At 48.3% G+C, this 68,975-nt stretch overlaps 4 protein-coding genes and 4 pseudogenes across 4 annotated transcripts; 4 read left to right on the forward strand and 4 right to left on the reverse strand.

Moving 5' to 3' along the window:
- Positions 1 to 9,868: 9,868 nt before the first annotated feature.
- LOC147096096 (histone H1-like) lies at positions 9,869 to 10,516 on the reverse strand (annotated as a pseudogene).
- A 7,659-nt stretch (positions 10,517 to 18,175) lies between these two features.
- Positions 18,176 to 18,863, reverse strand: LOC147096097 (histone H2A-like; annotated as a pseudogene).
- Positions 18,864 to 22,172: 3,309 nt separating this feature from the next.
- LOC147096098 (histone H2B type 1-A-like) lies at positions 22,173 to 22,649 on the forward strand (annotated as a pseudogene).
- A 3,261-nt stretch (positions 22,650 to 25,910) lies between these two features.
- Positions 25,911 to 26,670, forward strand: LOC147096099 (histone H2AX-like). The gene has a single exon (XM_085974083.1). It carries the CDS (start codon positions 25,958 to 25,960, stop codon positions 26,324 to 26,326), a length of 369 nt encoding a protein of 122 aa, XP_085830209.1. The 5' UTR covers positions 25,911 to 25,957; the 3' UTR covers positions 26,327 to 26,670.
- Positions 26,671 to 27,331: 661 nt separating this feature from the next.
- LOC147096100 (histone H3-like) lies at positions 27,332 to 27,714 on the reverse strand (annotated as a pseudogene).
- A 21,757-nt stretch (positions 27,715 to 49,471) lies between these two features.
- Positions 49,472 to 49,933, forward strand: LOC147096101 (histone H2B type 1-A-like). Its single transcript, XM_085974084.1, has one exon. It carries the CDS (start codon positions 49,477 to 49,479, stop codon positions 49,885 to 49,887), a length of 411 nt encoding a protein of 136 aa, XP_085830210.1. The 5' UTR covers positions 49,472 to 49,476; the 3' UTR covers positions 49,888 to 49,933.
- A 2,881-nt stretch (positions 49,934 to 52,814) lies between these two features.
- On the forward strand, positions 52,815 to 53,456 carry LOC147096102 (histone H1.3-like). The gene has a single exon (XM_085973773.1). The coding sequence runs from the start codon at positions 52,815 to 52,817 to the stop codon at positions 53,454 to 53,456; it is 642 nt and encodes a 213-aa protein (XP_085829899.1).
- Positions 53,457 to 60,820: 7,364 nt separating this feature from the next.
- On the reverse strand, positions 60,821 to 61,657 carry LOC147096103 (uncharacterized). Its single transcript, XM_085973774.1, has one exon. The coding sequence runs from the start codon at positions 61,655 to 61,657 to the stop codon at positions 60,821 to 60,823; it is 837 nt and encodes a 278-aa protein (XP_085829900.1).
- Between the last annotated feature and the right edge of the window lie 7,318 nt (positions 61,658 to 68,975).

Genomic DNA, 68,975 nt, shown 5'->3' on the forward strand with positions numbered 1-68,975 from the left:
CTTCTTGGTGGGTTTCTTGCCGACATTCCTGGTTGTCCCTTTGGTCGTATTGGGTTCCTTCTTGGCCTTGATCCCAGCCAGTTTCCGCCCGCTCCTGTTTCTGCCTCTTGCTGTGGACGAAGGAGCCGGTGGCCTTGGGTCAGCACCAGTGAGCCATTGCCCACCAGGCTCTTGACAGCCAGCTGGACGCGGGCCTGGTTCATCTCCACCTCATGGCCGTTGGCCAGCAGCGCCTTCCGGAGGAGAGGCCGCCGCGCTGCTTGCGGGCCGACGGCGCCTGCAGGATCAGCTGGGAGATCCACAACTCTTTCCTCCTGCGGCACAGGTAGGGTCGGAGCTGACGCTTCTTCTTCTGGGTCGTCTTTTGCTGCTCTTGCTGGTGGTCGGTGTTAGCGCCAGGGGAGAGTCTGGGCAACTTGGGCATGGGTGGGAAGGGCTGAAGCGCACCCACCAGTGTCAGCCAGTGGCTCAGTGGGCAGCACTCGGCTCTGAGTCAGAAGATTGTGTGTTCAAGTCCCACTCCAGAGACTTGAACACAAAAATCCAGGCCAACACTCCAGTGCAGTACTCTTGGAGGTGCCGTCTTTCGGATGAGACCGAGGTCCCATCTGCTCTCTCAATGTGGATGTAAAAGATCCCATGGCACTATTTCGAAGAGGAGCAGGCGGGAGTTCTCCCCGGTGTCCTGGCCAATATTTATCCCTCAATCAACATAACAAAAAGATTATCTGGTCGTAGCGAGAGGGTTCGAGTACAGGAACAAGGACGTCTTGCTGCAGTTGTACAGGGCCTTGGTGAGACCACACCTTGAGTATTGTGTACAGTTTTGGTCGCCTTATCTGAGGAAGGATGTTCTTGCCATGGAGGGAGTGCAGAGAAGATTCACCAGACTGATACCTGGGATGGCAGGAATGACGTCTGAGGAGAGATTGGGTCAATTGGGCTTATACTAGCTGGTGTTTAGAAGAATGAGAAGGGATCTCATTGAAACTTATAAAATTCTAACAGGACTAGACAGACTAGATGCAGGAAGGATGTTCCCGATGGCTGGGGAGTCCAGAACCAGGGGTCACAGTCTAAGTATAAGGGGTAAGCCATTTAGGACAGAGTTGAGGAGGAATTTCTTCACCCAGAGAGTGGTGAACCTGTCATAGAGTCATAGAGTCATAGAGTTAGACAGCACAGAAAGAGGCCCTTCGGCCCATCATGTCCATGCCGGTCATCAAGTCCTGTCTAATCTAATCCCATTTTCCAGCATTTGGTCCGTAGCCTTGTATGCTATGGCATTTCAAGTGCTCATCCAAATGCTTCTTGAACGTTGTGAGGGTTCCTGCCTCTACCACCCTTTCAGGCAGTGAGTTCCAGATTCCAACCACCCTCTGGTGAAAAAGTTTTTCCTCAAATCCCCTCTAAACCTCCTGCCCCTTACCTTGAATCTATGCCCCCTTGTTATTGACCCCTCTACTAAGGGGAAAAGTTCCTTTCTATCTACCCTATCTATGCCCCTCATAATTTTGTACATCTCAATCAGGTCCCCCCTCAGCCTTCTCTGCTCCAAGGAAAACAACCCCAGCCTGTCCAGTCTTTCTTCATAGCTGAAGTGCTTCAGCCCAGGTAACATCCTGGTGAATCTCCTCTGCACCCTCTCCAATGCAATCACATCCTTCCTATAGTGTGGCGACCAGAACTGCACACAGTATTCCAGCTGTGGCCTTACCAGCGTTTTGTACAGCTCCATCATAACCTCCCTGCTCTTATATTCTATGCCTCGGCTAATGAAGGCAAGTATCCCATATGCCTTTTTAACCACCTTATCCACCTGTTCTGCTGCCTTCAAGGATCTATGTACATGCACACCAAAGTCCCTCTGATCCTCTGTCTTTCCTAGGGTTTTACCATTCATTGTGCATTCCCTTGCCTTGTTGGTCCATCCAAAATGCATCACCTCACACTTTTCAGGTTTAAATTCCATTTGCCACTGTTCCGCCCATCTGACCAACCCATCTATATCGTCCTGTAGCCTAAGGCTTCCCTCCTCGCTATTTACCACCCCACCAATTTTCGTGTCATCTGCAAACTTACTGATCATACCTTTTACATTCACATCCAAATCATTAATGTAGACCACAAACAGCAAGGGACCCAGCACCGATCCCTGCGGTACCCCACTGGACACAGGCTTCCAGTCACAAAAACAACCTTCCACCATCACCCTCTGCCTTCTGCCACTAAGCCAGTTTTGTATCCAATGTGCCAAGGCACCCTGGATCCCATGGGCTCTTACCTTCCTGACCAGTCTCCTATGCGGGACTTTATCAAAAGCCTTACTGAAATCCATGTAAACCACATCCACTGCACTACCCTCATCCACACACCTAGTCACCCCCTCGAAAAATTCAATCAAATTGGTCAGACATGATCTTCCCTTGACAAAGCCATGCTGGCTATCCCTAATTAATCCTTGCCTCTCCAAGTGGAGACTAATTCTTTCCCTCAGAATTTTTCCAATAATTTCCCTACCACTGATGTTAGGCTCACTGGCCTGTAATTCCCTGGTTTATCCCTACTACCCTCCTTCAATAATGATACTATGTTAGCTGTTCTCCAGTCCTCTGGCACATCCCCTGTGGCCAGAGAGGTTCTGAAAATTTGTGCCAGAGCCCCTGCAATCTCCTCCTTTGCCTCACATAGTAGCCTGGGATACATCTCAGCCAGGCCTGGGGATTTATCCACTTTTAAGCCTACTAAAACCGCTAGTACCTCCTCCCTCTCGATGCTAATATGTTCAAGTATAACACAGTCCCCCAGCCCGATTTCTGTGTCTACATCGTCCTTCTCCATAGTGAACACAGATGCAAAAAATTCATTTAAAACCCCACCTACATCTTCTGGCTCTACACACAGCTTGCCACTTTGGTCCCTAATGGGCCCTACTCTTTCCCTAGTTATCCTCTTGCCCTTAATATACTTAGAAAACACCTTAGGATTTTCCTTTATTTTGCTCACCAGTGTTATTTCATGGCCTCTCCTCGCTCTCCTAATTTCTTTTTTAAGTATCCCCCTGCACTTTTTATACTCCTCTAGGACTTCCTCTGTCTTTAGTCCTTTGTATCTGCCAAAAGCCCCCCTTTTTTTCCTAATCCATTCTCGTATATCCCTTGACATCCAAGGTTCCCTGGGCTTGTTGGTCCCACCCTTGACCTTTACGGAAACATGTTGCCATTGTACTCTCTCAATTTCCTTTCTGAAAGACTCCCATTGCTCCGATGTGGATTTTCCTTCAAGTAGCTGATCCCAGTCCACATTGGCCAGATCCTGCCTTATCATATTAAAATCGGCCTTCCCCCAATTTAGAACCTTTATTTCCGGTCCATCCTTGTCCTTTTCCATGACTACCTTAAATCTCACCGAATTATGGTCACTGTCACCAAAGTGCTCACCTACTAACACTTCTACCACTTGCCCGGCCACATCCCCTAGAATTAGGTCCAGTACCGCCCCCTCTCTTGTAGGACTTTCTACATGCTGGCTCAAAAACCTCTCCTGGATGCACTTTAAGAATTCTGCACCCTCTAAGCCTTTCACACTCTGACTATCCCAGTTAATATTGGGGAAGTTGAAATCCCCCACTATGATTACCCTATTATTTGCACACTTCTCTGAGATTTGCCTACATATCTGCTCCTCTATCTCCCCCTGGCTGCTTGGGGGCCTATAGTACACTCCCAGCAAAGTGCTAGCCCCCTTTTTGTTTTTAAGTTCAACCCATATGGTGTCATTAGAGGAACCTGTTCATATATCATCCCTCCTTACAGCAGTAATTGACTCCTTAATTAATATTGCGACACCCCCTCCTCTTTTACACCCCCCCTCTGTCTCGCCTGAAGATTCTATACACCGGAATATTGAGCTACCAGTCTTGCCCCTCCCTCAACCATGTCTCTGTGATAGCAACAATATCATACTCCCATGTGTTCATCAACAACTTCAGTTCATCCACCTTATTCGTAAGACTCCTTGCATTAAAATAAATGCCATTCAGCCTTGCCCTACTCCCTTGTGCCATTACATATTTGCTCTGCCTTCCAGTCTGACTTGTTTTTTCCTCTATATTTGGCTGTACATCACCCCCTATTATAGCTCCACTCTGTATCCCATCCCCCTGCCAAGTTAGTTTAAACCCCCCCCGAACAGTGCTAGCAAACCTCCCCGCAAGGATATTTGTCCCGTTCTGGTTCAGGTGCAACCCGTCCGACTTGTACAAGTCCCACCTTCCCCAGAAGCAGGCCCAGTGATCCAGGAAACTAAAGCCCTCCCTCCTGCACCAACTCTTTAGCCACACATTCATCTGCTCTATCCTCCTATTCCTGTGGAATTCTCTACCACAGAAGGCAGTGGAGGCCAATTCATTAAATATATTTTACACCTGTTTGCGTGGGTTTCCTCCGAGTGCTCCGGTTTCCTCCCACAGTCCAAAGATGTGCGGGTTAGGTTGATTGGCTGATAAAATTGACCCTTAGTGTTAGGGGGGATTAAGTACGTGGGGTTACGGGGATAGGGGTGGGATATGTGTTGGTGTAGGGGTTACGGGGATCGGGTGGGATATGTGTCGGTGCAGGCTCGATGGGCCGAAATGGCCTCTATCTGCACTGTGGGGTTTCTGTGATCTGTGATATTCAAGGAGTTAGATATATTTCTTAAGGCTAAAGGGATCAAGGGAAATGTGGAGAAGGTAGGGACAGGGTACTGAATTTAGATGATCAGCCATGATCTCATTAAATGGCGGAGCAGGCTCGAGGGGCCGAATGGCCTACTCCTGCTCCTATCTTCTATGTTTCTATGTCATCATCACATTGCTGTTTGTGGTAGCTTGCAACAGTGACTACACGCCAAAAAGTACATTGGCTGTAAAGCGCTTTGGGTGATCGTGAAAAACGCGCGCGATATAAACGCAAGTCTTTCTTTCGCCCAATTTAATGATGGGCTGTCATCTACAATTTCAGCAACTTGCCATCAAAAAAGCAGCATCAGCCGCCGCCGCTGCTATTTAATGGCACAAGGCGGACCCGATAGAAGCAACCCCCGGGGTCATCACCTCTCGCGCCGGCCAATCAGGTGCCTCGCCTGGTTGCAACAAGACAATGTATCAAGTTCCAGATCTCCCCCCAAAACGGGCAAATTCCCCCAGGCTCGTCTTACATCAACTTCCACGATAATTCTTCGTGCAAAACGGGCTCCAGGTTCTGAATGACCTATTCCTGTCTTCTAAAACAATTAAAATTGCTGACAATGCACGGCACTTTTGAAGACTATTCCTAAGTAATGACCTCGCCACAAACATGTAACGCACCGTTCTCCCGTTCAGACTGATTGACGTGTTGCATATTTATTTTAATAATTAATAATTAATAATTCAACTTTATTGTCATTGTACAATGCACAAGTACATGAACAACGAAATGTGATCTTGCAAGCTCCCATGAGTCCAGTACAAATAACATTAACATTCACGTAAATAGCACCGTCCTGGGAGAAGCAAAGCCGCTGCGTCTGTGCGCGCCGCCATTCCATTTCCACCATTCCTCCTGTCCGACAATCTTCAGCCCAACGCCCAGGCCTGCTCACCAGCCGCCCCTCCCGGGGCTCCTTCTGTGACCTTCTCACCAACCGCCCCTCCTCGGGGCTCCTTCCGTGACCTTCTGCACCTGGTCTTACATAGATACATAGAAGATAGGAGCAGGAGTAGGCCATTCGGCCCTTCGTGCCTGCTCCGCCATTCGATGAGATCATGGCTGATCCTTTAATTCAGTATCCCGTCCCCGCCTTCTCTCCGTAACCCTTAACCCCTTTTGCCCGTAGAAATATATCTAATTCCCTCTTAAATATATTTAATGAGCTGGCGTACACTGCCCTCTGTGGCAATGAGTTCCACAGGTTCACCACTCTCTGAGTGAAGAAATTCCCCCTCATCTCTGTCCTAAATGGTTTAGCCCTTATCCTTAAATTATGTCCTCTAGTTCTGTTCTCACCCGCCAAGGGAAACATTCCTTCTGCATCCAGTCTGTCTAGACCTGTCAGAATTTTATACACTTCTATGAGGTCCCCTCTCAATCTTCTAAACTCCAGTGTGTACATCCCTAAACTACATAGTCTCTCCTCATAGGTCATTCCCGCCATTCCTGGTATCAGCCTGGTGAATCGCCGCTGCACCCCCTCCATGGCAAGAACATCCTTCCTCAGATGAGGCGACCAAAACTGTACACAGTACTCGAGGTGTGGTCTCACCAGTGCCCTGTACAGCTGCAGCAAGGTATCCCTGTTCCTGTATTCTAACCCTTTTGCTATGAAGGCCAGCATACCGTTTGCCTTCTTGACCGCCTGTTGCACCTGCATGCTCGCCTTCAGTGACTGGTGTACAAGAACACCCAGGTCTCTCTGTACTTCCCCCTCTCCCAATCTATTGCCATTTAAATAATAATTTGCCCTCCCGTTCCTGCACCCAAGGTGGATAACTTCGCACTTGTCCACATTATAGTGCATCTGCCATTTATCCGCCCAATCGCCCAGTCTGTCCAAATCGCTCTGGAGCTTCCTGGTCTCTTCCTCTGAGCCCACCCCCCCTCCTAGTTTAGTGTCGTCTGCAAATTTGGAAATGCTGCATCCGACTCCCTGATCCAGGTCATTAATGTAAATTGTGAACAGCTGGGGGCCCAGGACAGATCCCTGTGGTACCCCACTTGTTACTGCCTGCCATTCAGAAAATGAGCCGTTTATTCCAACTCTCTGTTTTCTATCTGACAGCCAGTTCCCTATCCACGCCAAAACTTTCCCCTTTATCCCATGAGCCTCAATTTTCCATGCTAATCTTTTATGTGGGACCTTATCGAAGGCCTTTTGGAAGTCCAGGTACACCACATCTACTGGCTCTCCCCCATCTATTCTACCAGTTACTCCCTCAAAAAATTCCAATAGATTAGTCAAGCACGATTTACCCTTTGTAAATCCATGTTGACTCTGTCCTATCCTGTCCCCATTTGCTAAGTGCTCCGCTATTTCATCCTTAATGATGGACTCCAGCATTTTGCCCACAACTGATGTAAGGCTTACAGGTCTGTAATTACCTGCTTTTTCCCTACCCCCCTTTTTGAATAGTGGGGTAACGTTAGCTACCCTCCAATCCATCGGTACTGTTCCCGAGTCTAATGAATTCTGAAAAATCATCCTTAGTGCATCCGCTATCTCTAGGGCCACCTCCTTCAGTACCCTAGGATGCATGTTATCAGGCCCTGGGGATTTGTCCACCTTCAATCCCTTTAGCTTCCTTAACACCATATCCTTAGAGATATTGATTTGCGTCAGTTCCTCCTTTGCCAATGTCCCTATTTTTCCCGATATCCCAGGGAGGTTTTTTGTGTCTTCCTTCGTAAAGACTGACCCAAAGTATGCATTTAGTTGATCTGCCATTTCCTTATTTCCCATTATATATTCCCCCGTATCTGACTGCAATGGACCAACTTTGGTTTTCACCAGTCTTTTCCTTTTGATATACTTATAAAAGCTTTTGGAGTTAGTTTTTATATTTTCCGCCAGCTTGTTTTCGTAAGCTATTTTGCCCCTCTTGATTATGCCCTTTGCCCTCCTTTGCTCTATCTTAAACTGTTCCCAATCTTCCGCTCTGGCGCTTTTTTTGGCTATTTTATACGCCCTATCTTTGGATTTTATGCTGTCTCTAATTTCCCCTGTTATCCACGGTTGAGTCACCTTTTTAGATTTCCTTTTATGCCAGATTGGTATAAACAATTTTTGCAATTTTGTCATTCTATCTTTAAATGTTTGCCATTGTTTATCTACCTCCAGTCCTCCCAGGAACGTTGTCCACTCAGACCTACTCAGTTCCCGTCTCATGGCATCATAATTCCCCTTGTTTAAATTCAGGACCTTAGTCTCTGAGTCAATTTCTTCGCTCTCCATTTCGAGTGAGAAATCGATCATGTTATGATCGCTCTGACCCAAGGGTCCCCGTACAACAAGATTACTGATTAGTCCCTTCTCATTGCACAGTACCCAGTCCAATATAGCCTGTTCCCGAGTTGGTTCCTCGACATATTGATCCAGATAACCATCCCTCAAACACTCAAGGAATTCCTCCTCCTCATTATTTTTACTGATTAGGCTAGTCCAATCTATATGTAAGTTAAAGTCACCTATGATGACAGCTGTGCTCTTATTGCACGCTTCTCTAATTTCCCTCGTGATGCCCTCCCTAACCTCTATTTTACTATTTGGAGGCCTATATACCACTCCTATTAATGTTTTTCGCCCCTCGCTATTTCTTAGCTCCACCCATATAGATTCTGTGTTAACTGAGTTAATATCCTTCCTTTCAATTGCATTTATCCCCTCTTTTACTAGCAATGCTACCCCTCCTCCCTTTCTTTTTTGTCGATCCTTCCTAAATACTGAATACCCCTGTATGTTAAGCTCCCAGCCCTGCTCACCCTGCAACCATGTTTCCGTAATCCCAATTAGATCATAATTATTAACCTCTATTTCCACAGCTAATTCATCTACCTTGTTCCTGATGCTTCTCGCATTAAGGTATAAAACCCTCAGGCTTTTTTTATGCTCACATTTTTTATGAATTAGTTTGGCCCTTTGTTTTTTGTTCCTCACCCTTTTATCATTTATTTCTGTCTGCCTTTCACTTTCCTCTATTTCACTACATAGGTTTCTAGCCCCCTGCCATACTAGTTTAAATGCTCCCGAACTGCTTTATCAAAAATTACCCCGAGAACATCAGTTCCATCTCTGCACAGGTGTAGACCGTCCCTTTTGTATAGGTCACACCTACCACAAAACTGGTTCCAATGCCTCAAAAATTTAAAACCCTCCCTCTTACACCACTGCTCAAGCCACGTATTTAGCCTAACTATCCTGTTCTCTGTACTCTTACTAGCACGTGGCACTGGTAGTAATCCAGAGATTACTACCTTCGAGGTCCTACTTTTTAGTTTGGCTCCTAACTCCCTAAATTCTACTTGTAGGACCTCTTCCCTTTTTTTAGCTACGTCGTTGGTACCAACATGTATCACGACAACTGGCTGTTCCCCCTCCCCCTCCAGAATGTTCTGCACCCGCGCCGAGACATCCTTGACCCTTGCACCAGGGAGGCAACATACCATCCTGGAGTCTCGGTCGCGACCACAGAAACCCCTATCTATTCCCCTTACAATCGAATCCCCTATTACTATAGCCCTGCCACTCTTTTTCCCTCCCTTCTTTGCAACAGAGCCAGTCATGGTGCCATGAGCCTGGCTGCTGGTGCCTTCCCCCGATGTGTCACCCCCCCCGACAACAGTACCTAAGGCAGTGAACCTGTTGCTAAGGGAGACAACCCCAGGGGATTTCTGCACTACCTTCCTGCCCTTGCTCTGCCTTTTGGTCACCCATGTACTGTCTACGCTGGCCTTAACCTGCGGTGTGACCAACTCACTAAATGTGCTATCCACACCCCTCTCAGAATCGTGGATGCTCCAAAGTGAGTCCACCTGCAGCTCAAGGGCCGTCATGCGGTCCCACATGAGCTGCAGCTGGACACACTTCCTGCACACATAGTCGTCAGGGACACAGGAAGCGTCCCTGATTTCCCACATGTTACAGGAGGAGCATGACACAGGTCCGAGCTCTACTGCCATGACTTAACCCTTATATTACTTTTAGTTTTCTAGTCTTCCCTGATGGTCACCCCTCCAGGTACGAATCTAATTCGGCTCTTTGATGAATTATTTTGTGGCTCTGAAAAGAGCCGTTGACTTTTTTTTATCCCCAGTCTGTAATATATCAACCATTCGGGGTGATTCGCTTGCACTCAGGAGCTGTCCTGTTGCTCCGAGCAAACTTGGCTTTCTTTCACCGAGAGGGAGGTCTCCTCCTGAGCGGGGGTTTGGTCCGCTTCCTGCTCCGGTTGTTTGGCCAGTTTTCTCGGCTTTGCACGGTGGCGTTTGCTTTTCCCTTCGGCCCTGGCCGCCTTCCTCCCCTTGGGTTTGTGGGCGGTGGCCCTCCTCGCCCCCTTCCTGGCGGCGCCGTGTTTCTTGGTCTTCCTGGGCGAGCCTCTGCGCCTGGGCGCCGCCTTCCTGACCGCACGTTGCTTCATCCTCCTCCTCCTCTCCCTGGCGGCGGCGGCGGGCTCCCTCTACAGCTTCTCCTCCTCCTCCCGGTCGCCCCACGTCTTGCTGAGCCTGAAGGAGCCCAAGGCGCCGGTGCCGGTGGGCCGCAGCAGCGAGCCTTTGGTCACCAGGCTCCGGATCGCCTGGTTGACCCGCCAGTTGTTTCTGGCCACGTCGTAGCCGCGGCCCGAGAGGACCTTCTTGAGAGCCGACAGCGAGAGCCCCCGGCGCTCCTTGGTGGCCGCCACCGCCTCCAGGATCTGCTGGGACACGGTGGCGCCGGGTTTCCTGGCCGGGGGCACAGCCCTGGTCTTCCTCCTGGTGCTCCTGGCAGGGAGAGTGTCGGCCATGGCTTGGGCTGGGACCTTTTCTCTCTCTCTCTATCTGAGTGTGTGTTGGGGAATGAAGAGTTTCCAGCAGCCGGCGCTATTTAACCAGGCGAACCGGACGCTGCAGAGCCAAAGGTCTCACCTCCTGGGCTCGTCTCAGCTCCTTCAATGTTTAAGAAGAAACACATTACACGAGGGGATTCGTTTTATTTCCAAACCGTGGGCCAGGCTGGAGTGATAATGCCTTCCCGGATATGTAATTTGGGACAGTTCATGAAGCCAATTGTCTCAATACAACACAGTTCCCAGATCTTCAAGTTCTTCTCTTCCTTTTACCATAATACAGGCTTTTAATGTCAAATCTTGGCATCAGCTCCTCGATTATTTATTCATTTTCATCCTTTTCTTTCCTGCCTTTTCGTGACTGTTTTCTACACTCGCCATCACGGTGCAGAAGACGCAATGTTTGCTCTGATTGCTCTCCGCATCTCAGTTTGGACTTGAGTTAAAGTCGGTTCCCCAGTGAGGTGATGTTGGAAGCAGCAGGTGATGACTTGTTTTTCTGCAGCCGCCTTTCTCGGCAGCTCGGCAGACAGATTACTGCTGGGCTGAGGACCGTCTTTGGTTTGTGAATTGTTGTGGGGAGCGGGGTTTGGGGATTTCAGTAGATTACTAACATCTCGGGAATAGCCCCCGGTGCAAATAATTTGGCCCTCCACTCCGGGAGAGTTCTCTCGCATCTTTCTGAGCTTCAATTTGGAGTTCAGAGCGGGTACCAGAGAGGAAGTGACAGGAGGCGAAACCGTTTGGGGAAAACGCCTCAGAAAGACAGATTTAGAAACCATTGCTGCCCCCCTAGGAGTGCCGTGGCTACAAGACGGGAGTGAAGAACCCTCGCCAAGACCAGCCGAGCGCCATGGGCTCAGTCGCAAACCCGCCACTGCCACGAATTAAGTTATCTTCAAACTGCTTGGGGAGATCGCTCAGGATTTCAAGACCGGTCTTTGCTTGAGGTGGGGCTCCCAGGACAGTGCGCCATCCTTGCTCTGCGGGTCACCGTCATTCCCAAGGAAATCCAGCTGGGCTGCTGCATCCGCAAGAAGGAATGAACCCAGTTCAGTAATTGTACAACTCTGTTAGGATCCACTGCATGTGGAAACTGAGGAAAAAACACACCAGCACAATGACCCGAGTAAACACTAGTGTAATGTATTTACTAGTGAAATGCAGACACCGTCCTATTAAATTGTGTAACCGATGCATTTATGTGTTAAACAATCGTATTAGTGTTATCCTCCGTTAACATTAATCTGGGATGCAGAGAAAAGTTTACGATCAGTCTAGGGGACAAGGAGCCAGCCATGTCGAGTACTCGTCCACAAAACCGAATGAAATCACTTTATAGGATGTCTGTCGTTGGGACATATATGAACATAAATAAAAGTCTAAGAATGTCCCAAAGATTTCCCCATCTCCAGTATTTACATTAGTTGTCTCAGACTCCTGTCAATTAATTTAAAGTATTTTTCTGTCATTTGTTTTAACAATGAGCGGTGAATTTTACAGGTACAAAAAATGAAAAACCTGGAACTAAAAACAAAAAAAATACTGAAACTACTGGAAACGCTCAGCAGTTCGTCCAGCATTTGGGAGAAAGGTGTGTTCAATTTTTTTTTTAATTGACTTGCATTTATATCGCGCCTTCCACGACCCCAAGACGTCCCGAAGCGCTTTACTGACAATGAAATAATTTTGAGTGGGTGGAAAATTAGTTATTTTAACTATTGTTATAAATAACTTACATTACCGCCCATCAACAGCCTGTGAAATTCGATAAGTGGGGGTTCATCAATTAGTATTTCAAAAAGCACTTTAATTGGATCGGGAAAGGTGGCAACGGACACAAGTCCAGTAAATACACCGTCTTTAAGAGGGTAGCACTGAAAAATAATCCAACCACGGATCCAATCAAACTAGTTTCCTCCGGGTGCTCCGGTTTCCTCCCACAGTCCAAAGATGTGCAGGTTAGGTTGATTTGGCTATGATAAATTGACCCTTAGTGTTAGGGGATTAAATACGTGGGGTTACGGGGATAGGGTGGGATATGTGTCGGTGCAGGCTCGATAGGCCGAAATGGCCTCTATCTGCACTGTAGATTCTGTGATTGTGAAAAGCTTAATAACTAACGTCTTGTGTGGTGCCCATCTGACGTGTGTGTGATCTTTCGTGTGGCCATCGTATGAGCTTGGAGTAATCCCGACTCAAGCAGGGGAAAATCTTCACACCGGCTCTTAATTTCCCCCAATAATCAGAGCACTTTTCGCCTTTTAATTTCATATAAACATAGTCGGCCCCACGAGCCTGCTCCACCATTCAATGCGATCATGGCTGATGATTGAAATTCAGTACCCTGTCCCTGCCTTCTCCCCATATCCCTTGATCCCTTTAGCCTTAAGAAATATATCTAACTCCTTCTTGAATATATTTAATGAATTGACCGCCACTGCCTTCTGTGGTAGAGAATGCCACAGGTTCGCCACTCTCTGGGTAAAGAAATTCCTCATCGGAGTCCTTATCCCTCAACTCCCCGTAATCAAATGATCATTTTATAAAACTTCCGAAAGGGAGATTTGCTTTTATCGAGTTTATTTCGGTATCCTTTTACATTGCGAAAAGATTTATACTTCATCATTTTCCAACTAGTGACCCGTGTTCAGAAAAAACATATTTGGCAATGGCCAGCAGTTTATAGATCAATTTGGTTAAAATCTGTGGCTCTGAAAAGAGCCGTTGTGTTCAGGTATAAATTTTCTTTTCACAGGATTTTCTCATGTTTAGCGGCAGGCGTAGTTCCCCCGGTAGCCGCGGACAATAGGGTTTTTCCGCGGCCGCCCCACCGACCTCCTGGGCTTGGCGGCCGCCGATCGCCCCCGGCGGGGGTTGGCCGCCACTTTCCTGCCGCGAGCGGGCTTCAACTTGTGGTCGAGCCGCGCCTTGCGGCCCTTGGCGGCTTTGGGCTTGAGGTGGAAGCCGGCCCGGCCCTTGGCCCGCCCCGCCGCCAACTTGGGCTTGCGGCGAGTTGGCGCCGCTCTGCGGGGCCGGGCCACCGCCGGGCGCTTGGCGGCCGAACTCTTGGCAGCCGCCGATTTCTTGGAGGCGGCCGGGGTTAGGCGGGTGGCCGATGTTTTTTTCTTGGCCGCTTCTTCCTTCAATGGCGCGGGGGCCGCCGATGCCGGGGAGGGGGCGGCTGCCGCCTGAATGTCGGTGTGAGTCGCCACCTGCAGGATCTGCTCGGTCACCGTGGGGCCCGTCTTCTTGCGGCGCGGCGGAACCGGCCGCTGCTGCTGGCGATGACGGAGTTGCTGCTGCCGCCGCCGCTTCTTGACACTCGGCTTCTCCACCATGCCCGAATCTCCCACCACCTCCTCCGCCTTCTGGTTGTTGTCAGCCATACTCAGGGGCTGGTGTGATACCGGGACTAGGGTTGGGTTAAGAGCCGCTCTTTACTCTCTTTCTGTCTCCCTGTCCCAACCTCGCACCAAACGGTGCTGAAACTGAAGGCGCTGCCAGCCGGAGCCGCCGCTTTTATAGAGGGAAGGCGGACGGAGTGGGGTAAACCCGCCGCCTGGCCCCGCCCCTCCACCCCTTGACCTCTTGACTTTAGCCTTTTTGTGTTTCTCCCTGACATTAAAACCCCCGATTCCTGCAAAACCCGCCCGCCCCGGCCTCCGGCACCCGGCCCGCCCCAAGGCACCGGCTGCACCGTGTCGGGCGGCGGCGGCGTGGCGGCCCCGGCTTCCCGAAAACCACGCCGAAAGTGGGGCCAGGTGCGAAAATCGGCGGCGCCTTTCGGCGTTTTGCCCCTTCCGCCCGGGAAATGTCGCCCTAAACGCCGGCTTTGGCCCGAATTGAGAATTCTCCCTCAAAGCGGGGCTGCTCGGCTCCAACTATCAGCGGGAACCCCCGGTGCTGGGCTTTCGGCTGCGCTGCCAGGATCCCGTGAAGGTGGCCGCAGTAGCACAGATAATTCAGGGACCGGGACGGCGCACAGTCCAGTTGGGTTAAGCCAATGGGATCGCTTGACTTCACAAATTCCTGCTCTGGGGAATTCACGGCTCCAAGAATGTGATACAATAGCAAAATACTGCGGATGCTGGAAACCTGAAATAACAACAGAAATGCTGGAAGCTGGCCAGGCAGCATCTGTGGAGAGGGAGACAGAGTTAACGTCCCAGTCCTGAAACGTTAATTCTGTCTCTCTCCACGGATGCTGCCTGAGTGTTTCCAGCTTTTCTGTTGTTATCCAAGAATGTGATGTAGTCTTTTGAAACGTGCTTGTGTTGGAACTTTTCTTTTCCTGATTTGTTGGAGGGGCGATGGGTGGAAACGCTGGGTATTTCCAAATAAAATTCGTTTAAAATGCTGTTCAGTAACAGCTCATTTATTTTTGAAAGGGAGGAAACTTGAAAATTTATTTTCAGAATATGATGTGAGTTTCCGCCCCCCACCCCCGCCCCCGTTTAAACACAAAACGACGTCCTTAGTCAATTAAAGGCTGTGCCAAATGTGATTTTTTTATTGCGGGGTGGCGGGGGGGGGGGGGGGGGGGGCGTGGTGATGGGACTAATGAGCAATAAGAGAGTTAGGAGCCTCCATACTCTGACCTGATCAGGGCGTAATTTCAATTCCAATGGACAGCCAACCAGTCTGGTTTGAAACTCAGCCCAGTTCACAAGACAACTTTATAATGCACCACATTTCCATGTCATTGTACCACTAATTATTACCAGGTTTACTCCGTCCGCCTGCTCATTAGCGAGCTTTACATAACCAGATATTTGATATTTTTTTCAGGATGGGTTGGAAGTCTTAAAGAGCATTTCTAATCTTAACTGATACCATTTGAATGATGGTGATCGTGGCGAATTAATGCTTGTAAATTCAATTCTTACGGTGCAGATATAAAAATAAATATGTCAATTGCTTGCTCCTCGTATTTTTTAAATACTAAAAGGTGTTCGACAATACATTCCAAGGCTTGAGGTCCCATCTAATCCATTACATCAGGAATAAATGGATCCCGGGGAAAATAACACACTAGATACGAACTTTTCAACGTTACTATTAAATCGAGGGTTACAACCGCTCAGTCGCAGTTGTGGGTGTTCCGTTATGTAATCACCGCCCAATCTAATTGATGGCCAGGGACGCAACAGACCAGATCCTTATAGGTTATTTGATGTGAACTGGGTCGATGTGTTCCTTATTTATTTCAACACACACATGGGGCACATTATGGACCTGATCAATCCCTTCCCTTTTCTTCAGCCGATTTGACACTGAAACATAGGCAGAACCTCAGAGTCCACGGACAATTCAATAGTGGCTGTCGGAAACATAATAATCACATGTGACCCATTCTGTGTTTAAAGTTAGTCATCTACGGAGATTTTATATTAAAATACATTTCCTTTTTAAAAAAAAAAGCGGCAATTAAACATTCTGATCTGATCTGGCACTGAAAGTAATTCGGCAGAAATTTCCCAATGACGCTAAAGATATGTGTTTCCCTGGAGTTTAACCGGGATTTTCCGCTTCTGCGCTCGCTGGCCCGGCATTTTTCTAGCTTAGGCGGGAAGTGGAGGATAATCGCGGGCCGGCAAATGCATAAACGGAAAACCTCCGCCTTCTTGCGGGCACGCACGCAAATTTATTTTTAAAGTTGTTGAACCTATGCTAATACATCTTTCCCCAAAGCTGTTGTTGCAGGGAAGACTGTGTCAACCATAAGGGGGAGACATGTCTCCGGCTGTGACGCAGAACTGGCGGTATCAGATCGCCCGCCCGGTATAGGCAGCGCCTGATATTTAATTGCATTCACTGCAATGGAACTGAATATTGGGCGGTGTGTATAACAGACGGCCGAAGCGATACCGACCGTTTTGCGATTTCCAAATTGGTGTGTTTTGCGCCCATTTCCGAATTAATTTCTGAATTCTAAGAAGCACTTGTATGAATCCAAGATTCAGAAGCACTTTTCCGGATACTCCGCGCTCGCCGCACGAATGGATATACCTGCAGCTCTTGATGTCCCTCTGGGAATGGTCTATCTGTGTAGAGTGCAGTGCACAAGCCTGCTGCCCCGTCGACCACTATGTCAAATGGTTCAAACCTCATCATAGGATGCAGTCGGGCTCAATAATAACATTGCAGATTGAAGTTTCCAACCTGTTTGCTGAAGAGTCTGCAGACCATATTCATTACTCAGCAGCCAGGGAGCAGGGAGCAGAAGATCATACAGATTCCAATTGGTACGATCTGGAATACAGAGCCTGAAAGAGTGGTGGAAATAGATTCAATAGGGAATTGGATCTCTACTTAAAAAGGAAAAAACATTGCAGGGCTATGGGGAAAGAGCAGGGAAGTGGGATTAATTGAAAGTTCTTTCAGAGAGACACAGTGGGAGGAATGTTCTGGTCTATATGTGGCTCCAGCCCCACAGGATGTGGTTGACTCTTAATTTCCCTCTGAAATGGCCTAGCAAGCAAGGCGGCTCACCACCACCTCAAGGGCAATTAGGAATGGGCAATAAAAGCTGGCTTTGACTGGAATGCCCATATCCTGTGAATGAAGAATCAAAACAATTGCTGTAACTGTTTACTGTAACTACTCGTCTGGAAAGGAATGATCAGGGATCTGAGGATATTATAGATTAGGGTTTTTGAGCAATCCTAAAAAAAAGGTGCTTCTCAACTTGCTTGATTTAACGTTCACTGGTGTCTGTTTTCAGCCATCACTGAGCATCCAGGCCATTCTCAAATGCTCCAGTATTGGGAAAGCATGAGCTTGTGTCGGAGACTGTGGGATGGGTTTGGATTTCCATGAGGAGGGAGGAAGGAGTAAGAATAACGAGCTATCAATGAGGTACAAGACAGGAGAAAAGATCGCACACCAGCCTGAAGAAAATGGAGAATATAAAAGGAGCGACGGCATCTTCGATACATGAGGAAGGACATTGAAAAGCACTCCGAGTACGCTCAATACTTCAACCTTGAAGCCAATGGGTAGACCATATAAAAGCACAACTGGGCAGATCTACGGGGTTGGTGGTGGTTGTCAGAAGATGACAGAAATCGAGCAAACTGCAGGCAAATCAATTGAAGAGAAAGCTCCCGGTAAACAGACGGCCACCAAGGGTGCTCCAGCCATCGACGGAGCAAAACCAATTTCAGACCCGAAGTTAACCTAACCCGCTCAAACGAGAACAAGGCGAGGTCAGCTCGACACCCGAATTTGCACTCCAATAGCGCGGTGAATTTACGCTTTTACCCCCACCCCGCAACTTCAATGGAAACAATATAAACTGTGCGACACCCAAGTCCTGATCCGCTACCACCTGGGTGAACCTTCGCCGCAAGAAGTGAAGAAGACTACAATCGGCTGAGGTGTAAAACCGGAACCTGTTCCCGCTGGGCGGGTTAAGTTAAAATGATCCCTCCCCCATCAATAGAACTGAATATTGGGCGGGACGTTTAACTGGCGGCCCAGTCTATTCCGCCAGTTTTGGACGACCGCCCCAGATGAATTTCTACCCCCTTTCTGTTTTGAGTGAAGCGACCGTCCCCTCGAACCAAAGAGGCGTTCGTTTCAGGCAACATAAAGGAGCACCACAGGGCACATTTTCCAAATGGAGCCTCGCTCTCCAGCAGCACCATTAGAACCTGGCTTTTCCTCCTGAGCAGAGCTTCGCCCACCTCAGACACCTTTCCTGATTTCGGGCGCCCGTTGTTCACGATCTTTGGTCCATTAAGATTAGTGACCTACTCATTAAAGGAGGTCAAGGCGGGTTTTTAACAACAGCCCATTCAAGGAGCTCAATTGGGAATGAAAGTTAGGAGGTAGCTCTTCAGAAAGAGGAGGTGGGTGGCTCTGAAAAGAGCCTTTGTGGTCCGTTGAATCGATTTATTGATGTTTGTCATTTAGGTGTAAACCTTGCTGGGGTGGCCGGTTTTCTTGGGCAGCAGCATGGCCTGGATGTTGGGCAGGACCCCGCCCTGGGCTATGGTGACCCCGCCCAGCAGCTTGTTGAGGTCCTCGTCGTTCCGGATGGCGAGCTGCAGGTGGCGGGGGATGATGCCGGTCTTCTTGTGTCGCGGGCCGCGTTGCCGGCCAGCTCCAGGATCTCGGCGGTCAGGTACTCGAGGACGGCGGCCAGGTAGACCGGGGCTCCGGCCCCCACCCGCTCGGAGTAGTGGCCCTTTCGCAGCAGGCGGTGCATGCGGCCGACCGGGAACTGGAGACCGGCTCGGGAGGAGCGGGTCTTGGACTTGGCTCGTCCTTTGCCTCCAGTTTTACCACGGCCCAACATCTGGATAAAAAATCTCACCGACTCTAATAAACCGGTTGGTGCCGGTCAATTCTCCTTTTATACGTTTCAGCCAGATCGGGATGCGGTCGTTTCTCATTGGTTGAATAACTTTCACTTGTTTCTGATTGGTCTTTAGCTAAGCAGAATAGACACATTACAAATATTTAGCGAATAGGAAGCGGCGTCTTACCCATCCCTAATTAGCATACTTTGTCTCATGGGTCATGGACCATGGGGCACAGCGCGGTCCTCAAGGTCAGCGGCCAGGTACGAACATACACAGGAACAATGGGGGCAGGTAAAAGCCCTCTGGTCCGCCCAGCCTGTCTCACACAACTGCACAACCTGTGAATCACAATATATACGGTCTCCACCCACAACCCGAAGCCATGTAACACCCTGGGAGAGGCGGATAGCCACATTTTTTTTAAAACAGGCCAATTTGGGGGGAATTTCCTCTCTGACTCATCTAGGCGATGGAAACGAGTCCACGAGATCACTCTGCAGTACTCATCTTCTGTAAGAGGTGACCTCTGCCCCAGTCAGAAACAGGTCCAGCTCTCGCTTGAAGGTAGATGGGAACTCCGGCCCCGACACGGTCGGCGTAGTAGTAGCCAGTGCATGCGGCCGACCGGGAACTGGAGTCCAGCCCTGATGAAAGACAGAAGGACTTGCATTGATACAGCACCTTACACAAACTCAGGATGTCCCAAAGTGCTTTACAGCCAATTACTAGTACTAGTTGAAGTGCAGTCACTTAATGTGGGAAACGCGGCAACCAATTTGTGCACAGCAAGGTCCCCACACACAGCAATGAGATCATGACCAGATAATGTTTTTAACTGTTGTTGGAGAAACATAGAAGATAGGAGCAGGAGTAGGCCATTTGGTCCCTCGAGCCTGCTCCGCCATTCAATGCGATCATGGCTGAATATCCAAATTCAGTACCCTGTCCCTGCCTTCTCCCCATATCCCTTGATCTCTTTAGCCTTAAGAAATATATCCAACTCCTTCTTGAATATATTTAATGAATTGGCCTCAACTGCCTTCTGTGGTAGAGAATTCCACAGGTTCACCACTCTGGGAGAGATAAATGTTGACCAGGACACTGGGGATAACTCCCCCTGCTATGCTTCGAATAGTGCCATGGGATCTTTTACGTCCACCTGAGAGAGCATATGGGGCCTCAACTTAACATCTCATCCGAAAGGCTGCACCTCCAACAGTGCGGCAGCCCATCAGTACTGCACTGGGAGTGTCAGTTTGGATTCTGTCCTCAAGTCTCTGGAGTGATGTACTTAAATGACGATCTACCAATTCATGCTGATAACAGGGTCAAAGCATGACTTCACTAGAGGACGGAGTAGATTTTCAACCCAGTGCTTCCTTACGGCCCCAAAGAAAAGACATAAGAAGTGAGCAAACGTGTTTCAAGCATCAATCTCATGTTGGAGGTAAGCTTAGGAGGAGTGTCTTTGTTGTTTTGACATTGTGAGAATGAGACTTTGTGTTTTTTTTAATTCATTCTCGGGATGTGGGCAACACTGGGAAGTCTGCATTTATTATCTCGCAGCCCTCAGAAGGTGGTGGTGGGCATTCTCCTTGAACTGCTGCTTCTTGTGATGACTGCCCTCCAATAATGGAGTTAGGTCGGGAATTCCAGGATATTGAGCCAGCCACCATGAAAGAACATAGGAACAGGAGGAGGCCATGTAGCCCCTCGAACCATTCAATGAGATCATGGCTGATCTGTGACCTAACTCACTTTCCCTGCCTTTGCCCCGTATCACTTAATACCTTTGGTTAACAAAAACCTATCAAACTCAGATTTAAAATTAACAATTGATCCAGCATCAATTGCCATTTGCGGAAGATAGTTCCAAACTTATACCACCCTTTGTGTGTAGAAGTGTCTCCTAATTTCACTCCTGAAAGGCCTGGCTCTAAATTTTAGACCATGCCCCCTAGTCCTAGACTCCCCAACCAGCGGAAATAGTTTCTCTCTATCTGTCCTATCAGTTGGGAGCCCGCTCCGCCATTTAATGAGATCATGGCTGACCATCCAAACTCAGTACCCTGTCCCTGCTTTCTCCCCATATCCCTTGATCCCCTTAGCCTTACGGAATATATCTAACTCCTTCCTGAATATATTTAATGAATTGGCCTCCACTGCCTTCTGTGGTAGAGAATTCCACAGGTTCACCACTCTCTGGGTGAAGAAATTCCTCCTCATCTCTGTCCTAAATGGCTTACCCCTTATCTTTAGACTGTGACCCCTGGTTCTGGACTCCCCGACCATCGGGAACATGCTTCCTGCATCTAGTCTGTCTAGTCCTGTTAGGAATTTATAAGTTTCAATGAGATCCCCTCTCATTCTTCTAAACTCCAGCGAGTATAAGCCCAAACGTCCCAATCTTTCCTCAAACGTCATTCCTGCCATCCCAGGTATCAATCTGGTGAATCTTCGCTGAACTCCCTCCATGGCAAGAACATCCTTCCTGAGATAAGGCGACCAAAACTGCACACAATACTCAAGATGTGGTCTCACCAAGGCGCTGTACAACTGCAGCAAGACATCCTTGTTCTTGTACTCGAACCCTCTCGCTACGAAGGCCAGCATACCATTTGCCTTCTTAACCGCCTGCTGCACCTGCATGCTTACCTTCAGCGACTGGTGCACAAGGACACCCAGGTCTCATTGCACTCCCCCACCCCCTTCTCCCAATCTATTGCTGTTCAGATCCACGGATGTTGCCTGGCCTGTTGAATGTTTCCAGCATTTTCTGTTGTTGATCAGATTTCCAGCATCCACAGTATTTTGCGAGTTTAAGAAGCATTCACTATCACAGATAAAATTAAACATAACGCTAGAAAATCACAGCTGGTAAGAGAACTGACCAGGTTAACCTATCCTGATCCGCCATCTGGGTCTAACGCCTCCCTGAAGAGATTGCCGGGATCTCTGTGAATGTTTGAGGAGATCTTCCACCGGCATTGCTTATAAAGATGAAAAGCCCAAGCGCTTGGCTGCATTGGGTGCGGCCTTTGGTGTCAAAGGTCACCTCGCGCTGCTGCCAGTGGTTCCCGCTCGGGATCGCCAACACAAACCAAACCGTCTGGCGCTTCTGATTGGCCCGCTCCTTCGAGTGAGGTAACACAATCTGAAAGCTAATTGGTTTAAAGCTGGAGTTTGTCCAATAGGAAATAATTCTTTCTAATTCTTCATTAGCATAACGGGGTCTATATATTCGAGAGCCGGAGCGATTTATTTGATTGTGTAGCAGGTTATTTGAACTGACGGTCATTCCGGAGGCGGCGGGTATGGGCGGTGTGTCTCGCAAGGCGTCGAAGCAGTCGCTTACTAAAATGAAGTAGAAAGTACCCAAGAAGCGGAGGAAAATCCGCAAACAGAGCTATTCTACGTACGTATACAGGGTGTTGACCCAGGTTCACCCCGCCATTCGGATCTCATCCAAGGCCATGAGTGTCATGAACTCCATCGTTGTCGACGTCTTCGAGCGCATCGCCTCCGAGGCCAAGCACCTCATTCACTACAACAAACGGCAGACCATCTCGGCCAGGGAAATCCAGAGCGCTGTCCGCCTCATGCTGCCGGGGGAACTGGCCAAACACGCCGTCTCTGAAGGAATGAAAGCTGTTTCCAAATACACCAACTCCATTTAGGCCGACCATGTAAAATAATTTTTAAAAAACCACAACGGCTCTTTTAAGAGCCACACACAATAATCAAAGAAGGGCTCTAAATTCAAGCAAAGGTGTTATGATATGGTGGAAGGGGGGGGGGGGGGGGGAGTTATTTTATCAATTAAAGCCTTAAAAATGGACACTAAAGATATTCCAATCTTACTGATACGAGATGTTAACACAACTGCATAAATTTATTTGGCGGACAAGACAATTCTGCCATTAATTTGCTGTATCTGGCATTGCACATTCAGCACATTGGTCATGTCAGCCACGGGCTAAATATAGTTACAGATTCTACAGCACAGGAACAAACCATTTGCCCCAACTGGTCTATGCCGCTGTTTATGCTGCACACGAGTCTCCCACCACTCTTCATCTCACCCCATCAGTATAACCTTCTATGCCCTTCTCCCTCATGTACTTATCTAGCTTTCCCTTAAATGCACCTATGCTACTCGTTTCAACTACTCCTAAGTCGTACTTACTTCAAGATTAAAACGAATAATCGTTTTCCCGAGGGTGATGTCACAAATGATGATATTTCTGCTGTTTATATAATAATAAGGCGCTTAAAATATTAGCCATGTATTTTTCAATTTTTTTCAAGATCACATTTCGTTGTTCATGTACTTGTGCAATGACAATAAAGTTGAATTATTATTATTATTATTATTATTAATAAAGCTATTTCCTTACATGTAAAATCATACACCACAGAAGGAGGCTATTCGACCCATCGTGCCTGTGCCGGCTCTTTGAAAGAGCTATCTAATTAGTCCCACTCCTCTGCTCTTTTCCCCATAGCCCTGCAATTTTTTGTTTCCCTTTCAAGTATTTATCCAATTCCCCATTGAATCTGCTTCCACCCTGCTTTCAAGAAGTGCGTTCCAGATCACAACAACACGTTGCCTAAAGAAAAAATCTCCTCTCTGGTTCTTTTGCCAATTATTTAAAGATTCATCTAGTGAAGGCTACTTGGTTTCGTTCCTCATGTGAAATTAAATCAAAAAGCTAATTTTTAAAACGTTGAACAGAATGCCCATTTGTGCAACTATGCGTTCAATTCAGCTGTCTGGCAACAGTGTGCACTTTGAAATTGTGGCTCTCGTAGTTCGGAGCCAACACGTGTGCCCGGGAAGTTGTTTGTAGGCAGGTTGTTATGGGTCGATATCAACAGGAACTTGTGTCAAGTGATGAAATGTCTAGCTGCTGTGCATGGAGCCGCATCTGGTGGATTCTAACTCCACTTAAAACACTTCCCCGTCATTATAGGATGTCGAGTAGGCCGCTTCTGTGGGCATCCTTTGTGACCAAACGTTTGCCGGGAGCGTTCGCATCAGTTAACCTGCGGATAGTTTTCTAATTATTCGACACTGCCGTTGAAGTCGGTGCGTGTTAGCAGCTAGCTGCTGTGGAATATTGTATGTGATTGGCGTGTGCTTAGCTCAACTCAAGACTCCAGCAGAAAAAAAGAGCAGGAAAAGTTGTGTTATCACCCTGAATTTTGCAATTGTTATCTGTAAACGCCCAAGCTTCTCATGTCCTTCCACAACGCTTTATTAAGGCTCTATTAATTACATAAGAAAATCTGCAATCAGATTAAAGCCGTTTTTGGCAAGCTAACAATTTTAATTGACGATTCTACATAGCAACAAAACTACTCTAGTGGTATGTTAGTGTGACACCGACAAACGCACCGACCCTATTACCTGCTCTTCGGCCTTTTGGAAATCTGTAACTAAAAAGTCGAATTATCATAGAGAGCCCGTGTGAGTGCATTGATCGTCACTGATTCAGTGACACATAGTTGTAGAACGATTTAGTTGTATGTTTTGGTGATTGGGCTAATGCAATATTAGGCACAACAAACACAGTAGTTGGTCAGTATCATTCCGGTGAATATCCGGATTTAATAATATGGCACTGTCTCAATCGCAGGACTAAATGGTAAATTAGAGGTTATATTGATGAAGTAAATGGTTTCGCGTACTTTTATAGGCGAGCCCTGTAGCTGCTGTTCGCCGCTCAAAGAAAGGGGAATTGCGAGAATTTGCTGAAGGCCTGGCTTGGCATCAAAATAAAATCGGGTGAATATTAAGAATCCAAGTGGATTGCGAGTTCAGACAGGAGCGTTCTGTATGGGATATCGGTGAGGCACTTCATGCTATTTTCTTTGCTGCTTTAGACAACGAGGAGAGACAGAGCTACACACAATGGCTCACAAGACTGCAATCTGCTGAATTCACCCAGGATTTAGGGGCAATGTGTGACGGCCTTTATATTGCCTTTCCTTTGAGAGTTATGGCAGAAACAAAATTAATGCAGACAACCACATGAGACGTGCAAAACGAATCTTAGAGGCTACGAAGGAAGCTGGAAGGGACAAGAAAGTCATCTGAAACGTGCCTCTCGTCTCGAATAGAAAGCGTGTTAACTTCAACCAATAGCATTTCTTTCCAGTTGGATAAATCACTCGAGATCTTCATGTCTTACCTTGGCTGCAGTAGAAAACGGCAGGGGACAGTGTGCAATATTCGATCCCAATTGCCCAATCGTCTTCCTTCTATTTGTAATAATATTGAGCGTTAAAATGATTAATGGCCTCCAATAGATAAAATAAAAACTGGAACAAGACGAAAAGTTAAGCGGCGTTTTTCTGCATCACCTCCAGGAACTGAATATCTCCTTTGTGTATGTTCTTACAGCTATTGAAAATCTATGTAGGGGAATGCTGCATTTATTACGCTTTTCTTGAAATGCTTTTATTTTTGTTTCACAATCCCTCAGACAAAAGCCTACAGTAAACGCAATCTGCTTACAGATACAAAGCACTGCGGATGCTGGAAATCTGAAATGAAAACAGAAAATGCTGGAAACACTCAGCAGGTCAGGCAGCATCTGTGGAGAGAGAGAAAAACAGAGTTAACGTTTCAGATCATCGACCTGAAACGTTAATTTTGTTTATCTCTCCACAAATGCTGTCTGACCTGCTGAGTTTTTCCAGCATTTTTTGTTTTTATTAACGCAAACTGCTGGTCAGTTTGGTGTATTTTCATTTTACAAGCTGGCATGGAGAAACTGGATTGGCAGCATTATTTTTGTTACTGATATTGAGGGAGCCAATTTCGGCCGCGCTGTGCCCCAAAAGTTTGCCCTTGGTCCATGAGACAAAGTATGCTAATTAGGGATGGGTAAGACGCCGCTTCCTATTCGCTAAATATTTGTAATGTGTCTATTGTTCTGCTCAGTTATAGACCAATCAGAAACAAATGAAGGTTATTGAACCAATGAGAAACGACCGCATCTCGATCTGGCTGAAAGGTATAAAAAGAGAATTGCTCGGCAAATAGAACGGCTCATTAGAGTCGGTGAGAGTTTGTTGAAAGATGTCCGGCCGTGGTAAAACTGGAGGCAAAGGACGCGGCAAGTCCAAGACCCGCTCCTGCCTAGCCGGTCTGCAGTTCCCGGTCGGCCGCATCCACCGCCTGCTACGCAAGGGTCACTACTCTGAGCGGGTGGGGGCCGGAGCCCCGGTCTACCTGGCCGCCGTCCTCGAGTACCTGACCGCCGAGATCCTGGAGCTGACCGGCAACGCGGCCCGCGACAACAAGACGACCCGCATCATCCCCCGCCACCTGCAGCTCGCCATCCGGAACGACGAGGAGCTCAACAAGCTGCTGGGCGGGGTCCTGCCCAACATCCAGGCCGTGCTGCTGCCCAAGAAAACCGGCCACCCCAGCAAGGTTTACATCTAAAGGACAAACATCAATACATCGATTCAACGGACCACAAAGGCTCTTTTCAGAGCCACCCACCTCCTCTTTCTAAAGAACTTCAGCCAGATTCTCCACTTTAATTTGAATAACTTCAGAGATCTACCAGCGGACTTCCAGACGAAATGTTTCATCCCAGACTTTTTAGTTCTAATACTTTGTTAAAATGCTGTGAAAATTAATTACGGGTTGGAGGCACCCCTTTGTTTTCAATGTAAAATCTGCTCTAAATTGAAAATGTAAATTCGTGGCCAACATTAAAAAAGAAAAACGATCGAACGATTGTTACAGTATTTAAAATTATTAAAGATTATTTGTTCCTTCAATGAGTAGCTGTCTCAATTCTTTGGAAGCAACGTGGGCTTTTTGGTGGAATTCTTTTTGACCACGATAATTTTTTTAAAACAGCTTAGAATTTTGATCAAAATGCTGCATTCTCTAAATCTCCTCTGCCCCCTCCCCAGGGCCTTAACATCCTTCCTAAAGTGGGGTGCACAGAATTGAACAATATTCCAGCTGGGGCCTAATCAGTGATTTGTAATTTAGTATAACCTTCCTTCAGCCCGATTCAATCCCTTTTCTCCGCACCATCTCGGTTTTGCTCTTTCCGCAGATGCTGCCTGACCTGCTGAGTGTTATCCAGCACTTGCTGTTTTTTTAAATTTGCCTGCGATACTTTTCAGGCAAATGATGGCTTACATGTACAATGCTTGAAACTTAATATGCCAGGCGGAAAACAATTGAGATAAATGCAGGATACAAATAAAACACCAAACTAAATACAAAGGATGTCTGCAAACTTGGGATACCTGACTGGAAATAATTGGGATAAATGCAGGATATAAAGATTGTAATGGAAATATTGGGTTATTCAGATTTCTCTGCATTATAGCTGTTCCCTACAAGAATTGAAGTGGCTCTTAAAAGAGCCGTTTGGTTTCAAGTTCACACTCCTCAAATGGGCCAAGGCTGCCGGGGGCAGGAGGCTCAGGCGCCCTCGCCGCGGATGCGCCGGGCCAGGTGGGTGTCCTTGGGCATAATGGTGACCCGCTTGGCGTGGATGGCGCAGATTGGTGTCCTCGAAGAGCCCCGCCAGCCTCCTGCAGGGCCATGACGGCCGAGCTCTGGAAGCGCAAGTCGGTCTTGAAGTCGTGCGCGATCTCGCTGACCAGGCGCTGGAAAAGTAATTTGCGGATCAGCAGCTCGGTGGACTTCTGGTAGCGGCGGATCTCCCGCAGGGCCACGGTGCCGGGCCGGTAGCGATGTGGCTTCTTCACTCCGCCCGTGGCCGGGACAGTCTTACGGGCTGCCTTGGTAGCCAGCTTTGCCCCCACGGTGAACTTGCGCGCCATCTACTTGGTCCTCACCATTCTCGTCGAACTGCTGCTCTGCCGCCTGCGGCTTTTATACCAGCCGCCGGCCGAGCCGCGCCTTCTGATTGGCTGCCAACCCGGCAAATCTCTGCCTCTGATTGGCGCGTTTTTCAATCCGCTCCAACCTCGGAGACCAAAGAAAAAGGAGGGAAAGTGGACACCAACATAAAAAAAGACGGCTTATAGAATAAGAGCATGTCTGTGAATCATACACGTTATTGCTAAAATGAAGGCCCTCCGTGGGATTGAATAATAATCATTATTGTTAAAATTATTGCATCTGTGGGATTGAATAATAATCGTTACAAATTATGGTATCTGGGACTGAATAATAATAAAAACTATGGCATCTGTGAGACTAAATAATAATCATTATTGTTAAAATTATTGCACCTGTGGATTTGAATAATCATTGTTTAAATTATTGCATCTGTGGGATTGACTAATAATCGTTAAAATTATGGTATCTGGGACTGAATAATAAATAAAACGAGGCATTTGTGAGACTAAATAATAATCATTACTGCTAAAGATTGTCATCTGTGGGACTGAATAATCATTTAAATTAAAATTATAGCGTCTATGGGACTGAATAATCAATAAAATGGCATCTGTGAGTCTGAATAATTCATTATTAAATTTGAATTATGGCAAATTGATCCTTTAAAATTACTGGTTCCTGAATTGAGATTTAATTTCATTTTAGCTTTTCAGCTACCCGCTTATAAATGAGAGCTTTGTACAAAAACGGCAGTGACAATACATCATTTTGTTGTTATATGTGTTAAATTTCAATCTATTTTAAATTAACGATATACTGCAGTACAAAAACACACCAGCAAAATCTGAACAGACGACAAAAAAATGAAAATGAGGGTTAAATAAAGAAAGGATGATAAAACATGTTTTTAAAGTGTTTCATTCTTTATGCTGTCCATATTTCAAATGTCATTAGTCAAATGAAAATAAATAGTCCCTTCCGGATCCCGTGAGTGGCTCTGAAAAGAGCCTTTGGGTTGAGTTTTTAAGGTGGAAGGACCGAGAAGCTTTATTTGCAGCTGGTGTATTTGGTGACAGCTTTCGTCCCCTCCGACGGCGTGCTTGGCCAGTTCCCCGGGCAGCAGGAGGCGGACGGTGCTCTGGATCTCCCGGGAGGAGATGGTCTGGCGTTTGGTCTAATGGATCAGGCGGGAGGCCTCGCAAGCGATGCGCTCGAAGATGTCGGTGACGAACGAGTTGATGACACTCATGGCCTTGGAGGAGATGCCGGTGTCGGGGTGGACTTGCTTCAGCACCTTGTAGATGTATATATGTGCTGTAATTCTGCTTCCTGGTCTTCCTGCGTTTCTTCTCGCCTTTGGTCCGCTTCATGGTGGCCGCTTTCTTCGGCCCCTTTTTCGGGGCGATGCCCTTGGCCGCCATTCCAGGCATAGTGAATGGACGCGAGGGTTTGTGATGGAGAAAGTCTCCCGGACGCGATATTTAATAGCTAGGCGTATGCAAATGAGGAATCAGAAAGTGAAGGATTCCTATTGGTGAACCAGCGCATAAGTATCTATTGTGAGTTAGGATCAAGGGGTGCCAACTGGCCAATCAGAAACGCACCTGGTGTTGCAGCTTGTCTCAGGCACGTGGGGGAGAGTCTCCACATGGCTGCCGCTTGAAAAATATATTACAATAGCAAAATACTGCGGATGCTGGAAATCTGAAATAACAACAGAAAATGCTGGAAATACTTGATGAAGGGTCCCAGACCTGAAACGTTGACTCTGTTTCTCTCTCCACGGATGCTGCCTGGCCTGCTGAGTATTTCCAGCATTTTCTGTTGAAAAATATATTTTTGGTACCATAAGTTGCCCTGTTAAATTGCAGACTGCTTGCCTGACATTGATCCAGCTAAATGTTGGGAAGACTGAAGCCATCGTCTTCGGTCCCCGCCACTAACTGCGTCCCCACGCCACCGACTCCCTCCCTCTCCCTGGGCAGCTGGTTGAGCCAGACTGTTCGCAACCGTGGTGTCATATTTGAACCCCCACCCCCCTCAGGTGAGCTTCCGACCACATATCCACGCCATCACTGAGACCGCCTATTTCCGCCGCCGGTACATCACCCGACCCCACCTCTGCCTAAGCTCATCTGCTGCTGAAACCTTCATCCATTCTTTTGTTACCACTAGACTTGACTATTCCAACGCACTCCTGGCCGGCCTCCCACATTCCATCCTACGTAAACTTGAGGTCATCCAAAACTCTGCTGCCCGTGTCCGCACTTGCACCAAGACCCGTTCAACCATTACCCCTTGTGCTTGCTGACCTACAGAGGCACCCGGTTAAGCAATGCCGCGATTTAAAAAATCTCATCCTTGTTTTCAAATTCCTCCATGGTCTCGCACCCCCCTCCCCCACACACACACACAAAGCTGGGTGGGCGTGTGTGCTGTGAGGAGGATGCAGCGAAACTACAGTACAATTTGGACAGGTTGGGCGATTGGGCAGATGCAAGCCAGATGCAGTATAATGTGGATAAATGCGAGGTTATCCACTTTGGTGGCAAAAACAGGAAGGCAGATTATTATCTGAATGGCAATAGATTGGGAAAAGGGGAAGTGCAACGAGACCTGGGTGTCCTTGTGCACCAGTCGTTGAAGGTAAGCATGCAGGTGCAGCAGATGGTTAAGAAGGCAAATGGTATGCTGGCCTTCATAGCGAGAGGATTCGAGTACAGGAGCAACGATGTCTTGCTGCAGTTGTACAGTGCCTTGGTGAGACCACACCTTGAGTATTGTGTGCAGTTTTGGTCACCTTATCTGAGGAAGGATGTTCTTGCCATGGAGGGAGTGCAGCGAAGATTCACCAGGCTGATACCTGGGATGGCAGGAATGACGTATGAAGAGAGATTGGGTTGATTAGGCTTATATTCGCTAGAGTTTAGAAGAATGAGAGGGGATCTCATTGAAACATATAAAATTCTAACAGGACTAGACAGATTAGATGCAGGAAGGCTGTTCCCGATGGTTGGGGAGTCCAGAACCAGGGGTCACAGTCTAAGGATAACGGGCAAGCCATTTAGGACAGAGATGAGGAGGAATTTCTTCACCCAGAGAGTGGTGAACCTGTGGAATTCTCTACCACAGAAGGCAGTAGAGGACAATTCATTAAATATATTCAAGAAGGAGTTAGATATATTTCTTAAGGCTAAAGGAATCAAGGGATATGGGGAGAAGGTAGGGACAGGGTACTGAGTTTGGATGATCAGCCATGATCGCATTGAATGGCGGAGCAGGCACGACGGGCTGAATGGCCTACTCCTGCTCCTATCTACCGTTATTTAATGGAATTAAATGCTCTCTACCTCTCGCTCTCCGCTTTTAAACGCTCCTTAAAACCTACGTCTTTCTGTCCTAATATCTCCCTATGTGGCTCGGTGTCAATTTTTGTCTGATTACTCTCCTGTGAAATGCCTTAGGATGTTTTACTACATCAAAAGCACTATATATATGCAAGTTGTTGTTGGAATACCTAGACTAGGCAGATGGATCATGGAGACCTGGGATTATCGTTCGCAGCATGGCTCGATATTTCATCCATAAACCACGCCTGAAATCAAATATAAGGAGGCACATTCCTTGACAAAGATACACATAAAACATACAATAGTCACGCTGAAGCAAAGATTCTGCTGCTTGAACAGATCTGGGGGGCTGGAGGGTGGGGGTGTCCTATTGCACAGCCCTAGAAAGGCATCCATTATAGTGGTATGCTGCACAGTGCATAATTATGCTCTCAGAAGACATGTCACCATGCAATAGTTAGGACAGGAAGGACAGTCAGGATCGACAGAGGCTGAGCTCGAGGCTGGCTGCTCCACCAGACTGGTGGCAAGGAAGACAAGCCCAGCAACTTCTAATGGACAACCATTTCAATTAGACATTCAACGGGCACTTCAGCACAAGCATTGCTGAACTCATGTTCCCAACGAAACTGATGCACCAAACCCATCCACACCATTATTCTCTACCCAACCCCGGCCATCATATATGTCAATCCCATTCATTTCGTGCTACAGAAATTTGCCCCAGTAAGAGTGAAAACATGATTCCAATAAACAGTGCAGGATTCATTATGAATTAATGCCTCCTTATCCCACTGCTTCTCTGTGTCCAGTGTGTCTCCAACTATCTAATGTAAGCGACCTGATGGACGTGACTGAATGTTTACTTGGATACAGATGACTCTTTACCTCCTTCTGCTGGGCCATAAGATTGTCCTGTTAATGCCACATCTAACATTGCAGTGGCTACCTGAGATTGCACTCTCTGGCTCAGTAGGATGGCAAGGATACAGCAGGACCCCGAGCAACAACTCCCTTCTCCAATATATCCAAGTTTGCTGATGATACAAAGCTGGGTGGGAATGTAAGTTGTGAGGAGGATGCAAAGAGGTGTCAAGGGGATATAGACAGGCTAAGTGAGTGGGCAAGAACATGGCAACTGGAATATAATGCGGAGAAATGTGAAGTTAGCCACTTTGGTAGGAAAAATAGAAAAGCAGAGTATTTTTTAATTGATGAGAGATTGGGAAATGTTGGTGTTCAAAGAGACCTGGGTGTCCTTGTACACAAATCACTGAAAGTTAACATGCAGGTACAATTAGGAAAGCAAATGGTATGTTGGCCTTTATTACAAGGGGATTTGAGTATAAGAGTAAAGACGTCTTACTACAATTATATAGGGCCCTGGTGAGACTACACCTGGAGTACTGTGTACTGTTTTGGTCTCCTTACATAAGGAAGGATATACTTGCCATAGAGGGAGTGCAGCAAAGGATCACCAGACTGGTTCCTGGGATGGGGGGATTGTCCTTTGAGGAGAGATTGAGTAGACTAGGCCTATATTCTCTGGAGTTTAGAAGATTGAGAGGTGATCTCATTGAAACATACAAAATTCTTACAGAGCTTGTCAAGGTAGATGCAGGGAGGATGTTTCCCCTGGCTGGGGAGTCTAGAACCAGGGGTCACAGTCTCAAAATAAGGGGTCGACAATTTAGGACTGAGATGAGGAGAAATTTCTTCACTCAGAGGGTGGTGAATCTTTGGAATTCTCTACCCCAGAGGGCTGTGGAGGCTCAGTCGTTGAGTATATGCAAGACTGATGGATAGATTTTTGAATATTAAGGGAATCAAGGGATATGGGAATAGTACAGGAAAGTGGGGATGAGGTGGCGGAGCAGGCTCGAAGGGCCAAATGGCCGACTCCTGTTCCTATTTCTTACATTCTTATCTGTGCCTGCTCCTGCCACAGCCCTCATTGTCAAATCTCGCAGTGAGGGTTACCAGAATTTTTACACTTCACAGCCCTCTTGTCAATTGAATGGGTGGCTCTTAAAAGAGCCTTTTTTTCTTTGGTTCAGATCCATAATTTTATTTTAATCTTTTCAACCGCCGAATCCATAGAGTGTCCGCTCCTGTGACGCGCCTTGGGACGTTTTACTACATTGTTGTTGTTTTGTGCACCTCTTAAGTTAATATGCAGCAAATTCCTTTCTTTCCTGTGAAATTGGAAGTGGTAGAGAACCAGGAGCCAATGCAGGCCGACAAGAGCAGGGGTGATTTGTGAGTGGGGCCTGGTGCGGGATAGGATACGGGCGGCAGAGTCTTGGATAAGCTGAAGTTTGCCGAGGATGAAGGAAGGGAGGCTGCCCAGGAGAGCATTGGAATAGCCGTGCCTGGGGGGCGACAAAGGCACGGATGAGACTTTCAGCAGCAAATGGTCTGAGGCAGGGGCGGAGACAGGCGATTCCACGGGGGTGGAGACAGGCGATTCCACAGGGGCGGAGACAGGCGATTCCACAGGGGCGGAGACAGGCGATCCCACAGGGGCGGAGACAGGCGATATTCGTGATGGAGAGTAAGGGGAGAAACCCAGGGGGTAGATTTTCACCTTAGCGCTCAGGCGTAAAACGGGTGTTGCAGATCGGCCGCCCGTTAAAGAAACCGCCCGATTTTCGTTCCGTTGAATTTAATGTAGTGAAAATTGGATGACTTCTATAACAGGAAGCCTCGCCAGTTTCAACCCACAGACTGAGCCTTATGAAATTTATGAACTAAGAAAGCAGGTTCTCTCCTAAGTTAGAAATTTGTTCCAAATCCATGGGGAATCTTGAATCGTTTTTTTTATTGTTTTGAAAGCCTCTTGCATTAATATACAACATTCCTTTTCTTTTAAATTGGAAGTGTTAGGGAGCCAGGAGCCAAAGTAGGTCAGCAAGGGCAGGGGTGAATTGTGAGAGGGACCTGCTTTCAGCTGAAGCATAGAGGGTTGGTAGAAGCCCCATCCTGGCACGGCCCGGAGGTGTGTATCAGTCGATCATCAAATGGCAAGGGTTTCACCGAGATTTTGCAGTCAGGGTGCTCGCGAGGCAACGCGCATCGGGGTCAAACGCCTGAGCCCACCGTCCGACATGCACCACAGCCAACAGAGGCAGGGTCTCTGCTGCCACCGTTGCCGGGAGGAAGAGAGAGTGACAGACAGACAGACAGTAGAACAAGGCCAGAACAACGAACTGAGTGGAGTACAAGCCAACCAAGGTTGAGGGTTCAGAGTCCCACTCCAGAATCATCAGCACAAAATCTAGGCCGACATTCCAGTGCAGTGCTGAGGGAGCACTGCACTGTCGGAGGTGATGTCTTTCGGATGAGACGTTAAACCGAGGTCCCATCTCCTCTCTTGGGTGGATGTAAATAGATCCCAAGGGCCACGATTTCGAACAAGAGCAGGGAAGTTATCCCCGGTGTCCTGGCCAATGTTTATCCCTCAATCAACATAACAAAAACAGATTATCTGGTCTTTATCACATTGCCTGTTTGTGGGAGCTTGCTGTGCACAAATTGGCTGCTGCATTTCCTACACTGCAACAGTGACTACACATCAAAAATACTTCATTGGCTGCAAAGAGCTTTGGGACATCCTGAGGTCATGAAAGGCGCTATATAAATGCAAGTCTTTCTTTACTTAATTACATGTTTTTTTTAACTTGTCGCAAACAAGGCTTTTCGTTAGGCTTGTTATACCGAGCGCTCAACCATTCCATCCAGGGAGATCAAGACTGCCGTGCTTCTTCAGCCTGGGGAGAACTGGACAAACAGGCCAGGTTGCTTTCTTCAGTGCCCAGGGGTAGTGCTTGGCAGGGCAAAAGCTCCAATGGCAGAAATGATTAAGAAGGCCAATGGAATGTTGGCTTTCATTGCTAGGGGGATAGAATATAAAAATAGGGAGGTATTGCTTCAGTTGTACAAGGTATTGGTGAGACTGCACCTGGAATACTGCGTACAGTTTTGGTGTCCATACTTAAGAAAGGACATACTTGTTCTCGAGTCAGTACAAAGAAGGTTCACTCGGTTAATCACGGGGATGAGGGGATGGACATATGAGGAGAGGTTGAGTAGATTGGGACTCTACTCATTGGAGTTCAGAAGAATGAGAGGCGATCTTATTGAAACATATAAGATTGTGAAGGGGTTGGATCGAGTGGATGCGGGGAGGATGTTCCCGATGATGGGTGAAACTAGAACTAGGGGGCATAGTCTTAGAATAAGGGGCTGCTCTTTCAAAACTGAGATGAGGAGGAACTTCTTCACTCAGAGGGTGGTAGGTCCATGGAATATGCTGCCCCAAAAAGCTGTAGAAGCTACATCATTACATAAATTTAAAACAGAAATAGACAGTTTCCTAGAAGTAAAGGGAATTAAGGGTTGCGGGGAGGGGGCAGGAATTTGGACATGAGTCTGGGTTCGGAGCTGTCATGGCCCTGTGGGTAGCGGAGCGGGCCCAGGGGCCGTGTAGCCTGATCCTGCTCCTATTTCGTGTGTCTAATTCTGTTAGAGTCAGGAGATGGTTCTGTGATAGTGGATTGGCGGTTAGGATCAGATCAGCCATGATCTTATTGAATGGCGGAGCAGGCTCGAGGGGCCAATTGGCCTACTCCTGCTCCTATTTCCTATGTTCTTATGTTAAATTGGAACAAAAAGCATATCCTTCCATTGTACTGGTTTGTGACCAAATTTTAACCTGGTCTTATGTAGTCATGAAAATCTAAAATGAATCTAAAAATGCAAAATTGGAGAATTTCCCCAGTCTCCTTTACTTTCTAAACATTGGTGATTTTAGCAAAGATGGCTATAAAACAGAGGACAGAAGTTAAGGGACGTTTCATGGACTGGCATAAAATGGGAAGTGGTGTCCTACAGGGACCACCATTGTTCACAAAATAGATATCTTCTATCTATGTATATAAATGAGTTTGTCTGTCTGTGTGTATGCGTGCGGTAAACTCAAAAGTTATAGAGCGTACCTACACATATTATATCAAAAGAAAGCTTATGATTAGGGGAGTGTCATAGGAGTGTTTACTTTTTGGTCAGACAAATTTTTTTCACAGAGTCACAGAATCCCCACAGTGCAGATAGAGGCCATTTCGGCCCATCGAGCCTGCACCGACACATATCCCACCCGATCCCCGTAACCCCACGTATTTAATCCCCTAACACTAAGGGTCAATTTATCATAGCCAAATCAACCTAACCCGCACATCTTTGGACTGTGGGAGGAAACCGGAGCACCCGGAGAAAACCCATGCAGACACGGGGAGAATGTGCAAACTCCACACAGACAGTCGCCCGAGGCCGGATTTGAACCCGGGTCCCTGGCGCTGTGAGGCAACAGTGCGAACAAAATCCGCTCATTTCAGCTCATTAGCGTTGAGCGACGTGATGGTTGACCAATCCTACGGGGAACCACGGTATGATGCATCACAGGGGGCGTTTCATGGCGTGTGTGGGCGTTACCTAAGCCTGCAGCCTGCCGTGAGTGCGGGACCGGGAAAAGAGAGGGAAGGAGAGAGAGAGAGAGAGAGGGAAACTTTGACATCCCTTCCCTTCCATACAGGCATAACTGCGACAAGCAGTCAAATACCAATGGAAAACAGCTACTACAGCTCCGTCGAAACCTGGGTCTGTACATTGTCAATGGTAGGTTCATAGGAGACCTCCTAGGAAGATCGACCTATTGCTCACCTCTTGGCTGCAGCACAGTAGACTATATGATTACAGACTTAGACCCATCCTCTTTCAGAGCATTCACAGTCAAACCACAAACAACACTGTCAGATCACAGTCAAATTACTATGTATCTCAAAAAGACAGAAACAAAGAACATAGAAACACAACCCAGTAAACTGTACAACACCAAAAAATCGTACAGGTGGGCCAAAAACGACACGGAAAAATACCAGAAAACAATTAGCAATGCATCAACTCAAGCTCTCTTAGACACCTTTCTGGATAACATATACACTCACAATAAAGAAGGCGTAAACCGGGCAGTTATTAACCTAAACAATATTTTTGATAATTTGGCAACAAGTGCAAACTTGAAAGCTTGCAAGAACAAACGCAAAACAAAAAACTATGAAAAATGGTTTGACCCAGATAGCCATAACATGAGGAAAAAACTTAGAAAAATATCAAACCAAAAACACAGACATCCAGAAAACGAGGAATTACGCCTTACTTATTGTCAGACACTAACACAATACAGAAACACACTCAGAACCAAAAAGGAGCACTATATTAAGAATGCACTCAGCTCCATGGAGGAATACATTGATTCCAATTGTTTCTGGGACAACTTGAAAACACTACACAAAAAACAACACGACGATTTGTCCATTAAAAATGGGGACACATGGGTAAACCACTTTGAAAAATTATACCAGAAAAACACACTAAGACCAGAGCAACACCAAATATGCAAAAAACTGGAAAAGCTAGAAATGGCCATAAAAGATAACCAAAACCCGTTAGACGCCATAATAACAGAAAAAGAACTTCTTGAAAAACTCAAGGACCTGCGACCAGGAAAAGCTTGCGGGACAGACAGCATACTAAATGAGATGATTAAACACGCAGACGACAAAATGAAACTGGCTATCCTAAAACTCTTCAACTTGGTTCTGAGTGTCGGTTATTTCCCTGACATCTGGAACAAAGGACTCATAACGCCCATATACAAAAGTGGGGACAAAATCGACCCAAACAACTATCGAGGCATCTGTGTAAACAGTAACCTGGGGAAGGTATTCTGTAGCATCATAAACAAAAGACTTATAAACTTCCTTGAGGAGCACAATGTCTTGAGTAAAAGCCAAATTGGATTCCTGCCAAACTATAGAACATCCGATCATATCTTCACCCTACAGACCCTAATTGACAAACACGTTCACCATAACAAAAGCAAAATCTACGCATGCTTTGTAGATTTCCAGAAGGCTTTCGACTCCATCTGGCATGACGGTTTATTCCTGAAACTTATCGAAAGCGGGGTAGGAGGGAAAACATATGATGTAATTAAATCAATGTATACAAACAACAAATGTGCAGTTAAAATTGGAGACAAACAAACAAAATACTTCCCACAGGGGCGGGGGGTGACGCAGGGCTCGCCAATCTCACCGACACTCTTTAATATTTACATTAATGGATTGGCAAAACTACTTGAACAATCTACAGCACCCGGCCTCACCCTATATGAATCCAAGGTTAAATTCCTCCTCTATGCAGACGACCTGGTTCTGCTGTCACCAACTAAAGAGGTCCAGAACCTGGACCTGCTGGAGTCGTACTGCCAGACTTGGGCCCTGACAATAAATCCCCAAAAAACCAAAGTCCTTGTGTTCCAGCAAAGATCCAAACATCAGGGACCCAAAATAAATTTCACAGTAGGAACAACCAAAATTGAACAAACCACTAACTACACATACTTGGGCTTAAAAATCAGTTCTACGGGAAACTTCAAACTGGCTGTGAATGAAGTGAAAGAGAAAGCAAGAAGGGCTTTCTATGCCATCAAAAAATCAATCCAAATAGAAATCCCAATTAGCATTTGGCTCAAAATTTTCAAATCAGTAATTGAACCAATTGCGCTCTATGGCAGTGAGGTATGGGGACCGCTAACACAACAAGAATTTGCAAAATGGGACAAACACCCAATTGAGATCCTACATGCAGAATTCTGTAAAAGTATCCTTCGGACTCAAAGGAAAACAGTAAACAATGCATGCAGGGCGGAACTAGGCCAATATCCATTAATAATCACTATCCAAAAAAGAGCCACCAAATTTTGGAATCACCTACAAATGAGCAACCCCCAATGCTATCACTACGACGCCCTGAAATGCCAAGAGCTGACCATAAAGAAGAATACCCTCAGTCAACTAGTCCTGGGACTCAGTGAAGTAACTACTAACAATACGAACAATAACCAGCCCCAGGACAGTGACAGGGTAACACAAAGAATTCGACCCAACACAATCGTCGCTAAGCAAAAGGAAAAATATCTGACATATTGGGCAGAAACAACAAAAACCCAAAGCAAACTCAATTGCTACTTGGCCCTAAACAGACAATACAACATAGCTGATTACCTGACCATGGTAAAGGATAACAAACTGAGAAGAACCTTGACAAGGTACAGACTTAGCGAACATAGCCTAGCGATCGAAAAAGGCAGACACAGGCAGACCAGGCTGCCAAGAGAAGACAGGATATGCTCTCACTGCAGTCAGGGAGTAGTGGAGACAGAGATGCACTTCCTCACAGCCTGTGGAAAATATCAGGGCATCAGGGAGAATTTCTACCAAAAATTCTCACAAATATGCCCTGAATTCAGAAATCTGAATGACAACCAAAAACTCCCATTCCTACTGGGGGAGGAGAGAAGCCGTGTAACACTGACGGCACATTATGTTGCAGCTTGCCATGAACAGAGGGACAACCAGTAAACTAAGAAAAGAGTATATATAAACAAGGCAAATGTATATTTATACACTCAGGGATATACCTGTTTATACACTGTATGAATAGAACTGCGTTTATGTGTTCAACCATAAATGTATTTTGATGCTTTGGCAACATAAGATGTACCTTATCATGCCAATAAAGCGATTTGAATTTGAATTTGATTTGAGAGAGAGTGACGGAGAGAGAGAAAAAGAGAGAGAGAGAGAGAGGGGGGAAGGAGAGAGAGAAAGAGGGGGAAGGAGAGAGAGAGAGGGAAGGAGAGAGAGAGAGAGAGGGAAGGAGAGAGAGAGAGAGAGAGGGAGAGGGAAGGAGAGAGTGAGGGAAGGATATAGAGAAGAGAGGAAGACACCCCAGGGAAGGGGTTGGACTCAGAGCACGGCCACGGTGACCCGGAGCCCCCGTGCGCGGCCTAGCACCTCAGGCCCAGCCCGACTCACCTCAGCTCAGCTCACGCTCCGGCCCGCCGCCGCCGCTCCCCCGCGCACTGTCTCTCGGGCTCTCGGGCCGTGCAGTTCTCTCTGTCTCTGTCTCTGTCTCTGTATCTCTTTCCCATCTCTCTCTCCTTCCCCCTCTCTCTCGCTCTCCTTCCACCCTCTCTCTCTCTCTCCTCCTCTCTCCCTCTCTCTCCTTCCCTCTCTCTCTCTCTTTCCCTCTCTCTCTCTCTCCTTCCCTCTCTCTCTCTCCTCTCTCTCTCTCTCTCCCTTCCCTTCCCTCTCTCCTTCTCTCTCTCTCTCCTTCCCTCCCTCTCTCTCTCTCTCCTTCCCCCCCTTTCTCTCTCTCTCTCCTTCCCCCCTCTCTCTCTCTCTCTCCTTCCCCTCTCTCTCTCTCTCTCTCTCCTTCCCCCTCTCTCTCTCTCTCTCTCTCCTTCCCCCTCTCTCTCTCTTCAGGCCCGGCCCAACTCACCTCAGCTCAGCTCCCGCTCCGGCCCGCCGCCGCTGCTCCCCCGCTTGTTATCTCTCGGGCTCTTGGGCCGCGCGGTTATCTCTGTCTCTGTCTCTGTAGCTCTTCCCATCGCTCTCTTCTTACCCCTCTCTCTCTCTCTCTCCTTCCCCCCCCTCTCTCTCTCCTTCCCCCTCTCTCTCCTTCCCCCCTCTCTCTCTCTCCTTCCCCCTCTCTCTCTCTCCTTCCCCCCCCTCTCTCTCTCTCTCTCTCCTTCCCCCCTCTCTCTCTCTCCTTCCCCCTCTCTCTCCTTCCCCCTCTCTCTCTCTCCTTCCCCCCTCTCTCTCTCCTTCCCCCCCTCTCTCTCTCTCTCCTTCCCCCTCTCTCTCTCTCTCTCTCCTTCCCCCTGTCTCTCTCTCTCATTAATGTCAATGAAAACATTGCAAAATTATAATTCTGCTTGCTACCTGCAAATTCACATAGAAGGAAAACTGTAAAACCTGGAGTATATGGCTACTGTCGATCCCCATTAACAAAAAACGAAGTTAAAGAATCACCTCCTGGGTGCTTAGAAAGAGTTCTTCAATCACAACAGTTTTATAAACAGTTTTATAAACATGGCAGAGGTTCGCTCATTTCTGCTCATTAGCATTGAGTGACGTGATGGTTGAGCAATCGTACGGGGGACCGTGGTATGATGCGTCACGGGGGGTGTTTTATAGCATGTGTGGGCGGGGCCGCAGAGCTGAGGTGAGTCGGGCCGGGCCTGAGGCGCTAGGCCACGCACGGGGGCTCCGGGTCACCGCGGCCGGGCTCTGAGTCCAACCACTTCCCCGGTTGTCTTCCTCTCTTCTCTATCTCCTTCCCTCACTCTCTCCTTCCCTCTCTCTCTCTCTCACCTTCCCTCTCTCTCTCTCTCTCCTTCCCTCTCTCTCTCTCTCTCCTTCCCCCTCTCTCTCTCTCTTCTTCCCCCTCTCTCACTCGAGACAGAGAGAATCGCGCGGCCCGAGAGCCCGAGAGACAGCGAGCGGGGGAGCGGGCGGCGCGGTTGCAGCGGGAGCTGAGCTGAGTGAGTCGGGCCTGGCCTGAGGCGCTAGGCCACGCATGGGGGATCCGGGTCACTGCGGCCGGGCTCTGAGTCCAACCCCTTCCCCGGGTGTCTTCCGCTCTTCTCTATCTCCTGCCCTCTCTCTCTCCTTCCCTCTCTCTCCTTCCCTCTCTCTCTCTCTCTCATTCCCCCTCTCTCTATCTCTCCTTCCGCCTCTCTCTCTCTCCTTCCCTCTCTCTCTCTCTCCTTCCCCCTCTCTCTCTCTCTTCTTCCCCCTCTCTCTCTTTTTCCCTCTCTCTCTCTCCTTCACTCTCTCTCTCTCTCCTTCCCTCGCTCTCGCTCTCTCTCCTTCCCCCTCTCGCTCTCTCTCTCCTTCCCCCTCTCTCTCTCTCCTTCCCCCTCTCTCTCTCCTTCCCCCTCTCTCTCTCTCCTCTTCCCCCTCTCTCTCTCTCCTTCCCCATCTCTCCTTCCCCCTCTCTCTCTCCTTCCCCCTCTCTCTCTCCTTCCCCCCTCTCTCCTTCCCCTCTCTCTCTCCTGCACCCTCTCTCTCTCCTTCCCCCTCTCTCTCCTTCCCCCTCTCTCTCTCCTTCCCCTCTCTCTCTCTCCTTCCCCTACCTCTCTCTCTCTCCTTCCCCCTCCCTCTCTCTCCTTCCCTCTCTCTCTCCTTCCCCCTCTCTCTCTCTCTCCTTCCCCTCTCTCTCGCTCTCTCCTTCCCCCTCTTTCTCTGCTTCCCCCTCTCTCTCTCCTTCCCTCTCTCTCCTTCCCCCCCCTCTCTCTCTCCTTCCCCCTCACTCTCTTTGTCTCTCACTCTCTCCTTCCCTCTCTCTCTCTCTCCTTCCCCCTCTCTCTCTCCTTCCCCCTCTCTCTCGTTCCCCTCTCTCTCTCTCCTTCCCCCTCTCTCTCTCCTTCCCCCTCTCTCTCTCCTTACCCCTCTCTCTCTCTCCTCCCCCCTCTCTCTCCTTCCCCTCTCTCTCACTCCTTCCCCCTCTCTCTCTCCTTCCCCCTCTCTCTCTCTCCTTCCCTCTCTCTCTCTCCTTCCCCCCCTCTCTCTCTCTCCTTCCCCCCCTCTCTCTCTCTTCTTACCCCTCTCTCTCTCTCCTTCCCTCTCTCTCTCTCTCCTTCCCCCTCTCTCTCTCTCCTTCCCCCTCTCTCTCTCCTTCCCCCCTCTCTCTCTCTCCTTCCCCCTCTCTCTCTCTCCTTCCCCCTCTCTCTCTCTCTCTCCTTCCCCCCTCTCTCTCTCTCTCCTTCCCACCCCTCTCTCTCTCTCTGTCTCCTTCCCCCTCTCTCTCTCTCTCATTAATGACAATGACAACATTGCAAAATTATAATTGTGCTTGCTACCTCCAAATTCACATAGAAGGAAAACTGTAAAACCTGCAGTATATAGCTACTGGTGATCCCCATTAACAAAAACCGAAGTTCAAGAACCACCTCCTGAGTCCTTAGCAAGAGTTCTTCAATCCCAGCAGTTTTATAAACAGTTTTATAAACATGGCAGAGGGTTCTTCAGTTGTCTCTCTCTCTCTCCCTCCTTCCCTCTCTCTCCCTCTCTCTCCTTCCCTCTCTCTCTCTCTCTATCCTTCCCACTCTCTCTCTCTCTCTCCTTCCCCCTCTCGCTCTCTCTCCTTCCCCCCTCTCTCTCTCTCCTTCTCCCTCGCTCTCTCACTCCTTCCCCCTCTCTCTCCTTCCCTCTCTCTCTCTCTCTCTCTCTCATCTCTCTCTCTCCTTCCCCCTCTCTCTCTCTTTCCTTCCCCCTCTCTCTCTCTCTCTCCTTCCCCTCCTCTCTCTCTCTCCTTCCCCCCTCGCTCTCTCTCTCTCTCTCTGTCTCCCCTTCCCCCCCTCTCTCTCTCTCATTAATGTCAATGATAACATTGCAAAATTATAATTGTGCTTGCTACCTCCAAATTCACATAGAAGGAAAACTGTAAAACCTGGAGTATATGGCTACTGGCGATCCCCATTAACAAAAACCAAAGTTAAAGAATCACCTCCTGGGTGCTTAGCAAGAGTTCTTCAATCCCAACAGTTTTATAAACAGTTTTATAAACATGGCAGAGGGTTCTTCAGTTCCCTCGGCAATGCCGGGTACTCCAGGCTGGTATATATATATAAATGATTTAGATTCAGAAATCGGAGATCTAGAGTCGAAATTTGCTGATTGGCACATAGGAACAGGAGGAGGCCATTCAGCCCCTCGCGCCTGTTCCACCATTCAATGAGATCGTGGCTGATCTGTATCTCAACCCTTTCTACCAACCTTGTTCCCGTGGCCCTTAATACCTTTGCCTAACAAAAATCGATCAATTTGATACCAAATTGGGGGAGGGGGTAGAGCTAATAATGTGGGGAGCTACACCAAAACACAGGAAGATATAAACAGGCTTGCAGAATGGGCAGATAAATGGCAAATGAAATTCACTGTAGCAAAGTGTGAGGTGGTTCATTTTGGTAGGAGGAATAAGGAGGCCACTTATTCCTGGGAATACAGATACAGTACGTAAATTGCTAACCAAAGTAACACACCTTGATAAGGTCATAAAGAGTACAAATAAATTACTGAGGTTCATTGCTGGAGAAATTGAATAAAAAAGCAGAGATGCCAATTTATATAGAACCTTGGTTAGACCACCCCTGGAGTACTGTGCACTGTTCTTGTATCCATATTACAAAAAGGATACTGAAGCATTGGGAAAAACTGCAGGAAAGAATTAGAAGGATTTGTCCAGAATCGAGAATATAGGAACTATCAGCAGGCTGGGGTTCTTTTCTCAGGAGAAGTGATGACTATAAGGAAACCCGATCAAGGTCTATCAAATTAGGAAGGGGTTCTATGGGGTGGATGTGGAGAAATTGTTTCCACTTGTGGGCCTAAACATAAGAGAGCCACTAACAGATCAAATAAGGAATTTAGGAGGATTATTTTGGCACAGAGTGTGGAACTGGCTGTCACATGGAATGGTTGAAGCAGAGAGCACTGGTGCATTTAAGGTGAGGCTGGATGCATACATGAGAGAGAAGGGAAGAAAGACTTGCATTTATATAGCACCCTTCATGATCACCGGACAGCTCAAAGCACTTTACAGCCAATGAAGTACTTTTGGAGTATCCCACAAACAGCAACGTGATAATGACCAGATAATCTGTTTTTGTTATGATGGCTGAGGGATAAGTATTGGCCAGGACACTGGGGAGAACGTCCCCTGCTCTGCTCCGAAATAGTGCCACAGGATCTTTAACATCCACCTGAGAGGGCAAACGGGGCCTCGGTTTTAACGTCTCATCTGAAAGACGGCACCTCCAACAGTGCCACACTCCCTCAGCACTGCACTGCAGTGTCAGCCTCGTTTTATGTGCTCCAGTCTCTGGAGCGAGACTTCTGACTCAGAAGCGAGTGTGCTACCCACTGAGCCACAGCTGACACTGCAGTACAGTGCAGAATAGAGGGCTAGGGCGGGAAGGGGCAATTAGAGTGGTAGGAGGTTTGTGTGCAGTATAAACATCGGCATAGAGCAGTTGGGCCAAATGGTCTGGTTCTGTGCTGTAGATTCTATATCGACCATTTAACCAGAGTTCGGTCTCCGCGTCTGGTCTTAGTATGGCCTCAGTTATCCACCTATATAAAAGCCCTTTTCCATTAATAACAAAACAATTTGTTACTGGAAAAAGAAAAAAGAAAGACTTGCATTACTGCTACTTTCATCTGACGGGTAAAGCTTATGATGGGATGTCTAGTTTGGCCATCCATTCGATGGCCTCCTGAGATGCCGAGTGGAGAAATGAGGGGCCTCCCACAAAAGATCTTTAGTGGGCAGGTTGATGTGATGTGATGTGTTCCATGGTCTGGGACTCATGACCACAGTCGCCCATCGGGTCGTCCCTCATCTTCCACTTGTGGAGCGGCTGGCTGCAACGTCCATGCCCTGTGCGGATTGGGTTGAGCGCTGTCCGCTCTCTTTGAGCAAGGTCGAAGCCAGGGGCCTCTGCTGTTGAGTCAGCGATGAGGTGTCAGTTCTTTATGTTGCATGCGTCCCACGAATCTGGCCATCTGGATATTGGGTTAATACCAGCTGCATCAAAATTGGCTGCTGTTTCCCAGAATGGCCGGTGCAACTTTCAGCGCTTTCGTGGTGGGTTTTTCCAGTCTTTGTGAATGGGAAGGTCGATGTTGCTCATGATTTCTTCCATCTCACGGAGCACGGTGGCGTGGTGGTGAATGGCAGGCGGAGCAATGTGGGACTGCACCGGGAGCAAGTTCAGTTGGAGTGGACTTAAGCGTCCCTGACATCGTCCTCAGCGCCTTTCACGACCGCAGGGTGTCTCAAAGCACTGTACAGCCAATGAAGTATTTTAAAGTGCAGTCACTGTTGTAATGTAGGAAACGCAATTTGCTCATGACTGAATATAGTGACATTTCAAGCACCAGGCAGAATGGAGATGATTTAGTAATACCGCCCATCAATGATGCCTGGAGACCACATGGCTGTAAGAGACTGGGATTGATTTTAAGCATATCATTTCTATTATGTAACTATCCTCCACTCACTGCATTTCATTGGAGAAATAAACTCACTATTATCAGGAGACTTTGCTGTATTTTCTGTCATGAGTTATGTTTCCTGTAGTTTGTTAAATAGACTTTGTTTGCTGTATGCTGAGTAATAGGCTGTTTAATCCTGTTGTGAAGTGTTTTAAAATATGGTTCAATCTTTTTTTATTATTCATTCATGGGATGTAGGCGTCACTGATAAGGTCGGCATTTATTGCCCATCCCTAATTGCCCTTGAGCTGCCCTCTTGAACTGCTGCAGTTTGTGACATGATGGTAATCCCGTTGAATGTCAAGGGGAGGTTGCTAGACTCTCTCTTGTTGGAAATGGTCATTGCCTGACACTTGTGAGTTGCGAATGTTACTAGCCACTTATCAGCCCAAGCCTGAATGCTGTCCAGGTCTTGCTGCATGCGGGCAAGGACTGTTTCATTGCCTGAGGAGAAATTGGTATAAGACAAGTCCAAATTCAAAGTTTTAAGAGCGCAACCAAATTTGATGCACCCGCCCAAGGAGGGGGGGGGGTGGGGGTGGAATTGAAGGTTTGAAGAATGCAATCCCATTGCATGTCAAGGGGAGGTGGCTAGGCTCTCTCTTGTTGGAGCTGGTCATTGCCTGGCACTTGTCAATTATCAGCCCAATCCTGAATGTTGTCCAGGTCTTGCTGCAGGCGGGCAGGGACTGCTTCGTTATCTGAGGAGTAATCGGTGTAAGGCAAGCCCGAATTCAAAGTTTAGTTCGCATGGTTAATGTAATGGATGCACCCGCCTCGGGAGGGGGGGGGGTTGAAGGTTTGAAGAATGCAACCAAAAGGGATGCATCCGCCTCGGGAGAGGGGGAGGGTTGAAGGTTTGAAGAATGCAACCACATCTTTTCACGCTCATACTCACACAGAAAGAGTCGCAGCCGCTGGGAGCACGCGGCGCTCGGCCACGCGCCGGGTCCCGGTGGAGGAGTTGCCTCTGTACCGTCCGCCTTGAGCTTACAAAAGGCGCGGCCGCCGCCGCCGCTCGGCAGCTGGACTCGGCGCGGTGAGGAGCGCGGAGTAGCCGGAGGAGGAGGGAGGCGTTGAGCGAGCGAAAAAATAAAATGGCTTCGGGCGACCAGGCCAAAGGCCTGGCCCGAGGCCGCAAGGCCAGGAAGAGGAGGAGCCCGCCCAAGGCGCGGCCGGCGGGCGGGCCCACGGTGTCATGCCAAATCCTGCAAGCGGTGGCGACTTCCAGGGAGCGGCGCGGCCTGTCGCTGGCCGCCGTCAAGCAGGCGCTGTCGGCCGCCGGCTACGACGTGCCGCGCATCAACTGACGGCTGAACCAGGCGGTGCGGAGCCTGGTGACCGAGGGCTCGCTGGTGCGGACGGCCGGCAGCGGGGCCTCGGGCCCCTTCCGCATCAGCCAGCAGCACCAGGAGGGCCAGAGCCGCCCGGCGGCCGCCGGCAGGGGAAGAGGAGCCGCTGCTTCCTCCGCCCCCCGGGGCCGGCGCCAGAGGGCGGCCGCCAAGCGGGGCAGGAAGAGGAACCTGGCCGGCAAGAACAAGCCCAGGGGGCGGCGGTAATACTGCTGTTCACGCCCGCCGGAGAAAGGCCGAGAAGAGGGCGGGCGGGCGGGGTCCGCAAGGGGGCGAGGACCGTCGTGCGGCCCAGGAAAGCGACCCGGGAGCCGCCGCCGGCCCCAGGTCCGCTCCAGGGGCAGGAAGCCCGGGAGCTGCCGAGAGCAAAAGGCGGCAGCTGCCCCGCGGGCGGCGGCCAAGGCTGAAAACCCAAAACAAGAATACTACTCGTGTGAACCAAAAAAAGGCTCTTTTCAGAGCCACCAGGCCCTTCAGTTGAAAGAGGTTGTTCCAGAATTATACAATAAATATCTTTATTTTTAAATCATTGCTGCGGCCGTTGTTTCTGTTCAACTTTCCCGATTGACATTTTGAAGATAAACCCGAGAATCTTCGAATGATCCTGGCGGTTGTCCTCCAGCTCTCAGGAGCCTTTGCAACCAGCTGCAGTCGTGAAGCATCTTGTAGACTAGAATGAGTTGGAGAAAAAATAACAGAAATTATTGGTATTCATTGGCTTAAGAGTTGGAATTGTGTTGGTGTTTATGCTCCATACGATCATCCATGTCACCCTACTTTATCTCATCCTTCCAGCGTATTCTGCAGTGAGTGTCTCACTTCCTGACTCAAAGCCTTTCCACCATCTACAAGGCACAAGTCAGGAGTGTGATGGAATACTCTGCAGTGTGTACCATCTACAAGATGCACTGTAGCAACTCGCCAAGACTTTTTCAGCAGCACCTCCCAAACCTGCGAACTCTTGCACCTAGAAGGACAAGGGCAGCAGGCACATGGGAATACCACCACCTCCAAGTTCCCCACCAAGTCACACACCATCCTGACTTGGAAATATATCGCCGATCCTTCATCATCGCTGGGTTGAAATCCTGGGACTCCCTACCTAACAGCACTGTGGGAGTACCTTCACCACACAGACTGCAGCGGTTCAAGAAGGGAGCTCAGCACCACCTTCTCATGGGCAATAAAAGCTGGCCTTGCCAGTGATGCCTGCATCCCGAGAATTTTTAAAAATACCAAATAAATTGCCTCAGGTTCAGCATTTGTGTACTATGCTGTAAGGGTTTTAGTAAATAGCTAATATTGCAGAAGCCTTTATATAGAAACAGAGAAGATTGGAGCAGAAGTGGGCCATTTGGCCCCTCGAGCCCGCTCCGCCATTTAATGAGATCATGGCTGATCATCCAAGTTCAGCACCCTGTCTCTGCCTTCTCCCCATATCCCTTGATCCCTTTAGCCTTAAGGAATATATCTAACTCCTTCTTGAACATATTTAATTAATTGGCCTCAACTGCCTTCTGTGGTAGAGAATTCCACATGTTCACCACTCACTGGGTGAAGAAATTCCTCTTCACCTCTGTCCTAAATGGCTTACCCCTTATCCTTAGATACCCCTTATCCTTAGAAACCCCTTTCTTAAACAGAAGCGATTAAGCACATATTTTTTCTCTTAGACAATTCTCTTTTGTAGTTTCTGTGACCTGTCTAATTTCTATATTATGGGGAGTTCCAGAATTGTGGCTCGAATGAATTTGTTTTGCATAAGACATTTGCTTATGGCCTGTGGACGTGTCAGATGAGAGTATGAGATTATTATATATATATACAGCTTCGAGATTTTTCTCCAGCAAATTAAGGTTTCCCCATTCCTTGAGTGGCAGCGGTTCCTGGCAAAAAAAACTTGATACGTGACTGTGATTTGTGCACACTGAACATGTGGTGTGTCAAGGCTTAGCCAATTGGAATAGAAAATTTGGCATCCTTCATTAGCATAGAGCTATCTATATAAAGGAGGAGTTGCGAGCTCCGTTTCTATGTTGGTTTGTGTTTTTATTGACTATAGACGTGGAGAAGGAATTGAAGGGCTTGCCATGCCGACTGCTGCTGCTGTTTCCACCAGTTCCACCACAGTCGGTGCCAAGGGCGCCGTCTCCAAGAAGGGCTCGAAGAAAACCGCCATGAAAATGACCAGGAAAGGGGACAGGAAGCACAGGAGGAGCACGAAGGAGAGTTACAGCATCTACATCTACAAGGTGCTGAAGCAGATCCACCCCGATAGCGGCATCTCCTCCAAGGCCATGAGTGTCATCAACTCGTTTGTCACCGACATCTTCGAGCGCATCGCCTGCGAGGCCTCCCGCCTGATCCATTACACCAAACGTCAGACCATCTCCTCCCGGGAGATCCAGAGCGCCGTCCGCCTCCTGCTGCCCGGGGAACTGGCCAAGCACGCCGTTTCGGAGGGGACGAAGGCGTTCACCAAATACACCAGCTCCAAGTAGAGTACCCCTCCCAAAATAAAACCTGCAATTAAATCACCAAACGGCTCTTTTAAGAGCCACTTCACAAAGTCTTAAGACGGAGCTATAAAACAAAACCGAGACCCCTGAACAAATACTTTTGTTAGGCTGTATGTTAATGCAATGAATTGCAAAATGTTTTTTTTTATTCATTGATGGGATGTGGGCGTCGCTGGCTAGGCCTGCATTTAGTGCCCATCCCTAATTGCCCTTGAGAAGATGGCGGTGAGCCGCCGCCTTGAACCGCTGCAGTCCATATGGTGTAGGCACACCAGCAATGCTGTTAGGAAGGGAGTTCCAGGATTTTGGCCCAGCGACAGTGAAGGAACGGCGATACAGGTCCAAGTCAGGATGGTGTGTGGCTTGGAGGGGAACTTGTAGGTGGTGATGTTCCCATGCGTCTGCTGCCCTTGTCCTTCTAAGTGGTAGAGGTCGTGGGTTTGGAAGGTGCTGTTGAAGGAGCTTTGGCGAGTTGCTGCAGTGCATCTTGTAGATGGTACACACTGCAGCCACAGTGCACCGGTGGTGGAGGGAGTGAATGTTGAAGGTGGTGGATGGAGTGCCAATCAAGCGGGCTGCTTTATTCTGAATTGTGTCGAGCTTCTTGAGTGTTGTTGGAGCTGCACTCATCCAGGCAAGTGTAGCGTATTCCATCACACTCCTGACTTGTGCCTTGTAGATGGTGAAAAGGCTTTGGGGAGTCAGGAGGTGAGACACTCGCCGCAGAATTCCCAGCCTCTGGCCTGCTCTTGTAGCCACAGTATTTATATGGCTGGTCCAGTTCAGTTTCTGATCAATGGTAACCCCCAGGATGTTGATAGTGGGGGATTCAGCGATGGTAATGCCATTGAATGTCAAAGGGAGATGGTTAGAGTCTCGCTTGTTGGAGATGGTCATTGTCTGGCACTTGTGTGGTGCAAATGTTACTTGCCACTTGTCAGCCCAAGTCTGAATGTTGTCCAGGTCTTGCTGCATATGGACACGGACTGCATCAGTATCCGATGAGTCTCGAATGGTGCTGAACAGTGTGCAATCATCAGCGAACATCCCCACTTCTGACCTTATGATGGAGGGAAGGTCATTGATGAAACAGCTGAAGATGGTTGGGCCTAGGACACTGCCCTGAGGAACTCCTGCAGTGATGTCATGTGATTGAGATGAATGACCTCCAACAACCACAGCCAACTTCCTTTGTGCTAGTTATGATTCCAACCAATGGAGAGTTTTCCCCTTGATTCCCATTGACTTCAGTTTTGCTAGGGCTCCTTGATGCCACACTCGATCAAATGCTGCCTTGATGTCAAGGGCAGTCACTCTCACCTCACCTCTTGAGTTCAGCTCTTTTGTCCATGTTTGGACCAAGGCTGTAATGAGGTCAGCAGCTGAGTGGGCCTGGTGGAACCCAAACTGGGTGTCAGTTAGCAGGTTATTGTTGAGTAAGTGCCGCTTGATAGCACTGTCGACGACACCTTCCATCACTTTGCTGATGATTGAGAGTAGACTGATGGGACGGTAATTGGCCGGGTCGGATTTGTCCTGCTTTTTGTAGACAGGACATACTTGGGCAATTTTCCACATTGCCGGGTAGATGCCAGTGATGTAGCTGTACTGGAACAGCTTGGCTAGGGGTGCAGCTAGCTCTGGAGCACAAGTCTTCAGTACTATTGCCGGAATGTTGTCAGGGCCCATAGCCTTTGCAGTATCCAGTGTCTTCAGCCGTTTCTTGACATCACGTGGAGTGAATTGAATGGGCTGAAGACTGGCACCTGTGATGCTGGGGACCTCAGGAGGAGGCCGAGATGGATCATCCACTCGGCACTTCTGGCTGAAGATAGTTCTAAATGCTTCAGCCTTGTCTTTTGCACTCACGTGCTGGGCTCCACCATCATTGAGGATGGGGATATTTTTGGCGCCTCCTCCTCCTGTTAACTGTTTAATTGTCCACCACCACTCATGACTGGATGTGGCAGGACTGCAGAGCTTTGATTTGATCCGATGGTTGTGAGATCGCTTACCTCTGTCTATCGCATGTTGCTTCCTTTGTTTGGCATGCAAGTAGTCCTGTGTTGTAGCCTCACCAGGTTAATTAATCGTCCGGTTAATGCAGCTACATGTGTCTTCAATCTATGAAAGCTGTTTTAATTCGCATTTCTTACTTTTGATTATATGAGTCCCTGAAGGGATTGGGGAATTCACGGGGAAGGGGGCAATCGGCGCTCAATAAACAACTCCGAGAACAAGGATTTCGGTTGAAACCAAGGCTCTTCCCTGCCAGTTGAAGAATTTACTCTTGATATTGTAACCCAGGTGTACAGCGAAGATCAATGTTGCCGGACCGCCAATATTGTGGAAAAAAGCGGGGTAAAATAGGAGGTAGCTCAAGCATTAATGTTAAGTGACGCCACGTTTCGGTCTAGGAAGACCTTTGTTTTGTACAGGGAAGGGGAGAACTTGGAGACAAGAAGTCATTGAGACCGCGACTTGGAGTAGGAAATAAGACAGAAACATTTTCCCAGATCAAGAAATCTGCACAACTTACATTTACAAATGACATTTAAGGTCGAAACACGGCCCAAGACGCTTCACGGAGGAAACAGATGAAGAGACGCTCAAGTCTTTACAGAGAGTTGAGCAGAAGTTTAATGAAAAAACAAAAGATTCGGAAGAACTTCGAAGGGAAAGAGAGAGAGAGAATGTCTCTGGGGATATATAATCGCTCTGAGGTGATACACGCTTTGGAAAGGAGGCGACTTTGTTTTGTGTTTTGTTGGCGGGCATTTTTCAGGAGATGAGACCTTTGGCGCTGCAGCGTCCGGTTCCCCTGGTTAAATAGCGCCGGCTGCTGGAAACTCTTCATTCCCCAACACACACTGAGATAGAGAGAGAGAGAAAAGGTCCCAGCCCAAGCCATGGCCGACACTCTCCCTGCCAGGAGCACCAGGAGGAAGACCAGGGCTGCGGCCCCGGCCAGGAAACCCGGCGCCACCGTGTCCCAGCAGATCCTGGAGGCGGTGGCGGCCACCAAGGAGCGCCGGGGGCTCTCACTGTCGGCTCTCAAGAAGGTCCTCTCGGGCCGCGGCTACGACGTGGCCAGAAACAACTGGCGTGTCAACCAGGCGGTCCGGAGCCTGGTGACCAAAGGCTCGCTGCTGCAGCCCACCGGCACCGGCGCCTCGGGCTCCTTCAGGCTCAGCAAGACGTGGGGCGACCGGGAGGAGAAGCCCAAGAGGGAGCCCGCCACCGCCGCCAGGAAGAGGAGGAGGAGGAGGATGAAGCAACGTGCGGTCAGGAAGGCGGCGCCCAGGAACAGAGGCTCGCCCAGGAAGACCAAGAAACACGGCGCCGCCAGGAAGGGGGCGAGGAGAGCCACCGCCCGCAAACACAAGGGGAGGAAGGCGGCCAGGGCCGAAGGGAAAGGGAAACGCCAGCGTGCAAAGCCGAGAAAGCTGGCCAAACAACCGGAGCAGGAAGCGGACCAAACCCCCGCTCAGGAGACCTCCCTCTCGGAGAAAGAAAGCCAAGTTTGCTCGGAGCAACAGGACAGCTCCTAAAGGAGACCAATCAGATTATTAATACCTTAAATATCAAACGGCTCTTTTCAGGGCCACAAAAAACATTCGCAAAGAGCCGGACCGGAGGGTTGGATGTGTAAAAAAAGGAAAATTGCAATTGGCCCGATGGTGTATTATCCTTATTGAAAAATAGAAAACGAATTATTTCCCCATTACGATACTGGAAATTATTAAGAAATCGATTGAGTTTTCCTGAAGTATACTTTCCAGGAATAATATAATATACGAACCAATATTGGTTTTTAACTCATATTTTAAAGGTGGTTAAATTGACAGCAGCTGAGCTGTGATAAATTGTGCGGCGGGAGAATCGGAAGACCGGGAGTCCTCAACCTGGGCGCCACTTTCAACAGTCCTCAACCAGGTCCGCAACTGCAGCTTTTCCGTCAAATTGTTAATTTTGTTATATTTCTCGTTTCAGCAATGAGACTATATCTGAAAATTATAAATGGTTGAAATCAAATCCTGTCGTGCAGCTCATGATTGTTCCTGCAAGTATTTATTGCAATGTGCATATCGTGAAACTATAAACGTCTTTATGAAGTCCTGCGGTTGCGGCGATGCCTTGTAGATAGCATTTAAATTCTGTTAGTTATTGACACGATTTCGGTAGGTAAGTCGTCTTCGCCACTTGAATGTGTAAGAATCAACGTTGAAACAAAAATAATGAGCTATTTTCGCTTCCATTGCGTGCTTCCGATACACTTTTAATAGCCTAGATGAGATTGTCATTGTCAAGATCATCAATTTACATTTTTTAATGTAAAAAATGGATGGTATCGCAGAATACAACCTCCAAAACGCTGGCGAAATTCCTACAATCCCTGCAGTCTCGTGGTCTAAAATTCAGTCACCATAAACCAGGTGGCCCTACTTATAAACAAATGGAATTTTAGAATGTGGTCTCCAACGTACTGGTGAAATGTTTGGGAATTCCCAACATCCCAGGTAATAGGATTTGGTCACCAAGAACCATTGTGTGATTGTGCGGACCCAGATCTATGAGTAGCCCCACAACCTATCAGCAAAATTCAACAGAACGCTTCAGAATGGAAGCTGCAGGCGATCCTTTCAAATGTTTATTTTCAAAAGTACAGCTCAGCGACCATGGCCGAAATTAATTAAGAATTACGCAACCTCTGGGGTAAATGCCACAAAATAGCATCGACATCTAAACGACATGACCTACTGCATCAACGCATTGAAATGAAGATGCTGCTTATTGCCTGTTGGATCTTCTTGTGCACGGTGGCCGCAGATCTAATGTGCACGATCTCTGTCCAAACTTGCGGTAGGCAGCCCTCTGATTATCGCTATTTATAGGACGTGGCCTTCTCAAACACCCGCTCTCCTGTGAATTCAAAAACCCTCGGGTGTTTCCAAGTTCTCCCTTGCCTCGACTTGAATTTCTTTTGTGCCTTTCAAATCCTCTGGATATCCGAAAACACCTAACAGCCTAAGATTATTCTTCAATGAACGAAGAGCCAGACAATCTGTTTTAGGTCGTGTTGGCTGATTAGTGAAATGTTGGTGACATAGGAACAGGAGTCGGCCATTCAGCCCTTCCAGTCTGCTTTGCCATTAAATAAGATCATGGCGGATCATTACCTCAACTCCATGTACCCACCTTAGCTCCGTATCCCTTGATAACCTTACGAAGGGGGTTGGGACACGGAGACACCTTTTTCTTCTTCAATTACTGCTACGGGACTTCTTATATCCACCCGAACTGAAGATTTCACCTGGATGACTGTGTAAGGGTAAACCAGGAGAGCTTCTTCTTCCCTCTGATATAAAGGGTCGACGTCCGCCTTATTCCCAATCAATCACTCGGAATCCGGAGTTTCGTTCAGTAAATCAACTTTATTTACAAGTTGACAGGGGAGTCACTCATCTGGGACGAATGCTCTCCGATCGCTAAGATCCCCTGCCTTATATACAGTTTTTTTGTTCTAAGTCATGGCTTATTCCTGCCACCCGTGTGCACATTTTGACCGTTTACATATCCTGTGACCCCATACGTTATCTTTACCACATTCCTCAATTAGTAACTAACGGCTTGTGCACTTTATTCAATTAGCAACTGACGGTTTGACCATTTGACCACATTTCACCATGTTTCCCTATGGGACATGTACACAACAACCCCTTATATTCCTCAATTCCCTTATTTTAGCACTTTTAACTCTTTCCGACAGTGTATCACTCAGCATTATTCTGAGACGATGTGCCCCAGTCAGTGCAGCTTCTGCCTACAACATTCTGGCTGAGAAACGAAAAGTGCAACAAAATCAAAGCAATGATTACATAGAAACAGGCCAATAGGCCCATGTCGGTGTTTATATAGAGCCTCCTCTCATCTCACCCTATCACCATATCCTTCTATTCCTTTCTCCATCATGTGCTTATCTAGCTTCTCCTTAAATGCATCTATGCTATTCTCTTCAACCACTGCCTGTGGCAGCGAACTCCACATTCTCCGAGTAAAGAAGTTTCTTCTGAAATCTTTATTGGATTTATTAGTGACTATCTTATATTTATGGCCCCTGATTTTGGACTCCCCAACACCACAAGTGGAAACATCTTCTCTTCTTCTACCCTATCGAACCCCTTCGTAATTATAAAGACCTCTATCAGGACACATTTCAAAAGAAAGAAACCCAGCCTGTTCAGCCTTACCCGATAGTTATCCCTTCTCAGTTCTGGTATCATCCTCGTAAATCTTTTATTGTTATTGGCTTTCCCCAGCGGCTTCTTTGATTTGTGAGGTGATGCGGATATATATATACTAGCTGAAGTGCCCGGCGGTGCCGAGGCTTTTTCGAGGGCATGTTGTTGTTGGAAGAGAGAGAGAGAGCGACTGGGGGGAAGAGAGAGAGCGACTGGGGGGAAGAGAGAGAGCGACTGGGGGGAAGAGAGGGAGGGGAGGGGTGGGGAGAAGAGAGGGAGGGGAGGGGAGGGAGGGGAGGGGGGAGGGAGGGGAGGGGAAGGGGAGGGGGGAGGGCGGGGAAGGAGGTAGGGCGGGGAAGGGAGGGCGGGGGGAGGGGAGGGGGGAAGGGAGGGGGGGAAGGGAGGGCAGGGGAGGGGAAGGGAGGGAGGGGGGGAAGGGAGGGCAGGGGGGAGGGGAAGGGAGGGCGGGGGGGAGGGGAGGGAGGGGAAGGGAGGGCGGGGGGAGGGAGGGCGGGGGAGGGGGGGATGGAGGGCGGAGGGGAGGGAGGGCGCCGGGCGCCCCCCCCGAGGGTCGCGACCCCCCCCCCCCCCCCGAGGGTCGCGCCCCCCCCCTCCCCCGGAGGTGAAGACCGCCGATTGCGCGCGCAGCAGGAGCTGAGACGCGGCGTCTCTCTCGGCCGGCGGGCCCGGTTGCCAGGGCAACCGTGACGCTGACCAAGCCAGAGAGAGAGACGCCGCGTCTCAGCTGCTCCTGCTGCGCGCGCGGCCACCCCCCCGAGGGTCGCGGCCCCCCCCTTGAGGGTCGCGGCCGCCCCCCCCTCCCCCCGAGGTGAAGACCGCCGATTGCGCCCGTTGCCAGGGTAACGCTGGACGCTCAGCAAGCCCCGGCAGAGAGAGACGTCTCAGCTCCTGCTGCGCGCGCACCCTAGCGGCGCTGGGCTGAGGCTCGGCCCTCCAGCCTTTGAGTGGGGCCGGGAGGTGCCTAGCTCGGGCGTGGGTGCGGAGGAGACGCCGAGGCTTCTAGGCCTACCTGGAAAAACGGGGAAAGGTAGGAAAATTAATGAGATTAGATAAGTTAATTACTTTCTGAATCATTTTTTTAAAAAACAATATGTGTTTTAAAAGCAACGTTTTTTTTTAAGATGCAGAAAGCGGGAAAAAGAAAGGAAAAGTTTGGAATCAAGATGGCGGCGACTCACCTCGGTTCAGAACGATAAAGCCCGGCCACACGCGCACCGATTGGCCCGGCGGCATACGCCAGCAACCCGGCGTACGATTGGTCGAGCTCGAGGTCACTCTGTCGCTAATGAGCGGATAATGAGATGCTAATGAGCGGAATGTTGAAGGTTTTTGGGATACCGCGTGCGCCATTTTAGCCCGGCCGAAACGTAAATACGCTTAAAACCGTCTCGGAAGCGTAAGCTTTCTTTGGAGGTAACGCGCGCATAGGTACGCCTTGTAACTTTCGAGTGCATACCCGCAACGCACACGCGATGACAGACAGATAGACAGATAGACAGACAGAATGACAGAAGTACCGATTTATATATATAGATATATATATTTTCCGCCAGACGCAAATATTGAGTGTTTTTTTTGTGTTCAAATGCTACACAAGAATTGTACTAATAGAATCATTAGTACTATTACTACAGGAAGTGTCGAACCTCCCCCCAAAAAATCAAATGTGTGAGGACGGGCCAGGAAGCTGGATTTTGGAAATGATGAGTCGCTTTTTGCATTCAGTGGAGGCATATATATATTTGCAACAATACAATAGCAAAATACTGCGGATGCTGGAAATCTGAAATAACAACAGAAAATGCTAGAAAACTCAGCAGGTCAGGCAGCATCCGTGGAGAGAGAATCAGAGTTAACGTTTCAGATCTGGGACCCGTCATCTGAAACGTTAACTCTGTTACTCTCTGCACGGATGCTGCCTGTCCTGCTGAGTATTTCCAGTATTTTTTGCAACATGTGGAGCTCCGCGGTGTCTCTATTGCATCCCTCTAGAGTCTGTAAATAGCAAAGCGGCGGCGGCGGCTCTACTCGCTTCCAGTGGGAGGAATCAGCTTGGCCGCAGCCGCGCCCAAGGTGCCCCGAGCGGCCGCCTGCCACGGCCCGCCGAAGAAGGCGGCCCACCAGCTCCGGCGCCCGCGCAACAAGCAAGAGCTGCGGTATCGCAGATGATCCTGCAGGCGCTGTCGGCCCGCAAGCAGCGCGGCGGCCTCTCGCTGGCCTCGCTCCGCAAAGCGCTGTTGGTCAACGGCTACGACGTGGAGAAGAACCAGGCCTGCGTCCAGCTGGCCAGCAAGAGCCTGGTGAGCAACGGCTCGCTGGTGCAGACCAAGGCAACCGGCTCCTTCAAGCTGGGCGAGCAGCAGCAGCCCCAGCTGCAACAGTCGAAAGGTGCCGGGGCCGAGCTCCAGCCCGCGGAGGAAGCCGCCGGCAGCACCGGCGAGGACAAGAGCGCCGCGAAGAAGCCCAGGAAAAGACGGACTGAGAAGAAAGCCAAATCGAGAAGACCTAGGAAGTAAATTGAGAGGGACGATGGATTTATAACTCTAATCACAAAAGGCTCTTTTGAGAGACACAAATGTCTCCACAAAGCGCCGAACCCACTCTAATTGAAGATGAACAGGGAAGTTGAGGTTTAACTAGTTAATACAGAGAGGGCGATAAATATATCGACATCTTCAAAGCGTGTGGCACCGGGCAATCAAGATCATATGGCCTAGAAGGAAACCTAGAACTGTTCTGATAAGAGTACATAAGGAGAAACCGTTTCCACTGGCAGGAGGTTCGGTAACAGAGGACACAGATTTAAGATAATTGGCAAAAGATCCGGAGAGAAGGTTAGATTTTTTTTGACGCAGCGAGTTGTTATGATCTGGAATGTGCTGCCTGAAACAGATCCAATAGTAAAGTTTCAAAAGGGAATTGGATAAATGTTTGAAAGGAACATTTAGCAGGGCTATGGGGAAAGAGCAGTGGGATTGGGATTAATTGTTTTGCTCTTTCAAAGAGCCGGCACAGGCACGATGGGCCGAATGACCACCTCCTGTGCTGTATCATTCTTTGATTCTGACTCTACCAAAGCTATGTTCATAGCTATCTGACAAAGGGCCACAGACCCGAAGCATTAACTCTGTTTCTCTCTCCACAGATGCTGCCTGACCTGCTGAGTGTTTCCAGCATGTTCTGTTATTTCTCATTTCCAGCATGCGCAGTATTTGGTTATTGTTCATAGCTATCTAGTTTCTTCTCAAATCATTATCTGTTGTATGTGAGCATTCATCTTCTGACTGCCACACACTTAGTTGCCCGTGACACTAGCAACCTCCTTCACTTATAGTCATAAACATATTCATCCCTTCTCACTTTATGTTCAGCAACATTTCTTCACACTTTCCCCATTTCCCCTGTGATGTAATGTCAGGAATCGCGCGACATTTGTATCTCTTGCTACACCCTCTGATGTGGAAATGAGAATCGACCTTTCAGTTCAGAGAACACTTTCTTCACGTCTCACAAGTTTAATTGATCTCGATCATCTTCTTTTACACGGTACCCCGAGGGCTGGGGGCGGGGGGTGGGGGGGTGTCACTCTGCTTTTGAAGATGTCCGAGGCAGACATGGAAAGCATCTCGTTTCATATCGCCTGCCATGGCTAAATGCTGTGCCGGGAGGGTTAGCCTATCGTTTAGGCATTAATGCAGAATCAAGAGTTCCGAGGCACAGAAAGTGAATCCCTCCCTGTTTGTCAATAACTGTTGTATAATTTCTCCAGAAATCGGTCCTACTGCATCGGTTTGAAAATGCTTGCCCAGACGCACTGTTCACACAATTCAACATAATCCTTCAACTATTGACATTCTTGGCCTGACAATCTGCTCTGATCTCAAATACCCAACATCTGAATTGTTAAAGCCACCTACCTCTCCGATGCTTGGTCAGTCATCACAGCCCCAGACGTTATTGCAGGAAGAAAGCTCGCCCTCCGCCCACCCCCGCCCCCAAGCATCTTCAGCAGCCTGTATCAATGCCCTTCCATCCATTATAAAGTCAGGGCATTTCAGGGTTCCAGTCCATGAGCAAGTCAAGTCCTACGATGATGAAGCAACCCGTGCAAACCCTCGGATAACACCCAGACAGTTTCACCTTCAGGAAATGGATATCCCCGCATAACAAGAGCAAAATACAGCGGACGCTGGATATAAAAATAAGGAAAATGCTGGAAACACTCAGCAGGTCAGGCAGCATAAGTGGAGAGAGAAACAAGAGTTAACGTTTCAGGTCGATGAGCTTACATGAAAATCCCGTGTGTAAGTAAAACATCTCCAATTCAGTTTCAATGCTAGGTCCACTGGATTAAAAATTCCGAAATCATAATCAGTTGGTCATTATGATACAATCAAGAAAAGTCAGCGTGAAGCATCTGGCGATTAATCACTGTGTCAACCAGTGGCTCAGTTGGCAGCACTCTGGCCATCAACCTCCAGGAAGTTGTAGGTTCAAGTCCCACTCCAGACGGGCAAATATTTTAGGCGTTAATAGTTGAATGGCGATTAAGCTCAGTTCCACTCAGGTCTGGTGGCTCTGAAAAGAGCCGTTGTAGAATGAGTTTCTGCAAGATGATTTCTGCCCTCTCGGGCGGAGACAGCAGGTTGCGCCTACAACCGCTTCAGGCTGACTTTCCGCTGGCGCCCCATCGGTCTCTTGGGCTTGGCGGCCGCCGCCTTCCTGCCGCGGGCGGGCTTGCACTTGCAGTAGTCCCGCGCCGTCTCGGTGCCCACCGCCGCCGCTCGGCCCCTGGCCGCCTTGGTCCTGAAGCGGGTGGTGGCGGCGGCCCCGCCTCCTCCTCGCCGGCCTCCGCCGCCGACCCTGGGCTTGCGGCGGCCCCGCACCACCGCCGGCCGCCGGGGCTTGGCCGCCTTGCGCTTGGCGGACCGGCGCCGCCGGGGCTGGGGCGGCCGCTTGGAGGCGCCCGGGGCCGGTCTGCGGGCGATCCTCTTCCTGGCCGACTCTCTCCTCCCCTTTCTGGCCGCCGGATGATGAGGAGCCGCCGCCGCCCCGGCCCCGGGAGAAGGAACAGCCGCCGTCGCCGCTGTCCCGGAGCGGTTGAACCTGAAGGAGCCCGAGGCGCCGGTGCCGGCGGTCTGCACCAGCGAGCCCTCCTTCACCAGGTACTTGACCGTGTGGTTGACGCGGGTGTTGTTGCGGCTCACGTCGCAGCCCCGGGCCGACAGCGCCTTCTTGAGGGCGGCCAGCGAGATGCCGCGCCGCTCCTTGGTGGCCGCCGCCACCTGCAGGATCTGCTCGGTCACCGTGGGGCCCGTCTTCTTGCGGCGCGGCGGGACCGGCCGCTGATTTTGCTGTTGCTGTTGTTCTGGCTGATTTTGCTGCTGTTGTTGTTTCTTCTTTTTCGCTGTCTTGTTGGGAGCCGTTCGAGTCTGGGGCGGGGTACCGCCACCACCCGAATCTCCCGCCTTCTGGTTGTTGTCAGCCATGCTCAGGGGCTGGTGTGATACCGGGACTGGGGTTGGGTTAAGAGCCGCTCTTTCCTCTCTTTCTTTCTCCCTGTCTCAACCTCGCACCAAACGCGGTTGAAACTAAAGGCGCCTCCAGCCGGAGCGACCACTTTTATAGATGGAAGGCGGACGGAGTGGAGTTAGCTCTCTCTCTCCCACCTCTTCCTTTTTTGCGTTTCTCCCTTTTTACTAAATTCCTCGATTCCTGCAACAACCCTCGCCGTTCCAACGCGCCGGCTGCAAATTTGCCTTTTCGCACAAGGCATCCTCTAAAAACACAGGCCATGCTCTTTTTTGGGTCTTTCATCCCTTCCTTTTTGTTGCTGTTGTTGTTGAAAGAAGCCAGCAATTTTGAGGCTTGTCGAAAATGAAAAGTTTCCTCCAAAGCAGAGTTGCTCAATGTAAAAGTTTGCGAAAGAAAGACTTATCTTACGGTTCGCGTAGCTTTTAAATGCCTTCATAAATCTGGCCACAGTAACACAGGCCAGCCAGAAATCGGGACACACAACTTAAGTTCGCTGAAACCAATTGGCTTGGTTTAATAAACATCTGCGGTAGGGATTTTGATCCTAAGAATGGGATATACTATTTTGAAATGTAGTGTGTTTCTGATTTTCCTGATAGAGTACTGGCAACCAGATTTCGTTTAAAAAACTCTTCTAAAACGAATTTTTGTGAAGGGGATAAGGAAAAATGAAACTGAATTTCTTATTCAGAATTGATGTAAATCATTTCCGTTGCGAATACAATTGTTTACACAAACCTTCCAATCAATAGGCCATCGTAGGTTATGTTAATACATGGGCTACTTGGGCAGTGGTAACATCTTTGCCTACGGACCATTTGCACCTTTCGACAGTCAGCTCGCACATTTAGCTATACATATCAGTCTGGAGTGACAGACGAACCCAGATGAAGAGATCTGGTAAACCTACCATCGGTGAATACGGAAGAAAGGTCATTGTCAAGCCCATGATATTACAGTGGCGGATCCAACAGGTGGAATTGCCTCTTCTTACTTTGGCAGCAGTGACGCTATTGTAGCGAGGTGTTGCAGAGCACACAAGGCAGCTACTCAAGCACATATCATGCCGGTGATTATCTATTGCAGCGAAACATGTTTCTAGTCATCCTGGCTCCAGCTCATTACCGGAATTTGACATATGACAACAACGTGGATTCTTCCACTTGCCTTTCTCGCTACTAATCCCCTGCAGGTCTTGGATTGAGCTGGATCTTGCGAGTCCTGTTTCACAGTTTCAGAGCCTCAAAGCCAAGCTATTCGGAAAGCTAGAATTCTGTCTTTAAGATCAAGTCGTACGCTGGTGGCCTTTAACTGTCAACCCTGTAGCGTGGAGGTAATGGGATCTCAGTGAAGGACAATTTTAGGCTAACCCGCCCGTCGGGGAAACTGACGGGATCGGGTGTAACGCTGGTTTCACACCCCGCCCCGATTCCACTCTCCATTGAAGCACAACTTTAACTATGGGGTTCTTAATTAGACTGTAGCAGACCTGCAAGGCTGACCTGAAAGTAAAATGTTAGCAACATTGCAAAATACCCGGACGTGCACTGCAATCAACCTTAGGGCTACATCTTCCGGGCATATTATATCATGGTGCCGGTGTAAAAGAAACACATCAACTGATGCACATCGACACAGAGCCATGCTGCACAGGTTTTGATGCCTAAGATATTCCTGGATTACTTTGATATCGACTTTGATTATACCAAGTTATACCTAGCATTCTTGTGCATGAGTATTTGAGACTCAAGCTTTTATAACAGAATTCATGTTCTTAGGCTCAATTTTCAAGATATTTGCCTAGCCACATTAGTATCCATCTCCCATCGCTATGTTTTCTTTAGTGTTAAAAACATTTTCTGAACAGTTAAACTGTTTTTTTTGTCAATTGAATGGAATTTCTGTTAGCGAAATTTTGACGAAACTGGTAGTGTTTATATTAATATTTTTTTTAAATCTCAAATGAGCTCATTAGTATTATCAATCATAGTTCCAATCATGACTTGCATCCAATAATGAGGCGGGGCATTGAATTCGAAACAAACCAGATTTAACAACGTCTGTCACTTTAAGCGAGGTTGTCCTCTCGGAAATAAGAAACAACGGATTCATGGTGCTAATTCTACAGATATAAACGGGGAAAACAAATTGTCAAATGAACTGTTGATATTTCCTACATTACAACAACGAATTCAAAAAGTACTTCATTGGCTGTAAAGCGCTTTTGGACATCCGGAAGTCCTGAAAGGCGCTATATCAATGCACGTCTTTCTTTTAGAAATGTAAAGCAAAACAAACCCACACTGATGCCAGAACATTAGGTAGAATTTATATTGTTAAATTAGGCGGATGATTTAAATGGGTTTAGCAGTTCACCAAACATTAGAAGAAGCATCACAGTATAGAATTTAACATAGTGTTACAGGGAATAAATAGATCGATATAACATGCCCAAGGGAGAGATCTAGATATCTCATGAAACATCAAAAAGAACATAGTCCGAGTTCCCGATCGTATCATACGAGTGGCTCACTAATTGTCGGAACTCACAACAGCAATGTTTCAAGACAACAGCATAGAGTAAATGGGTGGATTGTGTTCATTGGATTGAACAAACGTTCCTTACCCTTAAGTGTTCCAAACAGAAGACATTTATGAACATTTAATCTGAAAATGAAGGAGTTCGCTGTGACTAACTGAGACGGTGGGTAATTTTCAAAAGTTTTCAAATACATGTATTTAGTGACACTGCTCACCTCGGTCTTGCAGACAGGGTTTATGTTCTAGACGATAGCTATTATTAATGAAAGAACTTGCCTTTATATAGCGCCTTTCACGACCTCAGGACGTCCCAAAGCGCTTCACAGCCAAGGAAGTACTTTTTTTTGAAGTGTGGTCACTGTTTGTAATGTGGGGAAACGCGGCAGCCAATTCGCCAAAACAAGCTCCCACAAACAACAATGTGATAATGACCTGACAATCTGTTTTAGTGATGTTGATTAAGGGATAAATATTGGCCCAGGACACCGAGGATAACTCCCCCTGCTCTTCTTCGCAATAGTGATCATGGGATCTTTTACGTTCACTTTTTTTAAGCACATCAGAATCTGTAAAAAGATCAAAAACAGGTGATACGAGAGTCTAAAGTGCCGTATCCAAGAAATAAACATGCTGAAGTTGAGGTTTTTGTTGTATTTAAAGTTGGGGAAGAACAATGCCATTACTTCCGAGAACTATGCATATTTGGTTAGAGACACTACGAGGGGAGTTGATGAAGAACAGTGAACGCGGCCCATTGTCTAACTGACCCGATTTCAATACTATAATGAGGAGTTTATCTTACATAGTTGAAAAAAGTGAGGTTTCAGGCAGAAAACCATTGGATTCTGCCGCCTACCCTTCCAACAACTACTTGCATGTATACCGCGCCTTTAACGTAGTAAAACGACTCAGAGAGCTTCCAAACTTTCTAACGACCAAGTGCTGGAAAGTGAGATTAGGCTGGATAGCTCTTTGTCGGCCGTCGCGGACAGGATGGGCAGAATGGCCTCCTTCTGTAAATTTCTATGGTTCTATGATAAGTTTCCTTACCGTCATTTTGCAACCAACAGTCCCGTATCCCCCTTTGTATCGGCATTGTCCGTTCTCAAATCTTCTGATTTCAATATTAAATGGGGTTACCTTCAATCTATGAACTGCGAGGCTGAATTGTTCTACTGTGCCAACAGTTAGCAAGGCATCTAAACGTGCATCATTCCAATGAAAAACGTATTTCGGATACTTTAGCCATTTAAGATTTGCAGCAGCTTTAATATTCCAGCCCACTATTATATCTGACAAATTCAGGAATACCGTTTCAAAGCAATGGTTACTTTACGAGGTGGGTGAGAGTGTGGAGCCATTTACCAAATTTACCTTTTGCTCAATTCGGGTCTAATTAATTTGACCTGAACAGCAACTTTGCCATTCGAAAATTGAGGCAAATAGTATAGAGGCATTTAAGGGGAGGCTAGACAAGCATGTGAGGGAGAAGGGAATAGAGGGTGATGTTGATAGATTTAGATGAGGAAATACGGAGGAGGCTCGAGTGGCGCATAAGCGCCGGCATGGACTGGTTGGACCGAATGGCCTGTTTTTGTGCCTTATATCCTACGAAATCCCGTGTAAAAGATAGAGGCGCATATAATTCCAGGATAAGTGATGCAGGGTAGGAAAGAACAAAAGGAAAGGTCTGGGATAGGGTGGAAGGCAGGAGAGATTAAATGACTGAAGGGATGAACATAGAATCGTAGAAATTCACAGCACAGAAGGAGGCCATTCGGCCCATCGTGTCGGCGCCGGCCGACAAAGAGCTATCCAGCCTAATCCCACTTTCCAGCTCTTGGTCCGTAGCCTTGTAGGTTTCGGCACTTCAAGTGCATATCCAAGTACTTTTTAAATGTGCTGAGGGTCTCTGCCTCTCCCACCCTTTCAGGCAGTGAGTTCCAGACCCCCACCACCCTCTGCGTGAAAACATTTCTCCTTAAAATCCCCTCTAAACCTCCGACCAATTACTTTAAATCTATGCCCCCCCCCCCTGGTTATTGACCTCTCTGCTAAGGGAAATAAGTCCTTCCTATCCACTCTATCGAGGCCCCTCATACAACTCAATTAAGTCTCCCCTCAGCCTCCTCTGTTCCAAAGAAAACAACGCCAGCCTATCCAATTTTGCCTCATAGCTAAAATTTCCTTAGAGGATGATGGTGCCAGGCAAGAGGAGTTGGTAATGGGACAAGGAGGTTCGACCTGTTTCTGTAAGAGTGACAGGCACAAAGCTGCGGGGAGTGGGCGGGGCCAAGCAGGTTGCCTCGCCCTCGTCCGCCTTGAGCCTTTATATAAAAGGTCGCCGCCGCCACTTCGCTCGGTGATCGAGTAGGTTCAGTGATGGCTGACACAGATCCTGTCAAAGCTGATGGCCCTGCTCTTCCGCTCCCCGCCACCAGCGCTACATCGTTGCCCACGGCCGCCAAGAAGAAGGCTGCTTACCGGCAGCAGAAAGGAGGCGCCGCCGCTGCGGTGGCCGAGCAGATTCTGGAGGCGGTGGCCGCCACCAAGGAGCGCCAGGCAGCCCCCAAGCTGGGCGCCCTGAAGAAAACCATCTCGGCCTCCGGCTACGAGCCGGAGAAAGGCGCCGCCGCCGTCCGGCCCAACCAGTCGGCCAGCACCTTGGCCAACAAGGGCTCGCCGGTGGAGAGCGGCGCCGGCACCTTATCGGCCTCCCTGCACCCGGACGGAGAGGAGGAGGGCGAGGAAGGAGAGGCCGAGGACGGGGCTGAAGGAGGCGCCAAGAGGAAACCGGCCGCCAAGAAACCGGCCCGCAAGAGGGCGGCGGCGGCCAAACCTGCTGCCCACAAACGCGCCAAGAAGTCGGCGGCGCCCAAGAGCCCCCGGAAGGCCAAGCCCAGGAAAGACCCCAAGCGGCTCGTAGCCTCCCGGACTGTGGGGCGTAAGCGACGGGCCCCGAAGAGGAGGTAGACGGGGCAGGAGCGGCGAACCGGCTCAACACTAAATAAAAGGCTCTTTTCAGAGCCACTCACACATTCACAAAATAAGCTAAAGACCATTGTTGACAGATGTTGCAATGTTGTAGAACGGGCGATAGCGGATCCGCAGCCCAATTTAATTCTCCCAAATGAAATTTGTATTAGAAGTTAAAATAGTAGGACCACACCCAGCTGACTAAAGCAAAAAATCTTACTCCAATAAACGAAGCAAATTTTATTATAAAATATAAACCGAACCTGCTGGAAGTACCCGCTGATTATTACCAGCACTTTCTGTTTATATTTCAGATTTCCAGCATCCGCAGTAGTTTGGACGTTTGCAGCAAAATGAATCAATTTGCATTGGCCGGGAGTTTTATTTGGTGCGGATTCACACTCCAATTCCAGGCATATTAAAATTTAACACCGAGCCACATAAGGTGATATTAGGGCAGGTGACCAAAAGCTTGGGCAAAGATTTTATGGAGCGTCTTCAAGGAGGAAAGAGGTAGAGAGGCAAAGAGGTTTAGGGAGGGCATTCCAGAGCTCAGGGCCTTGGCAGCTGAAGGCACGGTCACCAGTGGTGGAGCGATTAAAATCAGGGATGCTCAAGAGGCCAGAATTAGAGGAGCGCAGATATCGGAGGGTTGTGGGGCTGGAGATTACAGAGATAGGGAGAGGCGAGGCCATGGAGGGATTTGAAAACAAGGATGAGAATTTTGAAATCGAGGCGCTGCTTAACCGGGAGCCAATGTAGGTCAGCGAGCACAGGGGAGATGGGTGAACAGGACTTGGTGCGAGTTAGGACATGGGCAGCAGAGTTTGGCCTTATGTTTACGCAGGGTAGAATGTGGGACGCCAGCCAGGAGTGCGTTGGATTAGTCCATTCTAGAGGTAACAGTGAAACAGACGAGGGTTTCAGCAGCGGATGATTGTGGATGTAACTGGGGTGTGGATGTAACTCATGTTTCCAATGTATAAATCGGCTGTAAATTGAAAATCTGACTTCACGGCCAACAGTAAAAACGTCACATTTAACTGGTGTGAACCGCAAGGGACCGACTGACACTCGGCTTTGTAATCAAAAAAATATTAAAAGATTTTGTTCCTTCAACGAGGAGTTGTTTCAGTTCTTTAGGGCGGGGGGGAATTAATTTGTGAATTAATTTTTGACCAGACGATATGGTTTTTTTTTACGCGTTAAACTGAAAGAACTTGAGAATTTTGAACAGAAATGCTGTATTGTTTTTTATTCATGGGAGATCCAGTCACACGAGGTTTGCGGTAAGCGGGTGTCGCTGAAGCTCCTCCGGCCCGGACTCTGGGCAAAAACCATCGGCCGATGTGCCAAAGGTTGGGGGGGACGGTGAGGAATTGACGGCTCTGTGACACCGAGAGTAAATCAATCAATAAATAAACACAGGAAGGAAACCAAGATTGCAACCAGCAATGTTAAAAGAAAAGAAAGATCTTTACACAGCGCCTTTTCACCACCTCCGGACATCCCAAAGCGCTTTACAACCAATAAAGTGCTAATTTTGAAGTGTTGTAATGTCGGAAACGTGGCAGCCAATTTGCGCACAGCAAGCTCCCACAGACAATGTGATAATGACCAGATCATCTGTTTTTTTTAGTGATGCTGGCTGAGGGATAAATATTGGCCAGGACACCGGAGAGAACTCCCCCGCTCTTGAAATAGTGGCCCTGGGATCTTTTAAGTCCACCTGAGAGCCTGAGACTCCGTCAGGTC

The sequence above is a fragment of the Somniosus microcephalus genome, unplaced genomic scaffold (assembly GCF_052327205.1).
Source record: "Somniosus microcephalus isolate GS21.2 unplaced genomic scaffold, FLI_Smic_1.0 unresolved_chr1, whole genome shotgun sequence".
Taxonomy (NCBI): Eukaryota; Metazoa; Chordata; class Chondrichthyes; order Squaliformes; family Somniosidae; genus Somniosus; species Somniosus microcephalus.

Bases quoted from the DNA above. Each gene is read 5' to 3' on its own strand.
- LOC147096101 (XM_085974084.1), top strand. From the start codon at position 49,477: ATGCCGACTGCTGCTGCTGTTTCCACCAGTTCCACCACAGTCGGTGCC.
- LOC147096102 (XM_085973773.1), top strand. From the start codon at position 52,815: ATGGCCGACACTCTCCCTGCCAGGAGCACCAGGAGGAAGACCAGGGCT.
- LOC147096099 (XM_085974083.1), top strand. From the start codon at position 25,958: ATGTCCGGCCGTGGTAAAACTGGAGGCAAAGGACGCGGCAAGTCCAAG.
- LOC147096103 (XM_085973774.1), bottom strand. From the start codon at position 61,657: ATGGCTGACAACAACCAGAAGGCGGGAGATTCGGGTGGTGGCGGTACC.